A 69,810-nucleotide genomic window follows, 5' to 3' on the forward strand; every position below is an offset into this window, starting at 1 on the left:
CATCATCGTCATCATCATCATCGTCTTTAATCATCATCTTTGTTGTCGTCGTTGCCATCATCATCGTCGTCGTCATCATCGTTGTCATCATCATCGTTGTCATCATCATCGTTGTCGTCGTCTTCATGATCATCATCATCGTCGTCGTCGTCGCCACCGTTGCCGTTGGCCACGTGCCGCGCGCAGAGATCATCCTCAAGGTGAAGCGGCCGCCCCCGCTGTGCCGCCCGAACGTGTCGGCCGACCACGCCCCGCTCGAGTGCATCCAGATTATGAAGGCCTGCTGGCAGGAGATGCCCGAGCGCAGGCCGACCTTCGACGAGGTCTTCGACCAGGTGGGGCCGGGGCGACGCCCGCGACGTCCCCACGCTCCCCACCCTCACGACGTCCCCACGCTCGCGACGTCCCCACGCTCCCCACTCTCCCCACGCTCCCCACGCTCACGACGCTCGCGACGACGTTCACTCCCCGGCCGGCGACTTTGCTCATTTTCAGAAGCGACCTGGCCGCGAGTGATGGCTCAACGAAGTGGCTCATCACGTGGTGGCATTTGTCAAAGTGACGACGCATCTGCGAAACGACGTAAAATGGGGAGGGGGAGACGTTAATGTGGGTAAGAGTCTACTAAGAACTCATTTCCCCCCCACCGCTCTCTCTGACCTATACAAACCCCCTTAACTCCGGCATCTCTCACACTTCAGTAAAACATTTTCTTTCTGTGGTTGTCACACCTGATGTTGCAATCGAAACGTCGTGATTTATTTCTAGTTTTTTTCACCTTCGTGACTTTACCGAAAGAACCAAAGAGTATGGATCCTTGCAGTCACGAAAGCTTCAAATCTAGATTGTACTAATAGCCCCACGTGACCGCCGCCGTTACGTGACAAGTGGTACGTACTCCCCCCGCCACCCCCAGAGATGTTCCCTTGAGACGGGAGTGGGGTGGTTGGGGAGCGCCCTGGTAGGGGCTGGGACGTCGCGTGCCGCCGCACTTCCAATAGGCGCGCTTGGCTAGGTACGGTGCAAAAGAAGTTCGACACGCGTGCGCGCGTGCACATGCCCGCGCGTTGCCCTCCGCAGTTCAAGAACATCAACAAGGGCCGCAAGACGAACATCATCGACTCGATGCTGCGGATGCTGGAGCAGTACTCGAGCAACCTGGAGGACCTGATCCGCGAGCGCACCGAGGAGCTCGAGGTGGAGAAGCAGAAGACGGACAAGCTGCTCACGCAGATGCTGCCCCCGTGAGCGGCACATACACACACAGTGACACACACAGAGACACACACAGAGACACACACACACACAGTGACACACAAAGAGACACACACACACACACACAGTGACACATACAGAGACACACACACACACACAGTGACACACACACACAGTGACACACACACACACAGTGACACACACACACTGATACACACACACAGTGACACACACAGTGACACACACAGAGACACACACACACGGAGACAAAGATACAGATCCCCCGTATAGCCTTAACAGACTGTAGGGTAAGTGCTGTTAGCGAGCACCACACGGAGACACACACAGTGACACACACACAGTGTGGTGTGGTGGTGAGGTGTGGTAGGGTGGTGAGGTGAGGCGGGGTGGTGAGGTGAGGCAGGGTGGTGAGGCAGGGTGGTGAGGTGAGGCAGGGTGGTGAGGCAGGGTGGTGAGGTGAGGCAGGGTGGTGAGGCAGGGTGGTGAGGCAGGGTGGTGAGGTGAGGCGGGGTGGTGAGGTGTGGCAGGGTGGTGAGGTGAGGCAGGGTGGTGAGGCGTTTGCAGCCCGGATTGGACCCCAGGACCTCAGTGGTGCCGGCTCACACGATCCCTGACCCGGCACCATGCGGCCTCCTCCATTCAAGCTCGTCTCCCTCTCCCTTCCCCTGTCTCTCCATCCTGTCTCCCTCCCCCTCTCTCCCTCTCTCTCCCCCCTCCTCTCTCCCCTCCCCTCTCCCTCCCCAGCTCCGTGGCGGAGTCCCTGAAGAAGGGCACGCCCGTGGAACCGGAGCACTTCGACGAGGTGACCATCTACTTCAGCGACATCGTCGGCTTCACCACCATCTCGGCGATGAGCGACCCCATCGAGGTGGTCGACCTGCTCAACGACCTCTACACACTCTTCGACGCCATCATCGGCTCCCACGACGTCTACAAGGTCTGCGCCCGTGTGCCTCTGTGTGTGTGTCTGTGTGTGTGTGTCTCTGTGTGTCTCTGTGTGTGTCTGTGTGTGTGTCTCTGTGTGTCTGTGTGTCTCTGTGTGTGTCTCTGTGTGTCTGTGTGTCTCTGTATGTCTCTGTGTGTCTCGGGCTGCATTGCGTAGTTATGATATCCATCGGGGTCTGGGCCTGACTCAGTGAAGACCTATGTATGTATTTTGAACTTCTTTCGCACCGTACGTAGCCAACCCCCAGCACCATCACAACCCTAACCCCCGCCACTACCAGCAGCACCCCCACTGTCACAACCACCTTAACTACGTCTACCACAACAATGCCTCCACTACCACCAATGCCACCACCACTACCGTCGTCACCATCATCATCGCTACCGATTCCACCTTTACCACAATCACCACCTCCAGCCACTGGCGGAGACAGTGGGGGGGGGGGGGTGGCACGTGGCCCCCCAATTATTCGATCGAAATTAGGGATTTCGATTGGATCATTTATTAGTAATACATCGGCATTTTGCGACCCCCACTGCCACTGTGTAGCATATCATTACGTGTGAGATGATAGAACAATAGTCTGTATCCATAATTGGCGATAAGTAACGGCAAAGCAGTTATAAGTGACTCACAGAATTGTGCGCAGTTGCGTATACAGTCCACGACTTCCCTGAAGACATTCACCTTCAGCGAGCGCGATGCCGATCACACGCGGCTCGAATTCGACCCTCGATCGTTGGCTGCGCCATCGCCGCACACGCGTCGAATAAAAAGCAAGGGACAAGTCCTTACTTACTAACAACTCCTCTATCATTTCTCATTGCTGGAGGGGTTGCCCCCCTACCTGAAAATCCTGGCTCCGCCATTGCCTCCAGCGCTCTCTCGTGACCTTGACCCCCACACCAACCCCACCCCCACCCCACCCCAACCCCACCCCCACCCCCACCCCACCCCCACCCCAACCCCACCCCCACCCCACCCCCACCCCCACCCCACCCCCACCCCACCCCCACCCCCACCCCACCCCAACCCCACCCCACCCCAACCCCACCCCCACCCCAACCCCACCCCAACCCCACCCCAACCCCACCCCACCCCCACCCCACCCCACCCCCACCCCACCCCCACCCCACCCCAACCCCAACCCCACCCCAACCCCACCCCACCCCACCCCAACCCCACCCCCACCCCAACCCCAACCCCACCCCAACCCCACCCCACCCCAACCCCACCCCCACCCCAACCCCAACCCCAACCCCACCCCAACCCCAACCCCACCCCACCCCCACCCCCACCCCACCCCAACCCCACCCCACCCCAACCCCACCCCCACCCCAACCCCACCCCAACCCCACCCCAACCCCAACCCCACCCCACCCCCACCCCACCCCCACCCCACCCCAACCCCAACCCCACCCCAACCCCACCCCACCCCACCCCAACCCCACCCCCACCCCAACCCCAACCCCAACCCCACCCCAACCCCAACCCCCCCCCCCCGCCCCCCCCAGGTGGAGACGATTGGCGATGCCTACATGGTGGCGTCTGGGCTGCCCGCGCGCAACGGCAACCGGCACGCGGCCGAGATCTCCAACATGTCGCTCGACATCCTCAGCGCCGTCGGCTCCTTCAAGATGCGGCACATGCCGGACGTGCCGGTGCGCATCCGCATCGGCCTGCACTCCGGTGAGTCCGGCCACCACCACCACCCACTACCGCTATCGCTATCACCCAGCACCACCACCGCCACCACCACCACCACCACTATCACCACCACCACTATCACCACCACCACTATCACCACCACTATCACCACCACCACTATCACCACCACTATCACCACCACTATCACCACCACCACCACTATCACCACCACTATCACCACCACCACCACTATCACCACCACTATCACCACCACCACTATCACCACCACTATCACCACCACTATCACCACCACCACCACTATCACCACCACTATCACCACCACCACTATCACCACCACTATCACCACCACTATCACCACCACCACCACCACCAACTACCGCTATCACCACCACCCGGCACCACCGCCACCGCCACCACTATCACCGCCACCACCACCACTATCACCTCCACCACCACCACTATCACCACCACCACCCACTACCGCTATCGTCACCGTGCAGCACCACCCGGCTTCCACTGCTACCTCCACCGTCACTGCCCGGCACCGCAACCGTCATGAATGAGAGAGGAATCAAAATTCTGACTTGCTCCAAAAGTCTGAGTTAGCTACACGGGGGACCTTCATCTTTCGTGTGTGTGTTGTGTGTGTGATGTGTGTGTGTGTGTATGTGTGTGTTGTGTGTGTGTGTTGTATGTGTGTGTGTTGTGTGTGTGTGTTGTGTGTGTGGGGGGTGTGTGTGTGTGTTGTGTGTGTGTTGTGTGTGTTGTGTGTGTTGTATGTGTGTGTGATGTGTGTGTGTGTTGTGTGTGTGTGTTGTATGTGTGTGTGTTGTATGTGTGTGTTGTATGTGTGTGTGTTGTATGTGTGTGTGTTGTATGTGTGTGTGTGTGTTGTGTGTGTGTGTGCAGGCTCGTGTGTGGCCGGGGTGGTGGGACTGACCATGCCACGCTACTGCCTGTTCGGCGACACGGTCAACACCGCGTCGCGCATGGAGTCAACCGGACTGCGTGCGTACACACATACGCACTCGCTGGCACGTGCATACACGCACACACTCGTACACGATTATTTTAACCGGTTCTGGGCATCCCCTAGGTCGACTCGGCCTCAATTGAGTACCTGGTTCGGCGTGTAAACATCGCCACTCGGGAGACAAAGGCGCCCGGGCGTGGTGATGGCCACCCACCCCCTCGTGTGCCGTGCCGGCCTTCATGGGGATCGTTGTCTTTGTGTGCATCGCAGCCTACAGAATACACATCAACATCTCAGTCAAGAACATCCTGGACTCTCTGGGCGAGGGCTACCTCTTTGAGAGCAGAGGCAAGACCGAGCTGAAGGTACGCAAGGGCTAGACTCGCCCGAAATCATCACCAGGGCGAATTCGCAATACAGGCCACCGACAGCTCTTCTTTTCCACCGGTACATCCGAGCCGTGCCAGGGACTGTTGCCGAGCCGACCCCGAGTGCGGGTCAAGTGGCACGGAATCCGTGCTGGGCCGTGCCGTTATACAGCAAGGAACGAGCCGGGGACGCGCGTAGACCACGCGGTGACGAGCGACGCGCACAAACTCGCCGATCTCGTCAAGGAGTATAAAACCATCGTCACGCGAGCTCCGGCTCATCCTCGCAGCAGCAGCAGCGGCGGCGGCGGCGGCGGTGGCCGCTGTTGGCTTTTGGCTGCCCGTCAAACAAGGACGGTCGCCGCATTGCGTGGCGCTTTCGTACGCGCTGCTTCCGCGGCCGTCTTGAACGCTCTTCCTTCCGATATTGGGAAGCCGCTGGGAGCTATGATGCACTTTCACATCGTCTACATTGAAATCCAATCTAGAGTTTGGGGGGGGGGGGGACACAGGGGGGAAATTTCCCCACAACTGGACACCTTTATTAATTTATTCTCAGTAGTTTAGAATTGAGATTTAAAAAAATATTAATAAATTTTATGCACCTGCGATTCCTGATGTGTGCGACAGAGCGAATCCCTGCCCCCCCACCCCACCCCCTAATGTAGAAGTCAAACTCTGCCTGTGTGGAAAACGCATTTCTTTAGAACGGCTTTTTCTGTTTAGTTCGTTGTCCCACCGCGCACCTGCGATTAAGCACGGTCGTCTGCGTGCGGTGCGAGAGAAGTTCCACGTAGCGCACGTGCACGGTCGTGTCGTGTTGTCGCCACCTCGCAGGGCAAGGGCGTAGAGGAGACGTTCTGGCTCGTGGGCAAGCAAGGCTTCATGAAGCCACTTCCCCGCCCGCCGGAGGTGCAGGCCGGGTGAGTGTGCGCCCACTCGCTCACCCACACGCCTGCACATTTGCCTACCCTGTTCTCTGTTTATATTTAGTTTGTTGCGGTTGCACCCGACTCAAGAGCCGCATGGCTCACAGGGCTATGCCTAGTAAATGAAACTTGAAAACTTGAAACCCGCGCACCACAACAAACGGCAGCCATTTGGTGACATCACCACGGCGCTTGCGCCAGGCTAGGTGCACTCTCTAAGGCCACCACGTGAAGTGTCGCAGGCTCACTGCTGGAAGGGGGTCACGCGACAGACCCAGGTGGGTTTGTTTTAATGGGTGGGCTGACCGAGATGACCGGCAGATGCACCGGCTGGACTGGCCACTTCTCACCTCGCTGCGTATTAGACACCCGGCACTCGCACACAAAGACAACGATCCCCCGTATAGCCTCAACAAACTGTTGGGGCAAGTGCTGTTCAGCGGGCATCTACGTGAACGGGTACGGCGCATGAGGAGGTGACGTGGCCAGCCACCTCTGGCCGCCCGAGTGGAGATATTTTGCACGCCAATTCAGGCTGAGTTGACCTAGGGGGAGTCCCGTGTGCCGACTGATGGCTGCGCATGCGTGAGTGTGCAGGCAGGAGCACGGGCTGCAGCTCAGCGAGATCGACCAGTCCCGCCGGGCGAAGGCAGAGAAACTCCTGCAGAAGAAGAAGTGAAACCCACTCAGCGCTTTGTGTCAACGCGCACACGTCGTGCACACACACAGCTCGGCACACACTGGACCTATGCGCACATGCATACCTACGTGTACATGTGTGCCTACATGTATGTGTACATGCATACCGACATGTACACATACAGTATACATACATGTAGACATACATACATGCACCCAAACATGGAGAGAAAATCCTCCCGTATAGCCTTTACAGACTGTAGGGGCAAGTGCTGTTAGCGAGCACCTATGAAGGCCGGAACGGTACACGAGGGGGTGGGTGGCCAGCACCACGCCCGGCCGCCTTTGTCCTCCTAGTGGCGATGTTTGTACACCGTACCAGGTACTCATTTGAGGCTGAGTCGACCTAGAGGAGGCCCAGGACTGGTTCGGATAAACGTCACCGGCGTTGGCCGTAAACGGAAATCAAACGCGGGTGGGCAGGTTTGTAGCGCATTGCGCTACCCGCTACACTACCGCTCACCACATACCCATACACACTTAGTCACGCACACGCATACCCATACACACTTACCCATCTACACTTATACACACATACTCATTCATACTTACTCATACACACATACCCATACACACATACCCATACACACTCATACACACGTACCCATACACACGTACCCATTCACACTTTATCATAGGGCAGACACCGCAGCTCTAGGCGACGGGACTATTTAACCTCAAAGGTTCAATGTAATATTACGATCGTTATTTTTCAATTGTAAAACATTCTATGGTTTTTAACTCGAGGCTCGTGTTTCTCTCGTAGTGTCTGCGATGTTGTGAGTCGGGTCGTGGCGTTTTAGCGCAGTTCACCGCGCTGCACCGCGCTAGGCATTGTGGGCCCGCACTTCGTTGCTCGCTCAATATTTTCCAGGGCCGCCGGCGGGAGGCGAGTTAGCGGTAGAGTAGCAGCCACAGCCATCGCCAGAGGCCTCGCTCGATGTGGTGTGCCGGGTGCGGAAATATTGTACGGGCGCGGACAGAGCCAGATTTAGATCCCTGACCGTGGGTCAGTCGCCCCCCCTCCCCCGGCCGCCCGTTCCATGGAACCCCCCCGCCACTCCGAGGGCCGCGTTCCCATTGGTGTGCGACACGTGACCGGCGCCCCGGGGCGACCGGCGATGGTGACTGTGATGACGTTGAAGGGAAACTTTGGGCGAAGCCGTTGTCAAGTTTTAAGAAGAAGAGGTTTCATCGACAACAGCAAATCGCTGTCGTGGCTACTGGGGGAGAGGAGGAGGAGGAACGGGCGCGGGGGGGGGGCAATATCGACGTATCGATCCGTCACAGATTAATATTCTTACGATCACGATCATGGATTATGTTTTTGTATCGTGTGCGTGTCACTCAAGTCACATTGGGGGCTACGCGACCGACCAGTGCAGCCACTAGAGGCGCTGTAATTCATTCATTCCAAAAAAATGTTTTTAAGCACAATTCGGTAATAATCGATCTTTGAGTCAAATCGCGATCGTCGATCGAAATTCGCTTGCAGTTACTTAGCCAAGTGAGGATAACCTCGCAAAAAATTGGTTAAAAAAATATCGACGTTCATTATTCGTGCGTTTATTTCTCAAAGCCATGTTGGGCGAGGCAAGGGGTGAGGGGGGGGTACACTCCTCGGTTGAAACAACCTTCAACAAGGGGGGAGGGGGGCGGTGCAGTCGTAGCCAACAGAAGATTGAGAACCACTGGGTCTGTGCAATGCGGCGGTCACGTGGCAAGGCGAATGGACGCGAGTCGTGGCTGGTTGTGAGCACCAATCAACAGCGGAATTCCAAGTCGCGTCCGCCCTGATGCACGAATTCTTCCCTTGTCGTATGGGGTGGTGGGGTGTGGGGTGGTGGGGGGTGTGGGTTTCTCATAATCTCTCTCTCTCTCGAGAGAGAGAGGGTGTCGGATTTGAATGACCAAATGTATATCTAAATCAGCTCAAGCCCTCCCGCAAATCACGTGACTCACATGTGCCCCCCCCCCCACCCCGAATCTGAATCTCTCCCCTCTTCCCCACCGCCTCCTGTGAAAAGAGACTTGCTAGCTCACGTCTTACCCCACCCCACCCTCGTTCCTCCCCTCTCATCATTACCACAATCTCATCCCCGACATCTTCGTCATTCATTCTCCCCCTCCTCCCCTTCCTGCCCCGCCGCTCATTTCATTCATTAGATCATTCATTCATCAAGCGAAGCCAGTGAAGTTACCGTTGCGATAGCTTCACACAAACTGCTCTTGCTGCAATCCCAGTCGCTCCTTCTCTGGTACCATGTATCTGTCCCCTTCCCACATGTTCCTCTTATTTCCCATTCTTTCCCGTGCTCTATGCACGAATCCCATTCCTCTTTCATCCCCATGCATTTATATCATTGACTCCACTCCCCGCCCTGTGGTGTGCCATGGGTGCAACGTTTTATACGCGTCGAGAACACTTAACGCCACGTGAAAAACTAAAATGAATGTCTCGTCTGAGGAATTCGCTGTATTGAAGCTATGAGTATAGGCGTAGGCCGTGTGGACCTCTCACTTCGCTTCATATGCTGGGTTGAACTTTCGTTTGCCGTTGTATCCTTTATTTAACCAGGAGATGAAATAAACCCGTTGAGACCCGTGACACAGCATTGCCTCTTATTTCAAACTATTACAATTGTTTATTTTACCAGGTAAGTCCCAACTGAGCTAAAATACAGCTCTTTCTTTAGAAGCCACCTGGCCACAAATGATTGGCTCAACGAAGTGGCTTATCGCGTGGAAATGTATAGCAGCCAAAGACTTTAAACGCGTGATGTTGATTCCAAATGCGGAGGGAAAAAACCGGAGGATCCGGAGAAAAATCCGCGCGACCAAGGGGAGAGAGAGACACACACAAACTACAAACATACAGCAGCAGGCGTCAGCGTCGAGATCGAAACCACGACCTCCTGTATACCAGGCGAGGTAGTTAACATCTCCTAGCCATCGTGGCAGCCTAAAAACGCGTAATAATGATAAAACATGCAATTTAAAGGCCGAGTGATTCCAGATACGATGCTTTTTCCAAGAGGGCAGCGTGCATCTGAGTTTTCGAGGATCAGATCTCGACATAAGCCTCATAGTTGTGGCAACTCACGGAAAATGTCAGCAGGTTTTACGTTTTTTGGGGGGGCAGTGGGGCGGGGGGGGCAGTGGGACGGGGGGGGGGCAGTGGGACGGGGGGGGCAGTGGGACGGGGGGGCAGTGGGGTGGGGGGGCAGTGGGGTGGGGGGGGCAGTGGGACGGGGGGGCAGTGGGGTGGGGGGGGCAGTGGGACGGGGGGGGGCAGTGGGACGGGGGGGCAGTGGGGTGGGGGGGGGGCAGTGGGACGGGTGGGCAGTGGGACGGGGGGGCAGTGGGGCGGGGGGGCAGTGGGGGGGTCAGTGGGGCGGGGGGGGCAGTGGGGCGGGGGGGCAGTGGGGTGGGGGGGGGTCAGTGGGACGGGGGGTAAACCGCGCGCTCCGCCCTCACGCTCCGATTGGCCGCGCGCGACCTCTCGCCACGTGACGGAGCGCGGGCCAATCAGCGCGTCCGGCGAGCAGCGCGCGACCATGGCGGCGTCATCGTCTCCCGCCAGCGGCGACGCGGAGTCGCTGGGCGCCATGGTGGGCGACTTCTGCGCGATCACCGGTAACGGAATCACATCGCCCGCCGACACCCAACATCGCTTATCGTCTCTGGTCGTAGTCTTTTAAAAAATAATCAGCGTAGCGAGTGAAGTCGAACGGAAGCATCTTTGTTTATTTTCGAAATATTTAATTTTTTTTTTACCTCAAGGCCTCTGCTACTCCGACCGTGGTGGCGTAATCAACGTCTTTGGTGGTGGCGGTTGTTGTTGCTGCTGTTGTTGCTGTCGTTGTACACACAATGTAACAGTGATAGTCGTTTCGGGACTATCGTTCAAGGTGTTATTTATTCGCGGCACTGACGGTGATTAAGTTTTGAGAAGAGTTGATGCCAATGTTGTTGATGTGTCAGGCGGGGGTTGCGAATGTTGACTTGCTCAGTCAAAGTATTTAATAATAATTTTTACGATAGGCTTATAATGATCAGCTTGCTCGTTTCTGTCAGATATATATAGCATGTATGCAGGCATTATGTTTAGCATTGTAGCATACGATAGATATGTATGCGTGTGTATTTAGATTTGGTTGTGTGTGGAAAGTGCAGAATTTAGATATAAGTTTTCGTAACAATATTTTTTACGTGGATTTTATAAGCTCATTATTTTTTTGAATTACTTATGAATGATAACTTTAAAATACTGATAAAACCACCAGTCCAAACCATCCACAAATGTTTAAAGTTAACAATACGAGGCAGTAATCTCGATGGTGCAGATAAAACGAGCACCACTTCACAGGAAGTCGACAGTGGTCGTCTCTTGAATGTACGAGGCCCGGTCATGGAAATGTGGAATGGCGTTTCTGGCAAAATGCTGTTTGTTTACGCAGTAAAAGTTTGACCTAAATAATTAAGTATCAGAGCCTGGCATATTGTTAAGAATTCACACCGACTATCATCTTCATTCCTCTTGCTAGGTCAGTAAAATAAGTACTACTTTGTGGGTTTATACAAAACTGCAAGCACAGCAACTATCTGTGCAATTAAGCATTACTCTGCCGCAAGAATGTGTAATTTTCAACAACTGGTTCGAAGTCGGCAATGGTTAATCATATACGATGATGAGACCCTGTGTAGAATGTATACCCCCATCGTGCATAACAGGTGCTATAGGCTGGTGGGGGGACATGTGGTGGGCAGCAGAGTTCAGTGTGCCTCCCCGCTCTTACCACCCCACATTTGCCCAGCGTGGTGGAATATTGTGCTCATCCAGCAGTGGATTGATGGCTCATGGAAATCAAGTTTGGTTGAGATTCTGATTGATTATGAATGACTGACCTCTGGCACAGGAATGTGGAATTTGCACCACATGGTTGTAAAGCAGTCAATATTATTATCAATCCCCTGCTGGGTGACTGCCACACAGGTCAGTTTGGAAGAAATTAAGCACTCACCTCTGTTTAGTGAGAAACCATAAAACTTACTTAAATACAGTTGAACCTTGCATGTGAAACTTGCCGGGGACATGTATTGGCAGGTTATTGAAAAGGTTAGATGTGTGAACAATCTGATAATTATAGAATATTACAATTAAACACGAGGCAAATACTGCACTGGTGGATATTTAATTGATGAAGGCAGATATGTGATGGATTGGATATGCAACGGAATGTACAGTACAGAAATCTAAACTGTGTTCGCACTCTGAACGATTTTGTTCTTGCACGTTTACTTGGCACTTGAGTTGGATTTCCGGCCACAGCTAACATTAGTGGCGAGTGATGTCTGAAATAGTCTTGAGCACCCCTTCCACCAACTATAATAACCGACACGGTGAAGTATGGTCAAACAACGGCAATGATCGAAAAGGTGTGTGAGGAAGCCAGAATTTAGCCGCGCATTGATAATGGGCTGTACGTTTGTATGTATTTACTAGACATGTAATGACGCTTCAATCGATTAAATAAGATCGATTCTAGCAATTTTGCAGACTAATGAACAAACAAAAATTGAGACGGGTATTACAATCTGAACAAGCAGAATGGCAGAATTAATTAAAACGTATATGACTATAAAATTAAATCGCAATCATGAACGTGACAATTCATTGAATAACTAGGGGGAGGTGTCAGTGATTTGTATCATGCCTCTTGTTTGTTTACCCCACTTCTCCCTTGGTTAGACATGTTCTAAATGTATCCTAACCCGCTTTCAAATAAATAACCTACTGTCACTGGTGTGTGTGTGTACAACGCAATGGTGTGTGTTTTTGCCTCACTTTCCCTCTCTCTGTTCCTCATTGTTAGCATTGTATCTGTATTTGTCTGTGCTTGCATTTCTATTGATATGATTTACTCTGTGGGCGAGCGTAGCTGTTTGTGTAGCTGTTTGTGACAGTGTATGTGTGGAGGGGCCTGCACTCGGACGACTCCGCCTTCAATGAGTACCGACCGCTGTGCATTAATATCAGCACTGGAGAGACACACGGCTGCCAACATACTCCCCACCACACCACCCCCTTGTGTGTTGTACCGACCTTAATAGGTGCTTGCAAACAGCACTTGCCCCAACTGCCTGAATTGCTACGAAGGGAAATGTTGTTTTTTGTGTGTTTGGTGATGCAGAGTGTTGTACGTTGCAGTAATACCTGTTGAACTGGGCTTTATCCCTGGCCATGATATATACAACAGTACTTACGAGGCCTAGGGATACGTGAGGCATCTAGACTGGATGAGCCCAGGGCAGCCAGAGCCTAAAGCACCAAACAGATAAGGCCAGGCTGCCAGGAGGGTTCAGGGTATCCAGGACAGATGAGGGCGAGAGAAGCTGCATGACAGCAAACAGGACTGGGGCAAATGAGACCCAGGGGAAGATGTGGGAGGAGCTGAGGTCCAAATGAATCCCACTGATAATGCCAATTATATTAAGAGGAAACCCTTTTTTAAGGAGGGCCCTACTTCACTGGGATGTTTGGTCAATTCTATTAGTTAATGGCTTTGTGTTAGAGGAAACCAGAGCAGACTAAGAATACAGTACCTACTAGACTTACCAAGGGGTGAACATAGCACTGGCTTCTGTCCACACACTGTAGCCCCATGCCTGCAACACTCGATAAGTCCTGTCTTAACAAGCCTCAATTTTGCGTAGCATCTGGCTTCTCGTGATAGTGGACACATTCAAGGATGGATATGGCTGTAGACTAAATCAATAAGGAATAGAATCATGCAAATGCAGGTCTTTGCATTGCTTTCCACCGTGCTTTTATGCTCGGGAGTTTTTAAATAACGATATGTATTCAAACCGCATACAGAGATCATGTCACAAGCCACATGCCATTGTGAGATAATGACCCAAGGCGAATCCGTTTAGCGGAGGATTTTGTCTTCAAAGTTTTTGGGGAAGCCTCTAATCAATCCGGCCATTTTTTTGTAAGGCAGGTCAGTAATAGCAATGCAACTTTATCCTAATGTTTTCCGAATTTGATTGTCTTTACAATGGTTATCGTGCCTTAACATTTCAGACAGACAAAGCTGATACATTCAAGCTTTCATCAACGTGTTATTAATAATCAAAGGTCTGGTATCTGAACCTTGTTACAACTATATTTGATAGATCCTGCAGTTCGATGGTTGTGCTATCATTTACTTAATTGTTTATGCCAGTGGTTGCTCATTTATGTCATTAGTGTCTCAATAATAAAGAAATGTCTGGTGTCTGAAACTCATTCCATTCCTCCCTCACCCTCCCTGATGAACCATATCTGCTTGTCCCCTCCTTCATGGCCTGTTTTGCTGGTTCCCTACCCCTCCCTGGTGATCTGTTCTTACTTGTTCCCTCCCACCATCCTGATTATCTATTTCTGTGTGCTCTCTCCCCCCTCCCTGATGTTGAGTTGCAGGTGCATCTCAGGATGTGGCGCTACACATGCTGGAGGCGTGCGGCAATGAGTTGCACACGGCCGTCACCATGTTCCTCGACGGCGGCGCAGGCTCCGTGCCCACGGCCGCTGCCTCCCCGCTGGATGCCGCACATGGGCCCCCCGGCTCGTCGCGCTCGCATTCGCGGTCGCACACGCACGGAAGGGTGCACGCACCGCGCGCGCGACACGCCCTCAGCACCGCCACCGCGGCCACCATCGGCGCCGCGGCTGGCACGTCGCAACAGGCGGAAGACCTCGACGGGTGAGCGGGGCAACCGATTGGGCACGATTATCGGTTGATATCATGCGATGTTGGTTGCTCCATTGGTTGTGCTGTATATTGTTCAAATCTTCGGATGTTTTATTGTTTTGCACACTTGATTGAGTTCTGTAGGTAGCTCCAGCTTTCGGTTGCTCAGTTGATTGATTTCTTGATCGATTGTACTGTGTGTGTGTGTGCACTTGCATTTACAGTATATGCTTTTATTTACCCTGGTGACCTTCAATTCTGCTCACAGCCAACATCAGTGACAAATATGTGAACCGTTACTCAGCCTCTCCTAGGTGGCCTTGAATTATTACCTGGTGCTTTGTGTAAATATCTGCTTTGGGGACAGAATTTTCCCCAACAGCGTGTATGGATATACAGGTTGTGTGAGTGTTTATACGTGTCCCTGTGCATCCGTGTGCACCTGTGTATGTAGAGGGGAGGTGCGGGCACCCATCCCACAGAAACAGGAGGTGCTGGTGGATCCAGAACCCATCTTTGGGGGTGAGTCCAGGGCAGTCTCCACTCCTCAGCCAGTTAGGCCACAGGCTCACTGGAGAAATGCCACCATTGCATTAAGCGTTATGCCCAGCAAGCTGTCTCTGCTTTGGCGGGACAATTCTAATGAATAATCAGATACCTTTACAAATTCGTTGCTTTACTATTATGAGACTCATTTTGCCATCCTGCTTCTCTCTGACAAAAGTTTCATTGATACGTTATTCCCTCCTGACTAAGGAGTGTAATATTTCACACCTCAAGTAATTTGATGAAAGTGACAATTTTAGTCAAGAATAGATTATTTTAGCCAAATATTTGCTGTCTTTTTATTTATTTTGTCTTCCATAATATTTCGTCTTGTTTGTACAATTTTGTTCATTGCATTTACCTAAATGTAACACCATATGATTTGCATAATGCTGCATCGATTCATAATGTAATATTGTATCTAAAACATTAAATTGTGTGTATGAGAATGGATTATTGTCACTTTAAGATCAAATCACTTGGAAAGCAGGGTTAAACCTAAACCAGTTTTTATAGGCTTCTGTGGAGCTACGTTCTGGGCATCAGAGGGCAGTGCAAAAAAATACATAGTGTGCAGTACTCTACTTCTGTGCTGCCGCTTAAATGCTCCTCACCTTAAACCAGCATGGTGAAGTAAGGAAAATGTATCCTCTACGATCTGCACGGCATGGGGGAGGCCCTCATCCAGCAGTAGATTGACAAAAAGGGCTGTATATGTACACGTGTTACATTTAGACCAATGGAGTTAGCAACATTTTACAAACGAGACGTAAAAAAGTAAAAGTAGCGATTCAAGGGAGTCTATAAAATCACGGCAATCTAAACGGTTACATTTTGTAAAAGTCTATGGGTGGATGGGGGTCAATTGCCACATGCTTACTGTGCCCCTCCACTGGCTGAGAAACCCCCAGCGGAGAAAATGGTTGTAAAAGCGGCTTCCATCAATGCCAGGGCATGTGACGTTTGTGTCTCCCTCTTTGACGTTTCAGCCCCCAAGCGAAGCCGACTCTCGCAGTCGGTGTTCGACGGATTCCGAGACTTCCAGACCGAAGCGAGTAAGTTCAAAAACTCGCTCGCTATTTCACTCGCTCGCCGTGCTCCATTGCGTTTTCATCGCAGCGTCATAACTGTAACAGCCTCATTACTGTCATGAACAGTAACCGTGGGAGTGTCAGCATCATCATAAGCAACAGCAGTAGTATTGTTGGAATCAGCAGCAGAAGTAGCAAAAGTAGGAGTGTGATGCATCATCATCTGCAGCAGTAGCAATGGAATGGTAATTTCTCAGCACACAAGAATTGTTAAGTGCTGGGAGGCAGATGTCGGCATGGTGGCAGTTGGTTGTCAGGTGGCATTTGGAAGTTGTTGGGTGCCAGTTAGCAAGTCGAGGTTAGCTGTTGCTTCTTGGCAGTTTTCAGGCGGCTCAGTGGTAGAGGAAGCGGCCTGCAATCAGGAAAGTCAAGAGTGGCTGTCCTATGGATAGACTTGCATCTGGCATAGGAATGTGGAATTACACCACTTGCTCAGGGTTGTAAATGGGAGAGGAGCACTGCCTCTACTTATTTGAGCAAGCACATTGAGTTATGGGTTATTGTGTACCAGGTGGCGGATAGTGGTTGCTCAGTGGCGGATAGAGTGAAATTTGGCAATTGGAAGTTGCGCAGTGGTCATTGCTGTGTGACAGTTGTCAAGTTGCAGATCTTGGTTGCTTGGTGGCAGTTTCTAGGTTGCAGGTAGTGGTTACCAGGAAACGGTTGCAGTTGACGTGTTGCGGTGGGTAACTCACCGTTGCTCTTCACAGTCAGGCAGGAGCAGGAGCTTCTGAACGGTGGAGCAGTCGATAGGAGGTTGAAGACGCTCGCCGACCTCTTCAGACCACCCATCGACCTCATGCACAAGGGCACCTTCGAGACGGTGAGTTAGGGGCAAAGCGGGGAGTGGCATTGTGAGGAGCCACTTGACACACAAAAGTCACTGTGTAGTGATGCTGAAATGATTACTAATTTTATGGAAGTCTGTTCGTTAAAGTGATTTGGTTTGTATAGAGCTGTTCAGTTAAGTGGCTTCATCCGTTTTTTTAGATGTTCATCAACGAAGACTTGGTTTTTCCCTTGATTTGGCCAAATAAAATGTCTCGGTGTCAAAGATATCAGTGTTACTGTCATGCATTAAACATTACTCTCAGTGGAAGGGCGAGTGGGAAATTCCTGTCACCTAGTTTGTGAATCGGAAGCAATCTCAGTGGTAACTCTGTGGTGTCCGCTTGTGTGGGCCGACCATGGCTTGCCGTGTTGTAGCCATGGGCCTGCGAGGTGGCCAGGAGATGGCATTGCTGAGTGTTATCGCTCGGTGCGTGTGGTGGGTTTTCTCCAGGTTATCCATTTGCCTCACACGTGAAGCCAAACGCGAATAGAGTTGGCCAAACATCCCAACGTAGCAGGACCTTCCTGAACAGGAGTCTCCTGACAAGGGGCCAGTATCACAAGCAGGATAAAATTGGGGAAGAAGATAATATGTAAAGAGAATTGGGTGGCACTGCTTACATTCTTTCCTCCTTGCCCTTTTCCCACCATCAATGCGCACTGGGCTCGGCAGGCAAAGAAGACGGGGCAGTCGCAGCGCAAGTGGCTCATGGTGAATATCCAAAATGTGCAGGACTTCTCCTGCCAGTGTCTCAACCGCGACGTGTGGAGCCACGAGGCAGTCAAGGCTGTCATCCGTGAGCACTTCATCTTCTGGCAGGTGAGGCCACTGCACCCAATCACAGTTGCTCACATGCTGGAGCTCTCTCTCGATAAATGTACACCTCACTCATTCGCTTGCTTAGTCCATTGAACCCCCTTTCTAGATCTGTCACTTGCATGAATGCTCACCCATTCGTCTTATAGATAGCTCAGTGTCTACCCATTTGGTCACCCAATTTCTCACCCCTCGTTCAGTCACACGACCTGTAGCTTGATCACTTGCCTCATGATTTAATCATTCATCTTTGCCTGATCGCTCACGTCTTTGATTACTCACAGCTCTTTCACTTTACACTCATGGTCTCATCTGATTGCTCACTTGACCTCCCCCCCCACCGTTGCTCATTCATATCCTGATTTCTCTCATCTTTGTACACGTGCACTAACATGCCTTAATGCGTTTGTTTGCATCGCCGGTGTGTTTGCCCGTTCAGGTTTATCACGACAGTGAGGAGGGACAGAGGTACATGCAGTTCTACAAGCTGACGGAATTCCCATACGTGTCCGTGCTTGACCCTAGGACAGGCAAGCGTGCAATATGCCCACATGCGCAACTATTAACGCATGCACACATGCAAAGACACACCTACCGCTATTAACACATATGTGCACAAACAGCGTTAACATGTACACACGGCTCTTCGGATTGCAAGTGGTGGTGGCGGCATCTTAGAGGAGGCCTTCATCCAGCAGGCGGATTTGACCGTGCCTGCTGATGACGAATGGTTAGCGGTGTGAGCCTGGTGCCGACTGTTTCTGTTTTCCACGTGCGCACACGCAGGGGAGAAACTCCTCGAGTGCCATCGGCTCGACGCCAACTCGCTGCTTGAGCTCGTCACCGAGTTCCTATCCACGTACAACCTCAACGAGGCCTCACCGGGGAAACCAAAGAAACGCTCGCGCACGGTAACTTCGCCACTCTCTCGGCACTGTTCAACCAGGAGACACTCGCTGGGTCTCGAAAGACCCTTCAGCAGGAGGGGTCCCACTAAGTTTTCGCAGTGGGGGCGACGATTGTTATTCGTTTCCCACTAACTTTTCAAATGTGTCATATTTTGGACTGTGATACCAGCACACAATGGCCGACTGTTTTTAGAATAATGTTGCGGGATCTTTTAACGACTGCTGTGAGGCTGGTGGCACGTTTTACGGTTAATACACGCACAGTGGCGCAATTGGCGGACTGTACCTCAGTAAATCTGGCTCGAATGGTCAAATCCGTGATGGGACAACCTGCGATGGGCAAGTTTTTGGTGTATATTAAGTAACGATGGTGATGAGAACATGGCACGAATGTCTTCAATACGATGGTTGTTAAACAATTTTATTATTCTTTTTCATCGAATGTTGATTCCAGAAATCATGGAATCCACATTTGTTTAAGGGTCTTCCAAAAGCCCCTAATATTTGCAGGACACGTTATATGTCTGCCCACGGTACATCGAAGATGCTCTGGACACCACAAGGAGGAAATGTCATTGTTTGGAATGTTGCACTAAACTTGTTTATTGTTGCTTACGTAAATAGCACCATTGTTTTCCTGTGTCACCCAGTAAAATACTGCCAAGTCTAGACCAGGCATTATTAATTATGCTTCTCTCTGGGTTACGCGTGTCTGCTTCATTGTGATATCCCCACAACACGCACACACCACGTGACGCCCTCCCATCTGGGCCTGTTCTCCCAGGCGAGCCTGATAGATGCTAGCGAGGACAGTCAGCTGGAAGCCGCTATTCAGGCTTCACTTCAGGTGAGTGTGGGCCTCGCAGCGATGGCTGTCGCATGGTTTAATCGCGTATGCTTCTTTACATTGGGGGCTGAACAAGAATTGTTTGGGTTGTCAGCCAATTTGGCGGGTTTGCTTTCGCAACTCCCATTAGCACTGGATGGCTAAGTACGGTGCGAAAGAAGTTCAATGTACATGTATACCAAGTTATGTTGTGTCTTTAAGTAATGCCGTGCCATTTCAGAGTTTTGCCGAATTGCCTTGTGTGGTACGGAAAATTGTCATGTCACGCCGAATCACATCATGCCTCGTCAAGTCGCACTCGTGTGTAATGCCAAGTTACGTCTTGCTCTGCCTTGTCGAGTGATGCTCTGTTTTCCCGAGTTATTCCATATCTTACCGAGTTTTGCCTGGCATTTTTGGCGAGTCATGCTGTATCTTACTAATTCTTGCCGTGTCTTACGAAGTCATGTCTCACCAAGCCGAGTCATGCTTTGTGTTACCGAGTCATGCTCTATCTTACGAATTCATGCCTTGTCTTGCGGAGTCACGTCTCACCAAGCCGTGACGAGCGCTGCTGTGTTTTGCCGAGTTGCAACGATCTGTGCTGATTCGGCCGTGCCGGTCCCCCCAGGAGACGCACTACGGGCCGTCGGCCGCCCCCTCTCCTCCCCACTCATCAGGGGCCCCCTCTGACGATGACAACGACGACGATGACGACGAGATCGACAATGAGGTGCCGTGTGCGCGAGGTGGCGTGTGTGTGTGTACGTGTGTGTGTATACGTGTTGATACTTACACGTGTATGTGAGTGTGAGTGTGTTCATACCTACATGTGACTGAGCAATGTGTGCGTTTGTATTTGCACTTCAAAGGTACATGTTTATGTATGTGCTGTCTGTGTGTGCTTGTGTATTTGCTGCTTGTACGTACGTGTGTGTGTGCACTGTGTGTGCGTACATACCGCTTGTGCCTGCATGTGTGTGTGCGCGTGTCCTCCCTATGTCTGCGTGCGTGTGTGTTTATGTGCACTGTGTGCATTCTGTGCGCTGTGTGTGCATACGCGCGTGTGCTGCCTGTGTGCGTGTGCTGCCTGTGTGCATGCCTGCCTGCGTGCGTGCGCCTCCACACTGTGTGCGTGTGTATGCACCGTCTGCGCATAAGTGCAGGTGGCGGAGGGCAGTGCAGGCGGTGCAGCTCGGACTTGTGAAGACGACGACGACGACGACGATGAAGACGTCTGCGTCGACTCCACCGAGGGCTCCAACCCGGCGTGGGAGGACAGCGGTAGTGCTGGGGGAGAGGAGAAAGGTGATGGAGCGTGGGGGTGCTCTCTCTATTCGATCAAGAAGCCAGCGCCAGACAGCACACATGCTCGCACACAAATAAGTTATGGGATAACGAAATATATTTTTGAAAATCTCAACAAACTCGTAATTATTATGACTGGCATGTAGCGGCGTAAAAACGTACGTGTCCAGGTGCAGCCCTTTGTTAAACCACCACTCGATAAGGGCCTCCCCACGCCGTGCGAGTTGTGGGGGTTATTAGATCTCATTTCAACTCCACGGCTCAGTAGGTTGGTGCAAATCACCCCCGTGACCCACATGGCATGGGTAGGCTTTTATGCAGCAGTGGATTGACAGAAATTCTGTACATGGTCATGAAATTGTCTCAGGCTTCAGGTCTCCTGGGCTCATGGGTGTGTGTATGTGCGTGCCGTCCCTATCGGTGTGTGCGTGTTTTATATTTATAGAGCGCCTTCACTCAAGGTGCTTAACGCGGTTTAAAAAACGGGGTCGTGCAAGGTTTGAGGAATGAGTGAACACGATCGAGCATATTTAGGGGTCACAAAATGTAAGGGGAGGGACGGGAAGGAGTGGAGGTGCGAAGGGAGGAAAAAGAATGGGAAATAGAGAAGTGTTAAGTTTTAAGAGAGGAATGGAAGGAGGTCAAGGAAGGGGACTGCTTAATGTACGTGTGTACGTGTCTGTCTCTGTCCTCAGGCCCCCAGTCTCGGCTCATGGTTCGATTCCCAGATGGGAAACGCGAGCAGGTGGTGATGGCGGCAGAGGCAACGTTAACGGTGAGTGAACACAAAGCACGCACGCACCCTAGAGCACACGACAGGTACACAGAGTTCACGCGAATGGCGCACGCACACTCGAATACACAAGCACACCCTGCACATAGACACACTCGCAACATGCCCACACGCACATATACATTCATACGTATGTGCACCACAAAACACACAAACGAATATTGTACACACACACACACCACATCTCCACTCTTATCTTTAAAACGTGCACAGCATATGCATGCACCACATAGAACCATACTCGTACACCACAAAAACATAAATATACACACGCGTACCACCATCACATTTCGCACACACGAATACAAATGTGTACAAACATTAAAAGTATACTGACATCGCACACAAACGAAATACATGCATGTGATGAAGATTCAGCTGTTACTACTTTTGTAAGCCCCACACTCACATACTCACACATTTACACATGCATAACTCACATACACTAGCAACACGCGTGCACTTGCATGCAAATACATGTACACATCTACCTACATATGTGTACATATGCACTCTCTCTCTCACAAAGACAAAGATCCCCAGACAGTGTGTATGTAGCCTTATAGGCTGTTGGGGAAAGTGCTGTTAATGAGCACCAACTACACGTACACTCTTTGGTACGCACACAGATCTCGCGTAGATTCTAACGACAATCCAATCCTCTCCTGCACCGCCCCTCCTCCTGCACCACCAGGCCCTGCTGAGCCTAGTTGAGGCGCGCGGTTTCCCAGGCGACCGCTTTGAGCTCGTCACCAACTTTCCACGGCGGAAGCTGGCGGCACTGGGAGGAGACACGACGCTACGGCAGGCAGGCCTCTTCCCCCACGAGACCGTCTTCGTGCAGGAGAGGGTGTGATGGCCACCGTCACGCCTCATCCTCACCTCATTTCCCATCGTCCCGTCGTTTTTTTCGTTCTCCACAGCGTCCGCCTCGTGGGCTCGGCTCGGTTGTACGATGGAAAAGAAGTATGATGCGTATGCCACCCGTACCATGCCGCCCCTCCCCCGGCCCGTGCTGGCTCGGCTAGGTTGTACGATGGATAGAAATTCTCGGCGAGCCGAGGCAACGCAGGGCCCTCGTGGTACGGGTGATTTTTCACCGACTGTTTGCCATGCCGAGCCAGAACTGAATCATCGTACTACGCTAGCCTTGTGACATTGAATCTGGCTTGGGGCAAAACAGGGCCAGCGGTGGTGGGGCTAATGACGCGTTGATTGCGTGGGATGTCAGTCCTGGTCAACTGCGTGACAGCAACAGCACGGCTCACCGTCTACAGTGGAAAACAACCAGGGAACCTCCTGAGCCGAGCTGGCTTGGCAGGGTTGTATTGTCGAAAAGAGGTATGAGAGACAGGGTATGGCTGGCAACACCTCTTTTGCTTCGTTGAATTCCAAGGCAGAGCTGGGGTCGATTGTAATCGGGGCTTCATATTAGCTGGGTCTGTTTGGTTACCAGCCATGTGCCACCTACTCCACAGTCTACCAGCAACCCTGAAAATATCGACATTTTAAGTCCTGATCATAATTATGATTACAGCTCTATTGTTTGGCAAATTTCCAATTACAATCGACCCTCTCCGATTAGCTCGGTTGGCTACGTACGGTGTGAAAGAAGTTCTGCATACATACTTCCAAGGTAATCGGGGTGAGGGAAGACCCAGATAACACAGGTAATGCTAAACATGTAAATGCAGCTTCAGAAACGTTTTGAGTGTTTTTTCTGCCTCGCAAAGTAATCGGTTTACTTGTTTGTGATGTATTTTGGTCACGAGGCCACTCGGCTCATCCTTAGTGAGGAGCAGATAATTCAACCAGCAAGCATAAACATTATTTATTTTTCCACAAGCACGTTAAATCGACAGTTCGCCCACTTATGATAGACAGTAGTGAATGCAATTCGTTACCAATTGCCACAATTGCAATTGTTATCGACCCTAGTTGTGATCCAGTGTCAATGTCATCGCATATATCTACCCAAACGAGCGTGAGACACACTCATCTCTTTAGGCTGTTCTTAGACATGGGTGGAAATTACACATTCTCATGGTGGGGCCAAGTTCATCCACGGGATAATCACTCGCGGTGTAACAATGTTGCTTAAAAGTGATTGTGATGCTCACGATATTCGTGCCGCATGATGTTATAAGAAGCACAATGACCGTACGTTGGGTTCATTGGCGGGACAGCTGCAGCCATCCAGAAGTACTGAGCATCACGATATGTATTAAAAAAAAGATGATCAAATCATGACCCCTGGCATCATACCAAATCATTGAACCGCGAGACGGGGACAATTCATTACCGAGCTAATAATGTTTTCGCTTCCACCGAGTTGCCCTTATTCCAGGGTAAGAAGTTTCAAAGTCGGAACGTGTTCCTGCTCTGGCCAACTCTCATGGGGTGGCTTGCAGGGGCTCATAATGGCTGTGTCGGAGACACTGAGCTGACACCATTGAGATCCCGGCTTTTATTATGGATTTTAGCTGCCCAGCCATGATTAATCCACATTCTGAAGTGTATTGAGTTGATGACCTTAGTTCGATCAGCGATGACCCGCACGCAAAACACGTCACGGAAAATGTATTCCAGTGCTTGACAATTGAATAAAATCTTAGTTTGGCTGCCAAGCAACCAACCACCATCTCTACAGCAGTGCCCGTACGCTCGTGCGGTGCCCCGAGTGTGCTTTGCAATGCGACGAGCCCTCGATGGGGGGCACGGGAAGGTGCACCATCATGCTGTGTGCGGCTGTAGAGGCATTTGAAGGGATCTCGGTGGTAGTGAGATGATGTCCTTTTCCACACGCCATTCTTTGCACAGGTGATGTTACAATGCTCCCCGAAGGAATATTTCTTTGCCTAATAATAGCACGACTATTGGAATATATATTTTGATTGCCATTATTGCGTATACAATGGCGATAAAAAGAATACATCGGAAATGTGATTTTCTCAGTAACAAGGCATCGCACCCAATGTTGGTGGACACCCCATGATATCTCGGCTTGGCTGAGCCTCCGTAAATGGAGTGAATGCAGGCGCGTGTGTGTTTCGGGTTGTGCTTGTCTTCAGAACGACTGTAATTGATGCCTTTCCGTGACCAATCTATCTGCTCGGCGTTCTTGAATTTTGAACGCTGCATGCACAAAGATTCTGCCGTTTTATATTTGAGGCGTTTTCTTTTTCATCTTGGAAGTTTTTGTTTTCTGACCAGAACGATCGATGTTTTTTTTTTCCGCACGTGGTTGCGTCGTACGGGACCAGACGTCCGGGTTTCGTTTTCCCGTCTGACCGCGTGTTTCCCCGTCTGACCGCGTGTTTCCGTTCCCACCTGAGGGGTTGGTGTTACAACTGCGTGGGACCATCCTCTTTTCACCCACTCCCCTCTTTGCCCCCCCCTCCCTTCCTAATCCACCTCTCATTTATTATCCCCCCACTTTTGCTTGGGGTTTCAAGAGAGGCTATTTTTCAAGTAGAATATATGATGTAAACCTAGTTTAGTCCCACCAGTTTGACCTAAACAGGTTTTGACAAACCAGGTAAAAAAAAAATTCTCAATGATAATTACAGTAGATTCTCGATTATCTGCGTGCAGATTATCCGATTTGCGGATTAACCACGCGCCTGAGATTTTGACAAAAATTAATAACCGAACGAATATGTGCTCCGGTTCATCCGAAATCCACGTCATTGCCTCTACAGTACAGTAGTTGCGTATCTTTACAACCGTGAATGGAGTTTGATTGATTTTGATTGGCGTGGCTCTGCTATCCACTTAGTGGGTGGAGTCTTCTGCGCAGGAACAATAAACTATCACTCAACACGCGCGTCGATCGGTCGATCGTTAGTTGTTGCCATAGAGATCCGCGGGCATTGGATAATTTTTGATTATCCGCAATTTTGAATTAACCGCGGCCATCATCCCCATCATTTGCGCAGATAATCGAGAGGCTACTGTATATCCCTCCCCAAAGAGGCAGTGGTGTTTTAAATGTTTTGAGTAAAGTGGTAGTGTTAACCCATTGATCGCATGAACCCACGTGAAAAAGAGCTGGTGTGTAGGCCTGTGGACGATTCACTGTCAACTTTCACAATTTGATTCAGCAATTTGTTGTCCAGTTCTGCCTCTATACTGTGTCTCTTCTGTCTCCTCTATACTGTCTTCTGTATTGTCCGTCTCATCTGTATGTAGGTCCCTCGTTTTTAGCTTTCATCTGCCTCATGCCATTATCCTGAAAGTATCATTTGCATACAACTTGCGTATACGTTGCATACATCATCAGTAATTGATTCGAATACATGGTTCAGTGTATGTATTGTGTCTCGTGAGAGTCGATGTTGATTGATGAATTATGCATCTGATAACGTGAGGCCACGCGTCCGTGACAAAATGGAGATCTGGTGGGTAAGAGGCCGCATTTGCACCTAACTCTGTGGAGTCAGACATTCGATGTTTTGATGACGGGGGTCACCAGGCGTTCATATTTCACTTCTTTATTGCCATCCATCCACCACGCTGCGCGATTTTGCGTTTACATGCGAATTGTTACATGCATTGTATTTTTTAGGCTGTTCCAGTTTTTAATATCCAAGGGGACCCACTGACTGCCACCACAGTTGGCGATGCGGGCCATGGAAGCATTAACCCCTGCGTATCGTGTGTTGAGACACGCCGCTGTCCTGCAATGTACTGTTTCCATCGATCACAATCGGGTTTGGGATCCAAGATGACGTTTGGTAATAGGGATGGAGTGGGGGGTGCAGAATTATTAAATGGCAGCATCAGTGTTTCGTACTGCGTTGCCAAACGGACACGGGACTGAGGGAAAGCCCCCTCCTCACGCAGGTGTGAGATCGGGATATTCACTTGGACTCGCTTTGCCCCAACCATCTCCCAAACTATATAACCTTAGCCCTAAAATTGGAGCTAATGTTAGCCCTTACGCGAATACTTCCAAATTTCATTGCTCGAGCTATAACCCTAAGCGTAGCCCTTTTGCTAATAGTAGTCCCAAACTAGAGGTCGGCAATCTGTGGGTCTAAGCACTGCTTCGTGACGTTATTCATTAAGAACCGTTTCGGATTCACATGCATTGGCAGCTCTTAAAATATTCAGGTTTTTTTACTGAAATCGAATCAAATGGCTCGTTATTTTGGTTGCCGACCCCTGCCCTTAACCATAACCCTAACATGCCAAACCATATCCCGAACCTTATTCAAAACCTTAACCCTCGCACCAACTCTTACGATCGGTGTGGTTGTGCACGCCTGTGATACAGGGCTTTGGAGGCAAGGGTTGATGGATCACAGAGTTATGAAACTCCCAAACCCGCTGGGCTGCGAGGTGGCCAGGAGATGACAGCACAGCAAGTGGGTTCATGAACCAATGTATGGGACCATTGAGTGTTATGTCCCCTCGTATGTTTTGTGGGTTTTCTCTGGGCACTCAATTTCTTCCACATCAAGCAAACCACTCCATAAAAAAATAATTGACCAAACAATGTAAAAACATAAATGCGATGATTACAACTCTAACCCTACCCTTAATATGAACTCTAACTATCCCCTAACCGCCCTATCAGTAATAATTTCCATTACCCAACACTAACATTATAACCAGGGGTGTAATGATGCATTGTATCTGTCGTGAAAAGGAATCGACGTCTATTCGTATACGTCGTATGTAATGTGTTCAGCTTATCCATGCAGCCGCTACTTTCATCCTGCCCTTGATAAGTATGTTGAACTTCTTTCGCGCCGTACGTAGCCAACAGTGCTATTCGGAGGTGCCCCCATCATCACGTTGCGCCAACTCGAACTCGGGGGTGAGGATCTCGGCAGGCCATTTCACACGGCCCTCGCGCTCATCATGAGCCATTGCAAGCATCTTAGCTGTGCTAATCGGGTACTAGAGGCGAACATCTTTGACCTGCCGACTCTTTTGTTTTTAACTATATCACGCTCAGTCACTTATGTGACTGCAAGCGCCTCTTGCAGTCACGGAAGTGTCCGAGGTGTGTGTGTGTGTGCGTGCGCGTGCGTGTTAATGTGTGGTTGCCCACCAGAGGCGTTGAAGGTCCTATTCGGACCTCGCAAAGGAAAGGATTGCTCAACCCTGCTCTAAACCTGATGCGCCTACTCCCAATCTCGAGCCCCATCTCTAAACCTGGCCCTAAGCCCATCTGTAGCCCCCCCGTGTTCTCTTGTGACTGCGTTCTGGGCACGTGTAAATGCACGCGCGTTCCACATGTACATACACACACGCGCGGCCCCGTGTCACCTTGAATGTGGCGTGTAGTTTAAACTGTACATATGGTTAAGTGACATTTGATGAGATATGATAATAAAATGCTTTGTTTTCAGATGACATGTCCTTGGATATTATTTGTTTAATCGTCGGTCGTTAATCTTGAGCCTCTTAATCATATCTCGACCGGAATGCGCCCTCTCTCGACAGATCTCAGAACCTGCGTAGTGCTTGGATGGGCGACTACCATGCGGAATAGGTTGTTGCAGGCTGTCGTGGGGCGACCGTGATGGGCAACAGCGGGCGGTGCAATAAGATGTACTGTACTGACGTGCTCTCAACACCTATGCTACCCGCATGGGAAAAGCTAAAGGCAGATAGTGATGGCGATAAGACTGGCAAGCAGTCCATGCTAAATGAGACCCCATTCACCGCAACATGCAACGCTTAATGTTTTTTGTAAAATATATATAGCATCGTGATAATTGTTTTTTTTACCCGTTTATCTGGCAACAAAACTGACACCTTTTTTTACAAGGAGTCATGTTTGCATAGACCACAATACCTGCAGTCGTAATGCAAGCAAAAAACACAACTCTGATAATGTATGCACTGTCCTTGAAGTTGATTGGTCCACACCCGAGACAGCTTTCCTTAGAGCCTAGTCTCACATGGTGTTGGACCAGATGACGCTAAAAGGTATTGTGGTCTATGCAAACATGACTTCTTGTAAAAAAAGGTGTCAGTTTTGTTGCCAGATAAAAGGGTAAAAAAGCAATTATATTTTTCTACTGGCAAATGAGGTTCCAATGGTATATATAGCATCGTTCATGCTAATATCTTGCAATCACTGAAGAACCACCACACACAAGCGGAGAGGCAGTCGTCAGGCGGTGAGTCGGTGCCAATAATTGCCCGAGCTTTGCAATCCTCTTAAGATTTTATTATTTTCAGCCAATAATGAGTGTTTATGCAAATTATGCATGTCCGATGAATCGGGAGCCACCGGATAAAAAGCCCAAGCCTGCCATGGGACAACACTCCATTCCCATACCAAAAGGACAGATGGAGACCAGTCCTCACTGCTGTAGTGGCTTCTGGCGAAGCCAGGGTATGGCTTCTCGACTTCGACTGCAAGGGAGTTTCACGACATCTGTGTGTGATCCACCAACCCTTGCTGCCTCGACAGCACTGGGCAGAGGTGTGGACTCGAGTCATGTGACTTGGACTCGAGTCAGACTCGAGTCATGAATTTGATGACTTGCGACTCGACTTGGACTTGCATAACAATGACTTTGTCCCACCTATGAGATGTGGACTCGAGTCATGTGACTTGGACTCGAGTCAGACTCGAGTCATGAATTTGATGACTTGCGACTCGACTTGGACTTGCATAACAATGACTTTGTCCCACCTCTGGTACTGGGTCACAGGCGCGAGATGCGTTACCGTGGATGATCAAGGCACCCCCTTCGTGGAGGCAGGAGGTGCCTTGCCCCCCCCTGGTGGCCAAAGCTACGAGTTGGGGCCCCACTTGGCAGGCAGCATGATGTTTAAAACGGAGCGCCGCTATAGCGCTAAATGTTCAAGACCGTGGGCGTAATGCTGTGAGTAGGTAAGAGGAGCCGAAAAAGATCGACTGGGTGCGGCCGTGCGAGACAAATCACAATCTTGGGGCCACAAGATTGTGATACAAACAACTATTTTTTATTTTATTTTATTATGTAAAATTTTATTATTTTATTATTTCCCTTCTACGTGACTTTACCGAAAGAACCAAGAAGAGGAACTCTACCCATGGCAGTGACGCCACTGTCATGGTTTTAGTAAAACAAATGCACAATTCCGTTTGTCTCCATATACAGACAACACGTGACATAACTCATATCCGTTAGTCCATCAGCCTCAGGTGTGTCGACCGTGAAAAAGGACCAGTACCAGACACGTCGGATATCATATTTAGGGGCCGTCCATAAATGACGTCACGCACCTAGGGGGGGGTGGTCAGATATTTGTGACGATGTGTGACGAGGGGGGGGGGGGGGTTTGAGAAATGTGACGTCACGTAAATATAGACAACACGTTCTACTTAATTAAATATGTTTTAATAAATGTTTTCTCCGACAACATCAGAGTGCAGCGCCACATTAAACACGCACTACAATGACAATAGTTTAAAGCGATTTGAAGCATGTTTTATTTTTGGGGGGGAGGGGCAGAGCTTTGTGACGTCATATTTGAGGGGGGGGGTCTGACTTTGTGACGTCGTGTGACGAAGGGGTGGGGGGGGGTCAAAATCGTCCAAAATCGCGTGACGTCATTTATGGACGGTTCCTTAACATTTTAAGGCCACTCAGTGCAATTGAAGAATGTGTTGAGCAATTGTTTTAGAAACGTGCTTTTAGAGTACAGTAAGTACAGCGTTTGGCCGCTTTACATGTCCACATGCTGAGCCACTTCGTTGAGTTGTATCATTTGTGATTGCCAGGTCGCTTCTGAAAAAGTAATATTAAAAAAGAAACTGCTTTAAAAACACGCTTTTATGAAATGTACCGTACTAGTAATGACAGAACTCCACGACTCCAGGAAGTGGCCCCGAAGCTTGCCATAACGTAAGGGGCCGTGGCCAATTACAGCCAACGTCAGTTGAACGTGGACAATTAGACCCAAGCCGAAACATCACATACACAAAATAATGTTTTGAAATGTTTATTTTTATTTTGTTATGATAGAATATAGTATTGTCATCAGTATGACGTAAGTTAACCAAGTTTGCAGTCGATACCACATTGGGAAGTGGGTTAAAATTGAGCTCCAAGATTTGAGGATACGACAACAACAACAGACAAAGTGAGTTAAATAAAAGCGTGTAAATAGGTGCATTTCAAAATGTCACTGTTCTGATCACAAAAGCAAAGTTTGTGGGGGCAATAACAGCCAATTTATATACTTTGTAAGCATAAGCAATGAGAAAAAAACACTTACTACCCTAGGAACAAAAATACATTTTGTTACACAGTGTTATTATTGGAGTGGATTATGAACATGCATTGCCTTTGTGTGCTGGTCACAAAAGCAAAGTGTATGTGGGGGGAGTATATTTTGCTGTCTTTTCTTGGATTTTCTGTTTGCATATCGTCACACAGTCACTTTAAGATGTTTTCTTGTTCATGATTTTTGTTTGTTGCGGTCGCACCCGATTCAACAGCCGAATGGCTCACAGGGCTATACCAAACATATGAAAACTAAAACCGAAATGAAAAACAATATTTCAGTTGTCGAGATTGGGCGCCCTGTTAAGTGGCTGCGTGGCGGTGCGTTGGTATGAGCGGCTCGTTGGTCTAGGGGTATGATTCTCGCTTAGGGTGCGAGAGGTCCCGGGTTCAAATCCCGGACGAGCCCAGATTTTTTATTTTATCTTAGCGAACAACTTCAACCGTGTTCCACCTGCAGTGTTCTCTCCACACGTTGCTGTGGTTATTTTTGTATTATTGTGTGTGTAACCTAAACGACATTTACAACATTGAGCACTGCATTCAAATGGTTAGATTTGTGTGTTGCTGCTTGGAGACGTGCAGTCGTAGTTGATGGTGGCAGGGGGCGCGGTGGGGGTGGTGGGGGGGGCTCTCGCGTGCCGCCACGTGGTCACTGCGCGCCAGTGACTCGCAAAGCGAAGTGACAAAGCAAATCATTTAAATTTCGATGTAAAGCTTTCGTGACTGCAGGGATTCATCTTCTTGGTTCTTTCGGTAAAGTCACGTAGAATGGAAATAATAAAATAATAAAAATAAAACATAATAAAATAATTCTCACGACGTTTCGACAGACTTGTTCTTCACCTGAGGACGGCTGCTTGCGTTGTGGCCGAAACGTCGTGAGAATTATTTTATTATGTTTTATTTTTATTATTTTATTATTTCTCTTCTACGTGACTTTACCGAAAGAACCAAGAAGATTTTAATGTTATTTTTCAAGGTAAGGCGCACGGAGCTGTTTTTCACAAAAGGCTCATCATCACGTGGAAATGTAGCGCAGATAAAATTATCTCAACGCGTGTTGTGTCTAAATGTGGAGGGAGAAACCGGAGGGAGAAAAATCCACGACATCACGGAGAGAGAGAGAACGTGCACATTCCAAATACACAGCAGCAGGCGTCAGGGTCGGGATCGAACCCCACGACGACCTCCTCCATACCAGGCGAGGTAGTTAATATTGCGCCTCGAGTCCCCACACTTTACCCCACCACACACGGACCTGCCAATGGGACGGACACATTGTGGCTTTACCCATCACTGAGTGGACTGAAGCGGGAGGTGACGGCAAAACAGCAAAAGCACGTGCTTGTTGTTTCAATAGCCACATCGGAAACGTCAATGCCAACCGGCGACTTTCGGCAGGTTGCCCGAACATGTTTTATTTACTTATCAATCGGTGATTAAAAAAAATAAAATAAAAATCTGGGCTCGTCCGGGATTTGAACCCGGGACCTCTCGCACCCAAAGCGAGAATCATACCCCTAGACCAACGAGCCGCTCATGCAGGAGCTCGGCATAATTCACCACTTAACCTCACCAAGCAGGGCACCGTGTTCAGATCGCGTTGGTTATAATCAATAAGTCGAGTCAAATGCGACGCGGTGATGTGACATCAACTTTAATTTATTGTTCTCTTTGCTTCGTCCGGTTTTCTCTTGAGCCCGACTCCTTTCTTCGTCATTGGCCTAGAGCGTGACGTCACGCAAGAAGGACGAGATGTCCGATGACGTCACAACACGCAAGATGACGTCATTTTCCACCGTCTAGTGCTGGGAACGTTTGCTGGACGACGTCATCCCGCGTGTCTGTGTTGTCTGTCCGCGTGCCTTGGTGCACCTGGCCTGGCACGTTGCGCCGTGGTGACGTCACCACCACTCTGTTGTTGTTGTTGGAGCAGTGGCGCAGTGAGTGGATGATGAGCGCCCTGTTCACGGCTCACGTGATGACGTCATGTCCTCCGCAGGTACATCGACATCATCTATGCGTTTGTAAAATCGATTCGGACAACTTGGGTATATATTATTAATCGAATCGTCTCTCGGTCTCATACAATACGAATGGATTGATCCCGAATCGGAGTCGCCTTTCTTCAGTGCGGTGCTAACCACTGCGCCACCGCTCCCCACAGCTCCCCACAGCTCCCCCTTATCGATTTAACCTTCTCCCCACGCCCAGCACACCGCGGGAATCGAACACAGCGTGAGGAATCGACGCGCATAGAGTCGAATCGCACAACGTAATCGATTCCATCGTCACCAACACGGTCCTCTCTCGCCAGGCCCCCGAGTGAGGATTGCAGCGATTAAACAACAACAACATCAACAACAACAACAACAAAAACAACAACATCAACAACATCATCGTTATCGTCGTGCTACTCACCATCGTTGTTGCCGTCGCTCGGCGCGTCCGCGATGAAGCCGTCCGTGGTGGTGGACGAGATGTTCCCGGAGGGCGCGGGGCCCTACGTGGACCTGGACGAGGTGACGAGGCCCCGCCGGAGCCGGGCTCTCTCCACTGCTCGATGGGGCTACGGCATCGCCGCCGCCGTCGTCGTTGTTGTTAATGTTGTTGTTGTTAATGTTGTTGTTGTTGAGCTTTGTGTGCGCGGCTCGCACGCAGTTCGCCATTCGCGCCCTGTGTGCGTGACGTCGGTGACAGACTCGGATAGTGCGGGGCCTGTAGCATTTGGTGTTATAAAGGGGCCCTGAATAAATAAAAAAACACGCAAATATTAAAACACAAATGTTTAACTTGCTTGGTAAAGTAATTGTATGTTTTCATTTGCGATACAGCCAGATAATACGGCAAATCGCTCACCTTCAACACCCGGTCGTTCGTTCAAGTTGAAGGCGGTATAGTACTAGAGTAATAGAACAAGTGCAGAATCACTGAACCGGAATTGATAGCTGGAAAGCGTTTAACGCGGGGCCCTTGAAAGTGCGGGGCCCGTAGCTACATGTGTTGTAGCTGCATGTGTAGTAGCTGCATGTGTTATAGCTGCATGTGTAGTAGCTGCATGTGTAGTAGCTGCATGTGTAGTAGCTGCATGTGTCAATATCTGTATATCTATATCCGAGCAACCGCAAGTTATTTTAATTATTTCATATTTGCGTTGGCTAGGTCATGTAGCCCATATCCACAGCCACCACATGTCCCGAGCACCTGTTTGACCGGATCGAGGGGGCTAAACGTGGCGTGGAACTTGCTAGAGAAGAGATGGAGTGATGCGGTACAAAAAAAGATCTGAGTGGACTTGTCGATGACCTGTACCAGCGGTGTCAAGATCGGCCTCTGTGGAAGAGGCTCGTGAAGGACGCTGCTGGGCAGTCGAAGGCAGTCGCCCTCAAACAACAACAGGCAGAGGAGCGACGCTCGCAATAACGAGCGGAGCGCCGTGCGGCTAAAACGCGGCAAGTTGGCACAGTAGGGGGCACAGGTGGTGCATATGCCAGCCATCTCAGTCGGTCAACCCATGGCACCTGGGTCTGTTCCGTAACCTACCAGGGGGTCTTCGACATTTCTTGTACCCTCAAAGTGCACCTAGCTTGGCAAACGTGCTGTCCTGACGTCGCCGCCACTTAGTGGCGATCGGCAGTTGTATCTGTATGAGTTTCTGTGTGTGTCTATGTGTCTATGTGTGTGTCTATGTGTGTGTCTATGTGTGTGTCTGTGTGTGTGTATCTGGGTGGGGAGCGGTAGTGTAGTGGTTAGCGTGCTGCTCCACAAACCCGACGCCCCGGGCTCGATTCCTGCTCAAGGTCAACACCAGTGACGATTGTCTGAACTGGTCCTGGGCCTCCCCTAGGTGGACTCAGCATCTGATGCTGTGTGTAAACATCGCCACTAGGAAGACAAAGGCGGCCAGGCGTGGTGCTGGCCACCCACCCCCTCGTGTGCCATGCCGGCCTTCATAGGTGCTCGCTAACAGCACTCGTCTCCACAGTCTGTTAAGGCTGTACGGGGGATCTTTGTCCGGTACAAATCTCCGTGTGTCTCTGTGTGTGAGAGAAGGCAGGAGGCAGCAGTGGGCTGCTCATGGACCTGGCAGCCAATGAGAAGGCGGTTCACAACGACTTCTACAATGGTCAGTGCCCTCTTCAACCGGGCGGTGGTGGATGTTGCTGCACGTGGCCTCTGATCCAGCACTGTGGAGGCAGCGAGAGTTGGTGGCGTGTTATAAGTTGAAATTAGGGGCAATTCATTTAGTACGTACGCAAAAATCTGTCGAAACTTGACCCCTCCCCTCCTCCCTGTACGCACATGGACTTTTTACCCCCCCCCCCCCTCCTGCCCAAATCCGATAGAACGGCCGATATTTAATCCACGCAGAAACGATCAAGGATTAATAATATTAACGTGTTTAAGCAAACAGATAGTCCACCGCCGGCTGCATTAAAGAATTAAGTTGTGTACCTTGGTCACTTATTTTGCTGAGCTGCGTGATAGCTGCAGTCAGGGGCACGGTGGCATACAAGTGACACCTCTCCCACAGTCCCACGTCTTCCGGCAGGACTTGTTGTCTGACAGCTGGAGACACTGAACTGTGGCTCATTTGAAGGCCAAAATAAATTATTATCAAGGCTTCACCCCCCCTCGTTTCCTATGCGTACATTTTCAGTAGACCCCCCATATGCAAGTGTACGCATTTGGGTTAACCCCCCCCTCCCCCCTCCATGCGTATGTACTAAATGGATGGCCCCTTACAGTCTTATTATTATCTGCACCCTCACCACTCGCCGCACCCGCCTACCACCACACACTCCCCACGCTCTTCACAACCCCACACACTCACAGCACACACTCCTCACAAACCACACACTCACCACACACTCAACACAAAACTCACCACACACTCAACACAAAACTCACCACACACTCAACACAAAACTCACCAAACACTTAACACAAAACTCACCACACACTCAACACAAAACTCACCAAACACGACACTCACACTGCACTCTTCTCATCCACACTTGCTGCTCACCACACACTTGCCACACACTCCCCGCATACCACACCACACACTTGCCACACACTCCCCGCATACCACTCCAAACACTTGCCACACACAACATTCACTGCGCACTCTTCTCACTCACCGCACGCACTGTGGCTCGTGTATATGCGACGCTAGAGCCTCGTATCTCTGAACATGTGCGGCCCACTTGTCAATCCACTGCTGAATGAGGTGCCTGTCTCCCACGCTGTGTCGGTCAGGGGAGCTATTTGACCGCACTTCAGACCAGTCGGTGCCAGGTGGTGAAATGGGGGGGGGGGAGCCCCGGACTGCTTCGGATATCGCTCACCACTGTCCATAGCTCCACTGTCGCCGAGTTGGTGAGCGCAGTGCGCCTCCCCGCACGCTCCACCCGCTCCGATTGTTTCTCTTTCTGTCGCCAGATTTCGATGATCTCTTTGACGATGACGACGTCCAGTGAGGAAGCTCCTACCACCCAGGAGCCGCCGGCCAATCGGAACGCGACTTGCACAGCCATGCCACGCCCACTCCCAGCTCGGCTCCACCCCCCAACCTCCCCTGCTGATGATGTCGTGACGCGTGATGTCGGCTTGGAACGTGGCGTTTCCGCTAATTAAAGATTTCCATAATAGAGGTTTTTTTTGGGTTAGAGCACGTAAATATATATGTGTCGTTAAACCCGCCACCACCCGACACAGCCAATTAGTAAGGGGTTGTCACGTAAACAGAACGTGCCAATTCAGGCGTCGCCTTATGAAGCTGGTTGTAATTACTGGTGAAACGTCGTACTCAGATTGTAAATGTTGTGGCTTGGCTCTCCAACACACCGGTTAGTGCTGTACTAATAACGAATTGGCCACGTTCTGTTTACGTGACAACCCCTTACTAGTTGGCTGTGTCGGGTGGTGGCGGGTTTTAACGACACATTTATACATTTACGCGATCTACCCCAAAAAAACCCACTTATGGATGATATTGGTCGCGAAAGCCGACGTGTTAAACTAAATATTTCCACGCGTTGCAAAGCGGTACAGAACCCATGCGTGCGCATGGTTTTTCTTGTATCCGTACCTTACCCGCTTTTCCTCCCCCCATGTCCCCTGGGTGATCGAGAGTGGACTGCAGATGCCACTTTTTTCCACACTCGGAACTTTGTTCTGTTCCTCTTTACGGGTGGGAGGGGGGGGGAGGTTCTGAACTCGAGGCCCAAGCAGTTCCTCTGTCAATATGAATGTGTTCCGCTCCCCTTGTTCCTGACTAGTGGCTTGTTTGTTCGGAACAGGCAACCCTGGTGTTAACACGCGTTTGTTCGTGATTTCATCACCGTTGTGGTTTTCGTTGTGATGATGCGGCAAGTTTCATTGATAACCGTGGCAAACTGTACAAATACAATTCGGATTTGTTGAGCGTGTTAAGTACAACTAATGTTGTGAGAAAGACGACCTTGCCTGTGTGCGCAAGCTGGCAGACGAATGGATTGCTGGATGGACAGACAGACGAAGAGTTGGATAAGGCTAATAGATGGACAGACGCACAAATAGGATGGGCAGATGTGGTGGGGGGTGACAATTGACGGATGAGAAAGACGCGCGAAGCGACGGGGGACGGCCGAGCACACCGACGAGAGGACAAGACGGCCAGAGGAACAGAGGGGAAGAGGCACGTGGATTGACAGGACGGACAAAGGGACACACACTCCCCTGGCTGGCGATTGGGGGGCTGCCCGCTCCTGCGCTGGAGGGGGGGGCAGCCCGCTTCTGCGCTGGGGGGGGGGTGGAGGACGCGCACCACTCGCCGAGACCCGATCCCCCGGACTCGAGGCACGGCCTGCTAAGTTTAGCTCCGCACCTGTGTTTGTGGCAACCGCTCCCACAGTTGCCATGCGTGCAGAGAGCACACGAGCGTGCGCACGGGCACACGCGCGGTCACCCGCACGGGCACACGCACGGGCACACGCACGGGCACACGAGCACTTACGGGCACACGCATGGGCACGCGCGCGGGCACACAAACGCGTGAATTCGCACAGACGCATGCGCACACGCGGCCACGCGCTTGCACACAGTCCTAAAGACAAAAGGCAGATCCCCCGAAAAGCCTTTAACGGGCTGTTGTGGCAAGTGCTGTTAGCGAGTAGCACCTACGAAGGCCGACATGGCACACAAGGTGGTGTGGTGACTGGCAAGTCGGCCGGCCGCCTTTGTCTCCCTACTGGCAAGGATTACACACTGCACCAGATACTGATTTGAGGCCGAGTCGACCTAGGGGAAGCCCAGGACCGTTTGAGATAATCGCCACTGGTGTCGGCCGTGAACGGGATTTGAACTCGCTCGCCCGGTTGGCATTGCAGTGTGCTAATCCCTGCACTAATCGCACAAACACAATCACACTGTCACGTGCAATTACATGTGCACACCACTCTTCCACATGCACTTCCACATGTTTGTTAACTTAAAAATTCAGAACGCGAACGACCCCATCATCATCATCATTGGGATGTTTGGCCAATACAGTACCATACTCTTTGGTTCTTTCGGTAAAGTCACGTCGGTATAAAATAAATCACGACGTTTCGGGCGCAACACAAGCGTACGTCATCAGGTGCTTGTGTTGCGCCCGAAACGTCGTGATTTATTTTCTACCTACGTGACTTTACCGAAAGAACCAGAATATGGATTCTGCAGTCACGAAAGCTTCAAATCAAGATTCAATACAGTACCGGTTACATTGCATTTTCATCAGATCTGAGAGAAAACTGTGGAACCCAGAGGAATCTCATGCAGAACAAGGGGGAGAACAAATATTTTTTTAATAAACGATGTATTCGCAGTCTTGTATGTTGAACTTCTTTCACACCGTACGTAGCCAACCGTGTTCATCGGAGTTTCGGGGGAAGGACAACAAACTAAACACAAAAGGCAGTTCTTAAAAAATAAAACAATTGTTTTCAATCTACATTTAAACGTGCAGAGCTCCAGTAGTTTACGAACTCCGCGTGCATCCATCGACCAAATCGTCTTCGAGTATGCTGGAGTGTTCGGCTCCAGTGCGTTATTGCCGCTCGCGAGTTTACTCCTCGCAGTAAGGGAATGGTTCATTCAGGTGGTCAGATGAATTTGGCGGAGTGCACGCGATTGGGTCCCATGGTGAGGGCATTGATATCGTCGGCACCTGTCTGGGTGGAGATGTTATTGAGTCGGCTGTGGCCTTCAGGGGAGAGGGGCGGGGGGGGGTAGAAGGGGGCGAGGGGTGGGGTTTCGTGGGTGGATCTGCGAGAAAAGTTTTTGCTGTCACAGTGCCGATGATGATGCTGCTGGCCATTGTGAACCACGGTTTTAAGTCAATATTTAGATGCATCAAGTGAGAGCGCAAGAGACTAGCATGATACTTTTTTTCGGTAAAGTCACGTCGGTGAAAAAATCAACGTAGCGTTGTCCCCACCTGAAGAAGGACGTTTGTGTTGCGCCCGAAACGTCGTGATTTAATTTAGTTTTCGTTTATTTTTTCACCTACGTGACTTTACCGAAAAAAATAACCAAAGAGTATGGATTCCTTGCAGTCACGAAAGCTTCAAATCTAGACTAGCATGAGTCATTCGCAAACGTGACCTCAGCATTAGTCTTGTCAGTAGGGGACGATGATTATGTACTGTGTTGTCATTTAATAATTTGCGGGTAATTTTCGAATTGGGCAAAGTTTGACCCTGACGCCGGCACACAAGGTCCTCTTCTTGCAAATGACGGCAGGGGATGTTTCACGTTGACTGTGAAGCAGACGGCGCGTAGTATCATTGCGGTGATGGCACACCGCAATGATAACCAGGGCAGCCGCTGGATGCGATCCGCGGACTTCTGGAACAAGCGGCGAACGCGCTCCTGTCAGCCAATGTCACGACCCTTGAAAAGTTAAAGAAATTATTTGGCGATGCTGCTGCTGTTGGCAGTGGTGCAGCTTTAAAATAAAAAAAAATACAATAGGCGACTTAGAGTAGTAGGTTTTTACCCTTTAAACTGGTACAAAAACTGATACCTTTATACAAGGCATCATGTTTGCAATAACCACAACATAAGCAGTCACAATGCAAACAAAAAGGAACAACTCTGATGATGATAATGATATGCACTGTCCTTGAAGTTGATTGGTCCACACCCGAGACAGCTTTTCTTAGTACCAGTTTAAAGGGTTAAAACCTACTACAATGTTTTGCCACTGGTAAAGGAGATGTATCATAGTACAATAGGCGACGTTTTGGGCAATGACCCTTCATAAAACATACAATTTATTTTTAGTATGTGCTAAGAGAACGTCACCTGCGGAGGCGGCACGATGCATTCATGTCGTGCGCATGTGCTCGGTGAATGTTGAATCGTAGGACCGTGAGAGATGGCCATGGCGTGGATAGCATCCATCCATCAGTGGCTAGATCGTGACTTTGGCCGATTCATCAGAGCGGCTCTCCGCCTCCATGGGAACTCCGGCTCGTGTCCCGACGCTGGAAATCAACTCGGAGCATCGCTAACAGGTGCAGCCACGGCGGTGATAAATGAGGAGGAGGAGGAGGGGCGCGGAGCTGGAGTGAAGGGAGGAGGGAAGGTCGAGGAGGATGGAAGAGGAGGCTTAGGAGGAGCAGGGATGAGGATGAGGAGGGGTGATGAGAGGGGTTCGAGAGGAGGTAGGGGAGGAGGTTGATGCTGGAGAAGATGGAGGAGGGTTAAAGGATGAGGCTGTAGAGGAGAGAATGAGGTAGAGGGTTGAGGCTGTGGGAGAGGATGGAGGAGGGTTGATGGGTGAGGAGGGAGGAGTCGGGTGGTGTTGAAGGATGAAGCGGGGGAGGAGGGATGGGGCTGCAGAGAGGTGGATGTCCCAGGAGCTGGGGGCTCTGTTCCCCGTCGCAGCTCGGGTTCTCGCGCTGTGGATGGCGACAGCTGCCGTCGTGAAGCTCTCGCGCGGGACACGCGGTGCGGCTCGCGCGGCCTCCCGGCACACTGCGGTTCCAGAAACACCGGACGCACGCGCACACACACACACACCTCCGTGTGTCGCCAGTGTGTTTCTCTTTTGTGTATGCGGAGAGTGGTGGCGCAGTGGTTAGCGCGCTGCACTACGAACCCGGCGACCCGAGCTCGATTCCCACTCACGGTTCAATATCGAAACGGTCCTGGACCTCCCCGAGGTCAACTCAGCCTCAAACTGAGTACGGTATTTGCCGTGGTGTGTAAACATCAGAACTGGGGAGACAAAGGCGGCCGGTCGTGGGGCTATTTTCACCACCATATTGTTAGTGTTGACTAACAGAACTTGTCCCAACAGTGTAGGCTACACGGATGATCTTTGTCTCAATATCGTATGCGTCTAAGTGGAATACACGGGGGTAACTCATCATTATCAACACGTCGCCATGATCATAATAAAGTACGCATCTTTATAATAATCAGCAACCAGTTATAATCACAATGAAGAATTGTCAATCATAATCCGTTATCGATGAATCAATAATTGTAATCTGCAATAAACCATCACCAATATATATTTGTATATCCGACCAGGATGGCTCAACCCATCATATTTCCGGGATCGATAAAACAAATACCACTTTATTGAAATTCAACAGCAGTTCTATGATAATACTTGCCCCCGCCATAGGAACGTGGAATCTACCACTGGCTCAGGGCTGTAAACAGGAGGTGAGAACCGCCTCACTTCTCATTTGAGCTCGAAATCACTGCGATTCTAATCTTGGTAACGGCGAAGATTATCAGTAAGTCACCAATCGTTATCTTAACATTTGCAATAATCAATGAACGATGCCCACAATCACGAGTGCAATATTACCGTAATCCTCCCAAAAACATCCAAAACATGTTTGTTGATTTCACACATAATAAAAAAGTCATATAAATAACCAATCATAATTATCATCAATAATTACGTGCATCATTCTATCTCTCTGGTCTCTCTTATCAATGTGCTACAAAGAAGGGCCATTGCCTGAAACGTCGCGAAATGTTAAGCCATTATTCGAATAACTGGTTGGGTTTTCCGTTATCGCCTGGGTGGGCGGGGGCACGCCAGGGGGCGTGGTCTAAGTATTAGGGGGCGGAGTCTAAGCATTAGGGGGCGGAGTCTAAGCCATAGGGGGCGGAGTCGAAGTCTTAGGGGGCGTAGCCTGTGCCTTAGCCCCGCCCCCTCGTACCAAGAGCGCGGAGAGCGGAGCCTGAAAGCGGCTCCCGGGGTGTTTCGCGAAAACTTTGGACAATAAACTTTCAACATTCGCCAGTCAAGCGCGGGCGAAGGCGAGAAAGCCCCAATCAAACCCGCCCTCCTCTGCGATGCATTAGCCCGTCCGCGCGTTCCCAATGGCTGTAGACCCCGCGGACCGCCTCGCCGTGGGTAGGCCCGAGTCGGGACCACGAAGCTCGCCTAGAATCCGCGGCGCGGAAGGTGCGCCGAGCCCCGGCGACGAGGGACGGAGGAGAGGGTTCGGCGCGGGACTCCCGGGGCTGCCGCTACTTCTGCTGCTGTTGCTGCTGCTGCTGCTCGTGGTCGCGTACGTGGACGTGAGGCTCCGCCTGGAGGCGCTGGAGAGGCGCTGCGTGGCTGTGGCGGAGCGAGGAGGAGGAGGCTGGGTGCAGGTGGGGTGTAGTGTGGTGTGTGTGTGGTTGGCACGTGTGTGCGTGTACGCGCGTTCGTGTGTGTGTGTGCGTTCATGAAAGTCTGTGAAGGCTATTCCGGGGATCTTTGCTGCTGCTGTTGTGTTTGTTGACCTTTGAGTCGACATGAGCAGAACGTGCACGTGCGTGTTTACGTTTGTGGGCACGTGTTTGGGAGCGGTGGCGCAGCGGTTAGCGCGCTACGCTGCAAACCCGGCAACCTAAGTTCTTCCCCCGCTCAACGGCCAACACCGGTGACGAATGATCAGAACCAGTCCTGGGCCTCGACTAGGTCGACTCGGTCTTAATTGAGTACCTGGTGCGATGTGTAAAACGTCGCAACTAGTAGGACAAAGGCGAACGGGGGTGGTGCTGGTCACCCACCCCCTCGCGTGCTGTGTCCAGCCTTCATATGTGCTCGATAACAACACTTTAAGCCAACAGTCTGCTAAGGCTATACGGGGGTGGGTGGGGGGGTCTTTGTCTCGTGTTCTATATGTGTGTGTGTGAACACGTGGGGAGTCGTGGCGCAGTTGTTAGCGCACTGCGCTGTAAACCCGGATGACCCGAATTCGATTCTCGCTCAGAGCCAGGATCGCTGACGAATATCTGCAATGCTTTGCTCGTGACTTTTCCAAATGTATTTCCCAATTGTGCAATCGGCGTCGGTCATTAGATTAAGAATCCATACGGAACCCTCGCAGAGAAGTGCATCACCCCAGAGCGGCCCACGGAAGAAGACATCACAGAACTACATCCGAGATTTTTTCAACCGACCTCTTATCCCCACTAGGGTGCAGCATGTTAATAGACGCTCTGCAATAGAGATGTTCGTTGCGCGACAGTCAAATCAGATTGATTTCAAACTGAAGAGCTGGAATATTAATCTTACGCTTGTATACCTCGGAAGGCGGTGTCTGGTGGCTGTTTTAGCGAAGTTTCATATCGAGATATTGTTGCTGTGTAATGCCATTTGAGTCATTTGCGGTTCGTGTTCAGCATCGGGATGTTTGGCGAATATCAGTCAGCTATGGGATAAAGCCGGAGAATCTGGAGAAAACCCATGCAGAACAGGGGGAGAGGGAACATGCGAACCCCACACAGAAAGGCAGCGCAGTCGGTAATCGAAGCCAGCGACTTTTTGATGTGAGACGTGAGTGCCACCACTTCACAATTGGGGGATCTCCTCAATAAACAACGTTGTCCAACGTTGACCTATCATTGGCCTATCAGTTCCAATGGAGTGCCAATGTTGGTTCAATGCTTTAATCGCCGCGGTCTGCCTCTGCAGTCCGCTCTGACAGTGGCGCATTGCTCTTCATTTTATGGCGCTGATAGAAGAACAATGGAGACGACATTTGAGAAACGGTTGAGAGTATATACACAGTGCAGTATTTCCTCGTTGTTCACGAACTTGCTATCTGCGATTTTGGCTATCGCGAATCACATCTGTGACTCTACACAACTGCATCGGGAGAGAGGAAAGAAAGTGACGAGAGAGCATGTGATGTGAGAAAGTGATGAGATAAACTGACGAGAAAGTAAGAGAGAACTTCTTGAACCTTTATAAGCATCTGCAGACATTGCGCATACAATATTCGTAGGCCAATATCATCCACGAAATTTACTTTTCATGAGCGTCTCCGGAACGTATCCCTCATGAATAACGAGGGAATTCTATACATAAATATACACACACACACATTGAGGAGTTGTCACCATAGCAGTTTAGTGTTAAAATGCAAAAGACTTGTCAATGGAATTGTACAAACACCCCAATGCAGCAGAAACCCTCCTGAAAAATCACCTTGAGACTGAGCGAGGGTCTTCCTGGGCAAGTATACACGAAAAAAGTCTGCTAGCTTTGGCATGGTGCTCATTATCATTGCTGACCTTGAGCCAATGGCGGGAATTCCACATTTCCCTGTTGGGCCAAGTCCATCACGGGAACACACCCAGGAGCACGACTTCCTGGGAGATGGAGTGATTAAATCAGTTCCTATTACAGATGCAGGGTGGATGATCACATTGCAAGAACGTGACATGTGGCGGTGGCTTTGAGGCCCTCATTCAGCAGTGGATTGATCATGACCAACGATATAAAGTCTTTGTGTCGGGCACATAACAATGCACGGATTAAGATCTGTTGCGCTCACGCCCGTGAGCGGGCCCTACATCTCGGCACGTCTGACCCGCAGCTATAAACGTGGCACCTCTGCCCTGTCATAAAGTTACACAACCCTTGCCCCGTGTGGAACTGGTCGGGCAGTTGTGCCTTCGTAGCAATGGCGCCCTTTTACGTCTGACCTTTGTGCATGCGACAGCAACCTCTGTGGGAGGAGGAGGCGGCGGCGGTGGGCATGCGGGAGAGGAGGGAGGCACCGGGCCGACGGAGGGAGAGGCCTCGCGATAGGAGAAAGAAAGGTGGGTGCGTGTGTGTGTGGGTGCGTGCGTGTGTGGGTGCGTGCGTGTGTGGGTGCGTGTGTGTGTGTGTGGGTGCGTGTGTGTGTGGGTGCGTGTGCGTGTGGGTGCGTGTGTGTGTGGGTGCGTGTGTGTGCATGTGTGCGTGTGCGTGCAGCGCGCTAACCGCTGTAGTGTAGCGGTTTGCGCGCTGCGCTACGAACCCAGCGACCCGAGTTCCATACCCGCTCATGGCCAACAACTGTGACGATTGTCTGAACTGGTCCTGGGCCTCCCCTAGGTCGACTCAGCCTCAAATGAGTACCTGGTGGGATGTGTAAACATGGCCACTGGGGAGACAAAGGCGGTCTGGCCACCCATCCTCTTGTGTAACCGTGATCACCTTCGCAGGTGTTATTCACTAACAGCACTTGCCCCTGCAGTCTGTTAAGGCTATATGGGGGATATTTATATTCGTGTTTGTTTGTGGTATGTGTCAATTTGTCTTTGTGTATGCCTCTGGCCAGTTGCACCTATATACCACTCAACAGCCGAGCTAAGAAGGCACCAAGTTGTTTTTTTCCGCTTCAGATGCCGAGCCGTGCCACTGAAGTCGCACGCGACGTGTGACTGAGACGCATGTAGGTGACGACGAGGTGACGCCTCAGTCCTCGCGGTGTCACCGACTCGCGTCACGCACGCTGCACTCGCCCTGCTTGTCCCGGAGCCAGATTCGAATGTCTTGCGACGCCAGCGTATCGCGGTTTCGGTTTCCGGCTCAGCACGGCAAATAGCCAGTGGGTGAAACGACCCGCACCACGAGGACCCCGTGCCGGCTCGGCTCGGATGGAGCCAGTGGAAGAAGGAATATGGGAGACCGTCGCCCTCCCGTGGCAATGGAGGGCGGTGGTGCTACGCTCGCGACAAACGAGCGGAACGCCGGGCGGCCAAAACGCAGCCGCTTGGCACAGTGGGCAGCACAGGTGGTGCGTTCGGCAGACATCCAAGTCAAGCCGTAACACCTGGGTCTGTTCTGTGGCCTTTTATCAGAAGCGAGCCTTCAACGCTTCACGTAGTCTCAAGGGGATCGATCACCTGTGTCTTGGTTTACATGTTGTTTGTGTGTGTTTTCGTGCGTGATTTGTAATGTGTGTGTGTGTCCATCCCTATGTTGTGTGTTTGTATGGAGCAGTAGTAATAATACTCATTCCATCTATTTGCCTTGGAAAGCCTCCACTTAAGCCTTGAGATTCTTTTGGGATGTTTGACTGATTCCATGAATGGGAGTTTGGATCCACGTGGGAGGAAACCGGAGAACCCAGAGACGGCCCGCCAGGCATACGAGGGAGTCGCACGCTCAACGCGTCCGCACAGAAACCCATTGCTGCGCCGCCATCGTTTCCTGTTCGTCTCACACAGCCCAAGCGTACAACGCCTGGCATTGCCTGGCAGCCTCCCACCCGAGCACGAACCATGCTGCAGCCTGCTCGGCTTGTTAGAGATGTGATGAGGGCATTAGGGGTGAATTGGTCATGTACGTGCTCATGTGCGGCGTGTGTGAGTGAAATGTGTGTTTTGTGTGTCTTGTGTGCGAGTGGTGTGTGTGTGGTCTGTCTATGTGTGGTGTATCTTTGCATGTAGTGTAACTTTGTGTCTGTGTGTGTGAGTGGTCTTAGCGAGTGTGTGTGTGTGTGTGCATGGTGCATGTGTGTGCATGGTGCATGTGTGTGCATGGTGCATGTGTGCATGGTGTGTGTGTGAGTTTATGCTGCAAGTGTCGTGTGCGTCATGAGTGTCTACGTGTGTGCACACTGTGTGCAACGTGCACATTGTGCGCGTGTGAATGTGCATGGGAGTGTGTCGCGTGTGTACACTGTGCGTGCGTACACTGTGCGTGCGTACACTGCGCGTGCGAGTGTGAGCACACTCGCACGCGCGGGTAGGATTTCACACATTCCCCACTAAGTGTGCATTAGCGCCTGTTAATTTAGTGAGCTCCTCTCTTTGCATAACGGCTAAAATTAACCCTCGACTCTTGACGAGACGCCAAGTTTCGCGTCGGGCTTTGCACACGCTCGCCAGTTCAATTACAAACACAACGGCTTCTCAATTACTCCCACAATTCTGCATTTTCAGGGCCCATGGATTTTCTCTCCTGCTCTCTCTTTCTGTCTGTCTACGCATTGCTTGCATTTCTTCCAGTTTCTTACCAGTTGTGCTGTCGGCATCGCCCAGAGCTGACGGTTGTCGCACTGCGGCCAAACCGGTGACTTTTGCGATGGTTGTCACGTCGCCATGAAGAATACATTTGGAAACCCTTCGCAGAGCAAATGGCGACCCCCCCCCCCCCCCCCCGCAGAAGCGGTCACTGCAGAGCTACCGCTGAGGTCCCTTCTTCAAGTGACCTCTCCAGTTGACCACACCTCCGATTAGCACGGTTGGCTACGTACGGTGCGAAAGAAGTTCAACATACATACGACTACTATGCTTATTTTACCTGGTAAGACCCACTGAGCCATATAGCTGTTTTTTCAGAAGCCACCTGGCTATATCACAAATGATAGCTCAACGAGAAGTGGCTTATCACGTGGAAATGTACAGCAGCCAAAGACTCTAAATGTGGAGGGAAAATCCGGAGGACTCGGAGATAAATCCGCGCGACCACGGGGAGAACTTGACAACTCCAACTATACACAGCAGGTGTCGGGGTCGTGGTCGAACTCGCATCGTCCTGTGTACCAGGTGCGGTAGTTAACGTCTTGCCACCATGGTACCCACACACAGTCGAGGGAAGCACCTCCCCACCTGCGCTGAATATGACTGTAAATGTCCTCCCATGACGGTCACGTCGATATTTGTGATTTCCAGAGCGATACTTTTGCCAAATTCAGTGGTCACGCTCGTGCCTCACAGTAAAAAGTGCCTTGATTCGATTCCCGACTCGGATGCCAATTCTCCCCCTGGTCCGTGAGGAGTTTGTATCCCTGCAGGCACGAAAACTTTAATTCGAAATTGTGTGGTTGTGTTTTACACGACTTTCTTTTAGTTTCACGTGTTTTCGCGTGTTCTACATTTTTTTTTTCCCTAAAGAATGCTGATTCAGTGGATGTTGGCGACTGTGTGGAGAGTGTGCGTCTGTGGTGCATATATCTTTGTAATGTGAGTGTGTGTTGATTTACGTGTGTGTGTCTGCGATCGTATGTGTGTCTGTGTGAAAGCGTGTGTGTGAGTGTGTGCACGCTAACAACACTTGCCCCAACAGTCGGTCAAGGCTATACGGGGGGGGGGGGGGGGTCTTTGTCTTTTTGCGTGTGTCTCTGGGGGTTTGTCTCTGGGGGTGCGTCTTCGAGAGAGTGACTGGGGGTGCGTCTCCTTTGTCTTCCCTTCCAGGGCCCCCCGGACCCCCGGGAAGGGACGGGAAAGACGGAATCCCAGGACCTCCCGGCCCAGCAGGTGAGGCAACCGCCGCTGCTGCTGCAGTTGCTGCTGCTGCAGTTGCTGCTGCTGCAGTTGCTGCTGCTGCAGTTGCTGCTGCTGCAGTTGCTGCTACTGCTGCAGTTGCTACTGCTGCAGTTGCTGCTGCTGCAGTTGCTTCTGCTGCTGCAGTTGCTGCTGCAGTTGCTTCTGCTGCTGCAGTTGCTGCTGCAGTTGCTGCTGCTGCAGTTGCTGCTGCTGCAGTTGCTGCTGCTGCAGTTGCTGCTACTGCTGCAGTTGCTACTGCTGCAGTTTCTGCTGCTGCAGTTGCTTCTGCTGCTGCAGTTGCTGCTGCAGTTGCTGCTGCAGTTGCTGCTGCTGCTGCAGTTGCTGCTGCTGCGTTTTTTGACCGCTTCCCTCTGGGCTGTGCCGGCCCAAGGGATGGACCGGTTCCATTCCAGGGCCCCAATCTGCGTCCCCTCGCCCCGCCCCACCACGTGCCGTGAGCCACGAGCAGCGATGGAGAAGCTGCAGTGTGCGGTTACGCGGCGTCTCAGAGTCTGAATCTTTTATTTCGTCTGGAGGAATCTGATGAGCTGTGAAGCTCTTTTTGTTTTGTACACAGACGCCCAGTCGGGGCAGGTCAGTGGCGAGTTAGCACTGTTGGCTGCGTACGGTGCAAAAGAAGTTCAGCATCGATGCGCTGCATGCACACCGCATCGTGTGTACAGCTGCATCGGAACCCGGCCACATCTCAACACGCCGCACAGAAACAGTGGGCGTGCTACATTTGTGGAGGCGGTCAACAGACATGTTAATATTATATGGGTCTCCCTGTGTGAGTCGATGGATCTCTGTACGAGTCTGTGGGTCTCGATCTTTCATTCTCCGTACGAGTCTATGGGTCTCTGCGTCGGTCTATTGATTACTCTAAGTCTGGTATTTGTGTGAGTCTGGGTTTCTGTGCAGGTTAGTACAATGGGGATTTACACAGTGGAGTCTCAAGACGTGCGGGTCATGCGGGTCGTGCCGGGGTGAATTTACCAAAACGTCACCACTTCTGGCCAGTCGAGTGTTGCCCACCGTGCATCCCCCGCGGCAAGCCCGGGACGAGCACCAAACCCCCAGCTCTCTGCGGGCTTGACCTCTGCTTGACCTCTGCTTGACCTCCCAAATCCGATGGGACCCCGGAGCGTCCGGGCGGCGCGTTATTCCGTGGAGGGATCTCGCGTTGCCCAGAGAAGGCCAACGAGAGCGCAGGGACTGGTGGTGACGGTCGCTGACCCAGTCGCTCCACTGCCTCGTATGCACTGTGTGCGTGTTTGTTGAACTTCTTTCGCACCGTACGTAGCCAACCGTGTTAATCGGAGGTGCGGGGGAAGGACAACAAACTAAACTACAATAGCAGTTCTAAAGAACTGGGTTTTTAATCTAGATTTAAGTGCTTGGCTCCAATGGCTTCCTAATATCGAAAGGAAGTGCATTCCAGACGGCCGCAGACGCGCATCTGACATCACGCGACGCAGTTGACCGTCTTTGTTCGATGGTTAGCCAGAAGCTGCGGCAGTGAGGATGATGTTTTATGCTCCTCGACGGGATCAGCTAGGTGTAGCGAGGTGTTGCGAGGTATTGCAACGTATTGCAACGTATTGCAAGGTGTTGCAACGTATTGCAACGTATTGCAACGTATTGCAAGGCGTTGCGAGGTGTTGCACCGCCTCGGCGCTGTGTCGTCGACCGTAGGCGGACGCCGCCGTCGCTCGGCGTGCCGCTGCTTCCCGCGTCGTGTCTCCTGACGCTCGTGTTGTCTTTGTGTGTCCGCAGGCTCGCCCGGATCGTGTGATGTGAGTACACGGCCGTGTTTTTTACACCCCCCCCCACCCCCCCCTTGTGTTGTTGGATCTTCCACCGCGATCAGGAATGGGAAACGTTTCCCCGTTATGGTTCTCTTGCCGCGAATTCCGTGTCCTGGTTTTCGGTTTTTTTTCCCAGAATGCCTTTTTTGTTATGGTGACTGAAGTCCCACAATGGCACGTTCTCGTTGCGGGTGTTCCACAATACGATTGTCGTGTTCCTAGTTTACAGTTCCGTCATCTCTGTGGGGGTGGTGGTTGTGATTGAGGAGGTGACGTGGTGGTGGTGGTTGAGGAGGTGACGTGGTGGTGGTGGCGGTGGTGGTTGAGGAGGTGAGAGTGACTGTGGCCCCCTCCCCCCTCTCTCTCAGGACATGGTCAAGGTGGCCCATGTGCCCGGCATTGATGCCATCGTCAGCGTGGAGAAGGGTAAGTAGCGGGTGGGGTGACCGCACGCGTGTACCTCGTCGCACGGTCAGCGAGGTGGGACCCGAACACAAGGGTGTGCGTGTGTCTGTGTGTGTGTACCGTGGTGCGTGTACCGTGGTGTGTGTACTGTGGTGTGTGTGTGTACCGTGGTGTGTGTGTGTACCGTGGTGTGTGTGTGTACCGTGGTGCGTGTACCGTGGTGGGTGCGTGTACCGTGGTGTGTGTGTGTACCGTGGTGCGTGTACCGTGGTGTGTGTGTGTACCGTGGTGTGTGTGTGTACCGTGGTGCGTGTACCGTGGTGTGTGTGTGTACCGTGGTGTGTGCGTGTACCGTGGTGTGTGCGTGTACCGTGGTGTGTGCGTGTACCGTGGTGTGTGCGTGTAGCGTGGTGTGTGCGTGTACCGTGGTGTGTGTGTGTACCGTGGTGTGTGTGTGTACCGTGGTGTGTGTGTGTACCGTGGTGTGTGCAGCGTGGTGTGTGTGTGTAGCGTGGTGTGTGTGTGTACCGTGGTGTGTGTACCGTGGTGTGTGTGTGTACCGTGGTGTGTGTGTGTACCGTGGTGTGTGTGTGTACCGTGGTGTGCGCGTGTACCGTGGTGTGCGCGTGTACCGTGGTGTGCGCGTGTACCGTGGTGTGCGCGTGTACCGTGGTGTGCGCGTGTACCGTGGTGTGCGCGTGTACCGTGGTGTGTGCGTGTACCGTGGTGTGTGCGTGTACCGTGGTGTGTGCGTGTACCGTGGTGTGTGCGTGTACCGTGGTGTGTGCGTGTACCGTGGTGTGTGCGTGTACCGTGGTGTGTGCGTGTACCGTGGTGAGTGTGTGTGCCACGCTGTGTGTATGGTGCTAACGTGAGTGTGTGTGCCGTGGTGTGCGTGAGATCTTAAAGGGGGTGTGCTCTCGGACTGGGACAGGGAGCGCCTCCTCCTCTCCCCCGGCGCGTTTCGCCTCCTGCGCTCTGGCGAGCTGGAGGTGCTCATGCCCGGCCTCTACTTTATCTACAGCCAGGTACTCGCATCTCCACATCAACTCGGGAAAACCCCGCAGGGCTAAAACTATGAACAAAAACTTTTTTTAATTTTACTAGGTAAGGGCCGCTGAGCTGTACAGCTCTTATTTCTGAAGCGAAGTGGCTTATTGTGTGGACATTTACAGCAACCAAATACTCTTAAACGCATGTTTGATTCGAAATGTGGGTGGAAAAACCAGAGCACCCGGATAAAAATCCATGCAACCACGGATGGAGAGACACGCAAACTCCTAAACAACAGCAGGCATTGTCAGGGTCGAGATCGAAACCACGACCTCCTGTATACCAGGCGAGGTAGTTAACATCTCTTAGCCACCGTGAGGATCTGTGTACACCTAGGCTGGACTACAGCATGGCATTGGCACGGTTGAAACTTGATGCTTCGTCTGGTTTTACAGGAGATCGTGGGTTCCATCCAGACCCTGACGCCTGTTGTATATTTGGTCACGTGGATTTTTCTCCAGGTCCCCCGGTTTTTCCCTCCACGTTTAGAATCAACGTGCGTTTAGAGTATTTGGCTGCTGTACATTTCCACGTGATAAGCCACTTCATTGAGTTATCATTTGTGGCCAAGTGATTTCTGAAAATTAGCTACATAGCTCAGTGGGCCTTACCTGCTAAAATAAAACTCGTTTATCTTCTTGGTTCTTTCGGTAAAGTCACGTAGAAGGGAAATAATAAAATAATAAAAATAAAACATAATAAAATAATTCTCACCACGTTTCGGGCACAACGCAAGCAGCCGTCCACAGGTGAAGAACAGGTCTGTCGGAAAGACAGCGTCTGGTTTCAGACGCTGTCTTTCCAACAGACCTGTGGCCGAAACGTCGTGAGAATTATGTTATCATGTTTTATTTTTATTATTTTATTATTTCCCTTCTACGTGACTTTACCAAAAGAACCAAGAAGATGAATCCCTGCAGTCACGAAAGCTTTAAATCGAAAAAAAACTAGTTTAGTTTTTTTGAGTTGCTAAAACATTAAAGCAAGCGGCAAAGCCTTGCCCCCCCCAACCTCCCCCCCCCTTGTCCCCCCTTTCCTCCCTCACCCTCTCACCCCCCCGCCCCCACCAGGTGTTCTACCGGAACTTCTCTGACGTAACGGGCCACGTGTTGGTGCTGAACGGTCGCGAGGAATTCCTGCAGTGTTCGCTCAGCGCCGGCGTCGGCCTGGGGGGCTCGGGGGGGGGCTCTGGGGGGGGCGGAGGGGGGTTCGGCACGTGCCACGCGGCGTGCGTGCGAGCCCTGCGCGCCGGCGACCGGCTGGCGCTGACGGCGCTCTACCCGCGCACGCACATCACCTCTCACCCGCGCGCCACCTTCATGGGCGCCGTGCGCCTCGGGGCCGGGTAGCGCCAGCGGTGGGTGGGGGGGGTGGGGGGGGAGGGGGGGGGGGTGGGGGGGGGGGCCGGTGATTCCGTGAAGGAGCGGTGGCGGAGCAGTTAGCGCGCCGCGCTGTGAAAGCGGTGAACCCGAGTTCGAATGTCGGTCGCGGCCGGCAACGGTGGCGAATGTTTGAGCCGGTCTTGGGCTGGCCTCCCCTAGGTCGACTCGGCCTTGAATGCCTGCCAGGTGCGGTGTGTGAACATCAACACTGGGGAGACAAAGGCGGCCGTGCATGGTGCTGGCCACTCACCCACTCGCATGCCATGCCGGCCTTGATAGGGTGCTGGCTAACGGCACTTGCCAACAGCCTGGTAAGGCTTTACGGGGGGGGGGGGGGTCTTTGTCATGTCTTTCTGAGATCTCAGTCCGTGTGTGTCTTTCGAGCCCTGTGTGTGACTGCACTACGATCCTGGACACCTTGGTTCGATTCCTGACCACGGCTGACACGAGTGGCAAAGTGGTATCGGAACCTTCTCCTGTGCCTCCTCGAGGTTGACTTTAGCTTTAAATGAGTACCTGGTGCGCTTTGCAAACATGTGCACTGGGCAGAAACTTTGGTGGCCGGCTGTGGGGCTTGCCCCGGGTCGTGTTGACAGGTGCTCGCTAACAGCACTCGCCCCGGCGCTCTGTGGAGGCTCCACGGGGAGACCTTTTGTCTCTCGCTGTGTTCCAGTGCGTTTTGTGAAAAGTGCCTTTGGCTGACCACCAAATGCCTTGTCTCCAAGATTCCTGCGAATCGCCACGGGTCGGCTTGAATCATGAAGTGTGGTGAAGGGGGTTTCGAGTGCTGCTTTGAGAGGGCTGAAGATAACCTCTTCCACCCTTGCGCTCACATGGAGGGGTGTGTTTGCGCTGTGTGTCGCTCTCCAATGAAAACAGTTACGCTTCCCCCTACTGGCCAAATGGGATGGCAGCCTCCAATCAGCTTTCAGGAGGAGGTCACATGACTACGAAAGGTTCCAGTCTGTTCTGTAACAACGTTGTAGTTGCATTCCTGAAGAACACCGCGTTATGGAAAAATCGCGTCCTCGTATATAATGTCGAGTAAAGCACAGTCCGCGATAAAACGTGAGGTGCGTCCGCAGGCTGAGCAAAGACTGGGGCACGTGGGTAGCATCGAGAAGCATCCAGCAGCATCCCAGAGCCTCGTGCGATGATGCTACGCCGAGGCAGACCGCACGTCCGCTTATCCCACTCGGTCGCGTTATATCCAAATCGCATCCGCACTATAAACAAAAACGTGTTCCCCAATGCATTTATCGCATTGTATCTAAATTCGCGTTTTGAAAAAACACGGAGCGTTAGAGGAGGACGGAGCGCAATCCCCGGACCGGTGGTGGGCAATCCGGACAAGTCGGTGGGGGGGGGGGGGTGGGCGGGGGGCCACGTGGGTACGACCCCTCCGTCAACTTCGGTAGGCCCCGGGCTTCACTCTGTGCTCGGTGCGCTCACCGTCACCCCACGCATCACCGTAGACACACCTAGACCAGGTCGTGTTTTTGGGGTTAGATCTCGTAAATATCAATGTGTCGTCTAACCTGCCACACCGCCCGACACCGCCAATGTGAGTGAGGTTTTGTTCACGCGAACAAAACATTGCAATGTGTTACGACTTGGCCACGCACCGCTGCGTGTGCGTTGGCAAGAGTAAGCCCACAGCATTTACAGTTCGAGTTCTGTGACGTGTCGCCGGAATTGTGAAGAAAGTCTAGCTGTTTCTGCTCTTGGTGATGTTAACATTGCCGTGGGAGCCTCTTCAGGTGCGAAGACCCAGCAACATCAACATGCTCCACGGGGTCGCATCGTTACCCAACCATTGCCCCAAGTCGACCCAACGGCAGTGTGTCGCACTCCCCAACGATCTCTCGTCTTCTTACCGCTGCGCCGCCGTCCGGCGCGTTCGCGGCTTGTTACCGCGCCGCTGCCGTCGTCGTCATCGTCTTCCGGGGAACGATGTCCGACGTTTCGCTCCGCGTGCTCGGAGCAGCGTGCGTAGCGAAACGCCAGCTGACTCGCAGAATTGTTGATCGGATGCGATTGGTTGCTCGACAAGTCCGGGGCAGTGGAATAGGGGGGAGGGGGGGTGCTTGTTGTGAAGTTTATGAACTTGATGCCAACTGATTTAGAAGCGAGTTGTGTTTTTTTTTTTTAAGTATTTTCATCACCGCCGCTATCATCATCACCACCACCACAGTCATCACCGCCGCTATCATCACCTCCGCTATTATCACCATCACAACCATCACCACCACAACCATCACCACCACAACCATCACCACTATCTCGACCATCACCACAATTATCGCCACCACAATCATCACCGCTAACATCACCACCATCATCACCATCTCGACCATCACCATTACCGTTAACCACACACTACTTGTAGCAAAATTCAGACTTGCTGCCTTGCAAAAGGTTTTTCTTTGGTGTTTGAACATTTTTTAACACCGGTTTTAATTCCAGAAAAGGATGGTGGCAAAAAGCTCCCAGTGTATTGCGTATTTCACAAGCATGCAGTTGTGTCAATGGCCGAGTCCTGTTTAGGCCCCAGATGCGGAATGAGAGAAGTGGTCTCTGGGCACTCCTGACATCGACCCCAAACTCGTAACCATGAGCTCAAACCTTGAGCCATAACCTCCAACCCTAACACTAACCAGTAAAAACCCCCTTCGCCCCAAACAGCTAAACCAAACGTATACATGATAACTACAAAACGTTGAACCTAAACCGTGATTCCAGACTCACCCTTAACCTCAAACATATAACCTGGAATCCTGACCCCTAACCATGACGACCAAATAACAAATTCATGAACTTCCATAGGTCAATCTTGACATTGTTCACCAACGGAAGCCCAAGAAAGCGCTGTCATTGGACGAAAACCTGGCCTGCGATTGTACAAATATGTGCAGGGCCAAGAGTAGGCCCATAGACCCCATTCCTTTACCCGCATCTGGAGGTGGCAGCGGCGGGAGGGAGGGGGGGGTCAGTGTTGTAAATACATTGGATGTGTGTGTGTGTGTGTGGCGTGCGTGCGTGTACATAAAGCGCGTCGGTGCGCATCGGTGTTGCCCATGCTCGTTGTTATTCTGCCAAAGGGACGTTGAATGTAACCGCTGCGTGTCGAGCACAGGGCCATGGGGGTCGCGCGACCTGCCAGCTCAATTGCCAGGGCAGCCGAATTGCCAGGGCAGCTGAGTTGCCAGGGCAGCTGAATTGCCAGGGCAGCTGAGTTGCCAGGGCAGCTGAATTGCCAGGGCAGCTGAATTGCCAGGGCAGCTGCATTGCCAGGGCAGCCGAGTTGCCAGGGCAGCTGAATTGCCAGGGCAGCTGAATTGCCAGGGCAGCTGAATTGCCAGGGCAGCTGAATTGCCAGGGCAGCCTAGTTGCCAGGGCGGCTGAATTGCCAGGGCAGCTGAGTTGCCAGGGCAGCTGAATTGCCAGGGCAGTTGAATTGCCAGGGCAGCTGAATTGCCAGGGCAGCTGAATTGCCAGGGCAGCTGAATTGCCAGGGCAGCTGCATTGCCAGGGCAGCCGAGTTGCCAGGGCAGCTGAATTGCCAGGGCAGCTGAGTTGCCAGGGCGGCTGAATTGCCAGGGCGGCTGAGTTTCCAGGGCAGCTGAATTGCCAGGGCAGCTCAATTGCCAGGGCAGCTGAATTGCCAGGGCAGCTGAATTGCCAGGGCAGCTGAATTGCCAGGGCAGCTGAATTGCCAGGGCAGCTGCATTGCCAGGGCAGCCGAGTTGCCAGGGCAGCCGAATTGCCAGGGCAGCTGAGTTGCCAGGGCAGCTGAATTGCCAGGGCAGCTGCATTGCCAGGGCAGCCGAGTTGCCAGGGCAGCCGAGTTGCCAGGGCAGCCGAATTGCCAGGGCAGCTGAATTGCCAGGGCAGCTGAATTGCCAGGGCAGCTGAATTTCCAGGGCAGCTGAGTTTCCAGGGCAGCTGAGTTGCCAGGGCGGCTGAATTGCCAGGGCGGCTGAATTGCCAGGGCGGCTGAATTGCCAGGGCGGCTGAATTGCCAGGGCGGCTGAGTTGCCAGGGCGGCTGAGTTGCCAGGGCGGCTGAGTTGCCAGGGCGGCTGAGTTGCCAGGGCGGCTGAGTTGCCAGGGCGGCTGAGTTGCCAGGGCAGCTGAGTTGCCAGGGCAGCTGAGTTGCCAGGGCAGCTGAATTGCCAGGGCAGCTGAATTGCCAGGGCAGCTGAATTGCCAGGGCAGCTGAATTGCCAGGGCAGCTGCATTGCCAGGGCAGCCGAGTTGCCAGGGCAGCTGAATTGCCAGGGCAGCTGAATTGCCAGGGCAGCTGAATTGCCAGGGCAGCTGAATTTCCAGGGCAGCTGAATTGCCAGGGCAGCTGAGTTGCCAGGGCGGCTGAGTTGCCAGGGCGGCTGAATTGCCAGGGCGGCTGAATTGCCAGGGCGGCTGAGTTGCCAGGGCGGCTGAGTTGCCAGGGCGGCTGAGTTGCCAGGGCGGCTGAGTTGCCAGGGCAGCTGAGTTGCCAGGGCAGCTGAGTTGCCAGGGCAGCTGAGTTGCCAGGGCAGCTGAATTGCCAGGGCAGCCGAGTTGCCAGGGCAGCCGAGTTGCCAGGGCAGCCGAGTTGCCAGGGCAGCCGAATTGCCAGGGCAGCCGAATTGCCAGGGCAGCCGAATTGCCAGGGCAGCCGAGTTGCCAGGGCAGCTGAGTGGCCAGGGCAAATCGCTTCAATGTGCCAACGGCTACCGGTCGGAGTCCGTGAGTCGCTGCTTCCCCACACCCAGTGCCTCGGCTTCTCTTCAATGATTGTCCGGCGTGCGCCGAGATCCTTTCCCTCGATGCAGCAGACTCCCTCCCGGGTGCAGCGACGTAGTTGTAGTTGGTGGTGTACCGGCTGTCACAGTGCACCCTGCGTTTAGCCACGTACAGTGCCGAAAAAAGTTTGTGAACCCCCCTCTTTAGGATTTTGACATAGTTTACTTTCAAAACTAAAATGTTATTACATCTGAATCTAAATCCTAACAAAAGATAAAGATGACATGTTTATAAACAAATGACGCAATAACACGATACTCTTTCAACATTTATTCATCTTCAAATGATTCTACATTCAATAACCAGGTGTGAAAAGGTAAGATTATATTTTATTAACCGGGGACATCCGCTTGAGCAGCAATGACTGCACCTCAGCATTTCCTGTAACCCGTTCGTCAGTGTATCTCACATCGGATTTGAGGGATTTTGGCCCATTCCTCCTCAGATCGCCTTCAAATTGGGGGCCTTTGAGGGTTGCCTTGCATGGTCAGCTCGCTTCAGTTCTGCCACAAGATTTCGATGGGGTTTAGGTCCGGACTTTGACTAGGCCATTGTGTAATGTAGAATTTCTTCTTTTGCAGCCATTCTTTTGTAGCTCTGCTTGTATGTTGAGGATCAGTGTCTGGCTGCAAGACCCACTTTCGGTTCAGCTCCAGCTCATGGACGTGTGGTCTGACATTCTCCTCTAGAATCTTCTAATACAATGCAGATTCACGATTGTGTCTGATGCCAAGCCGTCCAGGTCTTGAGCAAAGCAACCCCAAACCATCACATTCCCACCACCGTGCTTGACGGTTGGGATGAGGTTTTTCTGTTCGAAAGCAGTGTGTGGTTTTTGCCAAACAACGTTTCTCACTGAGGGCAAAAGTTCTACCTTTGACTCATCTGTCCAGAGATCATTGCTACAAAATTATTGTTCATCGTCTGTGCGCTCTTTGGCGAACTTCAGACGGGCCGCAATGTTCTTGTTGGAGAGCGGTGGTTTTCTCCTTGATATCCTTCCACGAGCACCATTCTTGTTAGTTTTTTTTCCCGATAGTTGAGTCATGAATACTCACATTAGCCAGGGCGAGAGTGGCCTGCAGATCCTTGGATGTTTCTCTGGGCTTCTTTGTGACTTTCTTGATAATTTTCCGGTCTTTAACTTTCTCCATTTGTAGACTCTCTGTGTCACAGTGGATTGGTGGAGCCCCAAATCCTTAGACATGGTTTTGTAACCCTTTCTGGACTGATGAGCATCAATAACTCTTCTTCTGAGGTCCTCCTTGATTTATTTTTGATCGTGGCATCACTTGTGTCCACACGCACCTGTATGGTGAGGCTCAAACTCGCAAAGATTCTGATCGTTTTATCGGGTGGGGGCCTTCCAAACTCACCCCTGAAGATCTTCCTAATTAGTTAAACTCCTGATTCTAATTATTCCCTTAATTGGGCAGATGAAACCAAGGGTTCACTTACTTTTTCACACACCCTGAACCTTCATTTCGCATTATTAATTTAATTCGTACATGATTTTGTTTCAAAAGACATGTAATTGCTTCATTTAAACCCGATTGGATATTTAAGAAAATACCAGTTTTGATTCAAGAAGACTGTCATGGTGAAACTATGGAATTCCATAATTATCATTGGGGTTCAAAAACAGTTTTCTCGGCACTGTTGTCGTGTGCCGGCGGTCACGCTGCGCCCTGCACGTAGCGACATCTGATGGCGAGATGGAGATGGAGGCCGCGGATTTGCCGCAAGTCGCCGGTGAAGTCGGGAAGGCCCTGGGAGGTGTCGCGTGAGTCTGTTTTTGTGTTGAAGGCCACGTGCAATCTGTGTCCGGCGTGCAGTTAATTTCCCACGAAAGCGAATTCGCTTACTTCGTGCGTACGTGTGTACGTTGAGCTTCTTTCGCACCATACCCCATTGCACAGCCAGCCTTGCTCATCGCAGGTGCGGTGGACGGGGGGTAGTGGGGGGGGGGGCAAGGGCGACAAACCAAACACAAATATTCACTTTAGTTCGAAGTCGCAATGTTGGTCACTTTAAAAGCTTCGACTGTTTATTTCGAATTTTTTTTTTTAACAAACCAAACACAAGAGAGACGCTCGCCTGTTGCCCGTCTCGACAACGCCGAATAGTCGCGAGGCTTGCGCCTTGCATCGACGAAATCACATCTGGTGACCCCCCCTCCCCTGGCAGCATTATATTTCACCAGCCTTTGCGTGACAGGTGCGGTGATTAACACCATTGGTACCTCATTTGCCAGCAAAAAATATGATAATTGGTTGTTTTACCCTTTTATCTGGCAACAAAACCGACACCTTTTTTGCAGGTATTGTGGTCTATGCAAACATGACTCCTCGTAAAAAAATGTGTCAGTTTTGTTTGCAGATAAAAGGGTAAAAAAATAATTATCAGGTGCGGTGATGTTCCTGATAACGTTGCTGGACACATGCAGTTGGATGGAGAACAACAGGAACATTGAAAACGTCGTCGTCGTTGTTGTTGTTGTTGCTGCTCGGGGGAAATATGTGAAGGAGCCGGACAGAGAGGAAGGCCTAATCACAGAATGGCTTGATGGCAGCCTGCGAGATTGATGCCAGGATGATGCGCGCATGCTTAAGCGTACTGGCACCAAGGCAGAGGAAAGTGGAAACAATTGATTAAATGTGCAGTGGACACCTTCGGGCGATCTGCCCATGCGTCGTGATGATGATGATGAATGCTGCTGGAACATATTATTGATCTGGAAAGCCACATCGGCCGATGGCGTATTATTATTATTCATACGTCGAGTCGTCGACCAGAGGGGGGGGGGGGCGCTTGGTGGGCGTGCAGGGACCGCGGCGAGCGAGCGAGATCAGCGCCACAGATTCGTCGTTCGTGAGATCGCTGGATACCAATGACCCCTTGTGTGTGTTCGGCGTGCGTCAAACTGTTCCGCTTTTTTTTATGTTGCCAGCTAAGGCCCACTGAGCTGTGTAGCTCATTTTCAGAAGCGACTTGGCCACACATAACGGCTCGACGAAGTGGCTTATGATGTGGATTCTTGTTTCTGTACAGCAGCCACATACTTTAACGCACGTTCACTCTCAGTGTGAAGGGGTAAAACCAGGCGGACCCGGAGACAAATCCACGCCACCACGGGGAGAGAGAGAGGCCGCAAACTCCAAATCTACAGCACGTGTCCGGGTCGGGATAGAACCCGCGACCTCCTGTAGACCAGGCGAGGTAGTCAACAACTCACCATCGTGGGGGGTGGGGGGTTAGCTACAAAGACTGTCCCATCATTCGCTCTTGACGATGTCCGTCGCTTTTACATTTCAGACCTCTATGAAAGTAACGAAACAAAAACCAAAATCGGAAGTCCCTTGCCGCTTCGTGGCAAGTGGCGGCGTCACCCTGCCGCTGCGAAGCCTCCTCCCGTAGTCGGTGCGTGCACGAGGGTGCAGTGACTCGGCGAGCCGGTTGGCGTCAGCAAGACACTGACCGGGCTGCAATCGGGGAGAGCCGGGAGCCGAGAGACCACGGCCACACGCGGCTTTGCCACAAATCGGCTGTGGACTGCTAAGTGGGGCGTGGGGGGGGGGCGATCGCAGTCCGTTAATCGGCGCGGCACCCACAGCCCCCTATCAGTCAGGATTGGGTCTTTCACGAGATGAGCTCCGTGCATCGTGAAACTCGCCGACTTAAGCTGCCCCCCCCCCCTCGAAGTGCGGCGGCGTTGTGTGTTTTGTGAATCGCGACTCGGGGAATGTCCCCCCCCCCCCCCCTGGTTCTCGATTCTCAGGCCGTCGTTTCGCGGCGGCAGCTTCTGCTGCTGCTGCTTCTTGCTGTGAGCGGCGCGTTCGCAACGACTTTTGGAAGTTCCGGCACCACGACTTTTTTTTTTTAAACTCCGCCGGGATTATTTTGTCGCGAGTTTTTCCCCCTTCCCACACCCTCACTCCCCTGTACAGTTTTACTGTTTAGTGCCGGTTGTTTTTTCTCTCTCGCTCTGGTTTGTCCGATCTCGTTTCTGGAATTTGAAGCGAGCTAAATAAAACAAAGTGAATACGCAACGCACGGAGTTGCTGCTTGCGACCGCTGCCGTGCTCTTCAATGGGTTGCGGTAACCAGTTGCCTTTCCAGGATCAGAATCTTCATTTTAAACTGCAGGAGGAATCCGACGAGCTAAAAAAAAATTCTTCACGGATGGTCCCGTATGGGACGGGGTCAGCAAGTTACAACAAACGATCGATACGAAAAAAACGATCGGAGTGCAAAAACAGGGTAAAGAAAGTCGCTAATCATCGATAAAAAACTAAATCCAATCCAGAGGTCACCGGTTCAGTTCAATTTTCCTCGCGCGGCGGTTGAACCCCCCCCCCCGCGTTGTGTCCACGCAGCGGCACGCATGGGTCCAGCAGAGGTCAAGAGTCCATCGGTAGGTGTGCCCGTGGTGGGGTCAAGTGTGGGTGCCCCCCCCCCCAGCTCTTCCTACAAGCCGGCCTAGCCAGCGTGGAGGGAGTGAGGGTGGGTCAGCGGCCACGGAACGCGCCCGAGAGAGGAGCGATGGATTGCGGAGATGGGACCGGTGACATCGGTTTGTGTCAGCAGGTTGATGATTAACGTCGCACTGATTGAGGAAGGTCACGGGTGGGGGGTCCTTCATCCAGCAGTGGATTGACCATGGCTGATGATAATGTTTACCTTTTACAAATGCATGCGCAACAATTGTGAATGTGTTACTGAATATCCACTCATGGCTAAATCTTCATATTCCAATGTTAAGACTCCACCTGTGAACACTGTTGAAACTCATGGTGCAGTAGGAGTATTCTTGTTACCGTGTGGTGGTGTTTCATGCATTCAGCCTCTGGTGCCTCTGCTGCGAAGAAGAACCATTGCACCAAACGTGGGCTATGGTGGAAGTGTTTCTGACATGAGTTGAACAGAATAATCCACGTGTGCTGATTGATGGAGATTTCGCGAATGGACGGGCGTGGAGGTGGGAAAGTTAAACTTTTGTTTTACTCGGCAGGACCCACTGAGCTATACAGCTCATTTTCATAAGCGACAGGCCACAAATACTCGCTCGCCGAAGTGGCTTATTACGTGGAAATGAATAGTCGCCAAGTACGCGTGGTGTTAATTCTAAATGTGGAGGAGGGCGGGGGGGAATCAGAGGACCCGGACAACAATCCACGCGACCACGGGGACGGTGAGAGAGACGTGCAAACTCCAAATACACAGCAGGCGTCTGGGTAGCGGGTCGAGCCCACGACGTCCTCTACACCAGGCGAGGGAGTTAACATCTCGGCACCGCGGCGGTTGGGTAGACGAGCAGACGGCCGGGCAGGTGGGTAGGTGAATAGGTGAATAGGTGGGCAGGTGGGTAGGTGGGTAGGTGAATAGGTGGGCAGGTGGGTAGGTGAATAGGTGGGCATGTGGGTAGGTGAATAGGTAGGCAGGTGGGTAGGTGAATAGGTGGGCAGATGAATCGGTGGGTAGGTGAATAGGTGGGCAGGTGGGTAAATGAATAGGTGGGCAGGTGAATAGGTGGGCAGGTGGGCAGATGAATATGCGAGCCAGGTGGGCATGCGGCCAGGCAGGTGCAGATATGAACATTCTGTCTCTGCTGGCTGTCGTGTTTCCCCACCGCTAATCTCGTCAGCAGGAGATTAGTTCCCTCCCTCTCTCCCCCGCGCCGCCCTCCCCGCCCGCCCGCCCGGGTTGAGCCGCAGTGGCGGCACTTGAGTTGATTGGAGCCTCTCAGGGGCTCTAATCTCGGGGCGCGGGGCGCAAGGACGCGAGGGTGGAAAGCCGGAATATAAATACCGCGGACGCGCCGTGAGCCGCCGGCCACGCCCGGCCGGGCGGTTTTACTCCGGCAAGGATTGACAGCCCCCCCCGTCTCTCTCTCTCTACCCCAGCCCAATGACGGTCACCCACGGACTGCAGTACCCCCCCCTCCCACCGCACCCCCTTGAGTGGAGGGATTGTGGACCCCCCCTCCTCCCCCTAGCCCCGCTAATGAAGGCTTCAGAGCCCCTCTTGTAAATACATGTTTGTCAAGCTCTGGCTGCTGCCGCTGCTGCGTTATTATATTTAGCCGAAGAATGTTGCTGCGGCAACGTGGCCTGCACTGCAGTGGCACGTCGTGCCGTGCGCACGTGTACTACACGTGGGACGTGTGCACGTGGTGTCGTGCGCACGGGGGCCATGCGTACGTGGTATGTGTCCACATGAGCCCTGTGCACGTGGTGCATGTACACTGGCGCATGCGTACGTGGTGCCGTGTGCACGTGGTGCCGTGTGCACGTGGTGCCGTGTGCACGTGGTGCCGCGCGCACGAGGGCCGTGTGCACGTGGTCCGTGTGCACGTGGTGTGTGTAAAAAGGGGACGCGAGAGCCAGAGCGGAATTCACGATGGGCAACAGCGGATTAGTCAGTAATGTTTCACGTTCGTCTAAAGTTTGTTTAGCATCGACTGCGTCGTGCCCCCCCCACCCCCCCTTTAAACAAGGTCACTTGGCAGAGTTGTTAATCTGGAGACGTGGCGGTGTGTGGACTCAATGGGGAGCGGTGGCGCAACGGTTGGCCCACTGGAAAGACAAAGGCGTCCGGGCGTAGCGTTGGCCACCCAACCCCTTCGTGTGCCGTGCCGGCCTTAATAGGTGCTCGCTAACAGCACTTGCCCCAACAGTCTGTTAAGGCTATACGGGGAGGTGGGGGTTGTTTGGTTTTTCAGAGATGTATGTTCCATGTGTTTGGCACGTGTCCCAGCCAGCCCGTGTCGGCCAGACGGGGGATGCACGTATCTTCGTTTAAAAGTCTGGACTCTTGCCACGGAAAGAGATTATATAACTTGCATTTTATTATCTTACCAGGTAAGGCCCACTGAGCTATGTAGCGATTTTTTAATCAGCGACCTGGCTATCGCAAATGGCAGCTCAACGAAGTGATTTATCTCGTGGAGATTTATCGCGGCCAAATTAACGTGAAGGGGGAAAACCGGAGGACCTGGAGAAAAATCCACGCGACCACAGAGAGAGAGAGAGAGACACTCCAAATATACAGCGGGCGTCAAGGTCGGGATCGAACCCACGACCTCCTGTATATCAGGCGAGGAAGTTAACATCCCATAGCCACCGTGGTGATGACGAGAGAGAGACACGCAAACTCCAAATCTACAGCGGGCGTCAAGGTCGGGATCGAACCCACGACCTCCTGTATATCAGGCGAGGTAGTTAACATATCCTAGCCACAGTGGCGCCCAATTCCTTATCTCGTGTAACATTGATCAGCCAGCGAGTGCTGCGCTCTTCCATACAACGCACGCGGAACTGGTGACCTGGGACATCCGTTGGCCAGTTGCGGGCGATTATTGCCGCTGCCGCTGCTGCTGCCGTGAACCCAAGCAGAGTGGCACGCTGTGTCGTTTATGGGACCCGTGAAAGACGTCACGGTGTCTTTAACGTCCACGATGAGTGAAGCGTTCGGTGCGTAAGCGACGTGTTGTCGTTATAATTCCACCCGCAGGATTAACCAGGGCTGCCGCTGTATATCGAACCCGCTGTAGGCCGCGTCACCGCCCTAACTTGGTCGGCGATGGTACAGGCGCAGCCGTGCAATTGCTCTCCCACGCCACTGCTGGCGAAGAAGCCGCCTCCACTAGAGGGAGCCCTGTAGCTACAGTGGTATTTGGCCTACTCTTCCAACCGCTGGCTAGATATCTCTGAAGATGCAGAAGTCCCCATCACTCACAGCGCTGCGTGGGCAGAGGCGATCGGGGGTTCCAGAAACTCGCACCACGGATGCCACGGTGGCTAGGAGATGTTAACTCCCTCGCCTGGTATGCAGGAGGTCGTGGGTTCGAACCCGACCCTGATGCCTGCTGCTGTAGATTTGGAGTTTGCGTGCCTCTCTCATCATCATCACGGTGGCTAGGAGATGTTAACTCCCTCGCCTGGTATGCAGGAGGTCGTGGGTTCGAACCCGACCCTGATGCCCGCTGCGTATTTGGAGTTTGCGGTGTTTCGTTCCCCGTGGTCGCGTGGATTTTTCTCCGGGTCCTTCGTTTTTTTCCCCTCCACATTTAGAATCAACGTCACGCGTTTTAGAGTATTTGGCTGCTGTGCATTTCCGCGCGATGAGCCACTTCGTTGAGCTATCGTTTGTGATGGCCAGGACGCTTCTGAAAAAAAGAACTTCGTAAAATAATAAAACCAAGTTTAATAGTAATCACCATGTCAGAAGATCAAACCGGCGACATTTTGATATTGCAAGTCCAGTTCGCGCGCCCCAATCATTCCATCACAGCGACAGCATCCACGCGACTCTCGGGTTACGGGCTACATTACTAACTTGCCCTCCCCCCCCCCCGGTTGGGTCTTCCATTTCGTGTTCCACCCGGCGGCGCGCGAAAGTCATCCAATTCTCGGAGTTCCACGCAGCTGTTTCGCCAGCTGCGGTCCGCACAAGATCGCGAACCATGCCTGCGATTTCTCTAGATTGTCTGCGTTGTTGTGATGAACGGCGCCTGCGAGAAAAATGAACGTTCACACGACAAAGTGGCTTGTGACGTGCAACATTTATAGCGGCGAAATCTGAATAATTGAAATGTACGTTTCTCAATGTGGAGGGTAACAAGTGAAGGACCCCACGGCGAGAGAGAAAGAGAGACAGCGCACACTCCACATGTACAGCAGGCGTCAGGGTGCGGATCGAACACCCCACCTCCTGGCATAACAGGCGATGTTGGAACGCGCCCGTAGGAGGCCGGCCCATGTGGAGACGGAGCGACGAAGCCAGGGAGCTATAGAAGGACGTACGTGGATCGGTGGCATCGCGAGGGATAGGAGGACCTTCCTTGATCCAACAGTGGATATATCGTGAGTGTGTCCAGAGATCGAGGTGTCCGAGGGCTCGTTTAGCAGAGTTGGCTTCGTAATCAAAAATATTGTCTGAAAATAAATATGCACAGGAAATCTATTTCAATCCAACATATGCTGTCTCCATAGCGATGAATGTGCGTGCAAAGTATACACTGATCAACATTGGAAATTTGACAGCGTGGGAAGTGGGGCTGAAAGCCCCCCCTCTCCCCCCGTAGATTCCAGCCGATGTTTTGTAGTGAGCATCGGGACGACGGCGAGAGAGAGAGAGAGCGTTGATGAGTTCCTGCGAGAGGCTGGCGAGGGGGGCCTTTGCGGGTCTCAAGCTCCCTGAGGTGAGGGTCCCATGGGGGGCAATGTCCAAGCCTGTCTGCTGCCTTGTGTGCAGGCTCCTTCCGTGGTGTGTGTCGGATGCTTCAGCCCTTGCCAGGTGAAGACCGTGACTACTCCACAGCAGTGGTTCGTAAATCTTCTTCTTGGTTCTTTCGGTAAAGTCACGTAGAATGGAAATAATAAAATAATAAAAATAAAACATGATTAAATCATTCTCACGACGTTTCGGACCTCTTCTCGACAGACCTGTTCTTCACCTGAGGACGGCTGCTTGCGTTGTGGCCGAAACGTCATGAGAATTATTTTATTATGTTTTATTTGTATTATTTTATTATTTCCATTCTACGTGACTTTACCGAAAGAACCAAGAAGGTTCGTAAATCTTTGCTGCAGTCTGCATCCCTTTGGTTCTGAATCGTTAAACAAATGTACAATGTCAATACATCGGGTTTTATGAAACAAAGTAGTTGTTTTCTTGGTTCTTTCGGTAAAGTCACGTAGAAGGGAGATAATAAAATAATATAAATATTAAACAATAAAAATTCTCACGACGTTTCGACTGCAACACAAGCAATCATCATCACACTGGTGAAGTAGGTAAACATTGCCACTAGGGAGAGCCAAAGGCGGCCGCGTGTGGTGCTGGCCACCCACCTCCTCGTGTGTCTAACAGCACTTGCCCCAACAGTCTGTCAAGGCTACACGGGGGATCTTTGTCTTGTCTGTGAAGGTGTGTGGAGTCCGTGAAAGTGACGACCGCGCGCGCGCGTGTCTCTGCATGTGCGGTGGCCGCTGGGTCAGTAGAGAGGTCACGACACGTGTGCAGATTGCCGAGGGGATGTTTGCGAGTGGGGGGCCGAGTTTTGGCAGGAGTCGCGGTGTCCCGGGGCTGACGCTGCCGCTGCTGCTTCTGGCGCTCATCACCCGCCCGGACGTGGTCGCCTCGGTGCGGACTTGCGCCGCCGCCGTCGACGGTAGGGGAGGACGCTCGCCCTCGTCTCTCTCGCCTCCCTCTCTCGCCTCCCTCGCTCGCTCTCTTGTTTTTTTACGATCAGTGGAAACAAGAAGATGCTCGGTGTATTCGGCACTTTGCTTCGTTCATCATTTCGTAATTTTTTTAAAATAATTTTTTTTAAAACTTGGCTTTATGTAAACCCCCCCCCGCCTCTAGCTCTCTCGCTCGCTCTCTCTCGTTCTGCACGCAGCCCCCCTCGCAGTCCGACGGCCTCCGACGGGTAGCATACTCGCTCGCTCTCACGACTAACCCTGCGAGCGACGTCGACGACTGTGATGGCGATGCTGCTGATTGCAGCAGCAGCAGCAGCAGCTTTGTTTCAGGAGCTAAAGGGGTCAATGCTCAATGTCTACCGCTGGTCACGGGGAAGAGGGCTTCGGGAGAGTATTCGTGGAGCGGGGCTTTTTTTGGGGCCGTTCCACCTCGTCCGTGAAAAGAGCGCAGGCCACGGCGGTGTTGCGTGTACGTAGGGTGTGTTATGTGGAACTTCTTTCTCACCGTACGTAGCCAACCGTGCTAATCGGAGGTGCGGGAGGGAAGGGCATCGTTTATAGGACCGTAAATCACCGGCACGGACGAAATGAGTTCCACGTTGCCCGCATGCCCAGCCACCGCGTGCCCAAGCAGCTTCTGTTTGGCCGCATATCGGGGACAAAAGGGACACGACACGGGCTGGAGAAGAGATGGAGCTGATGCGGTACGGGAGGATGTGGAGCTGAGTGGACTTACCTACGACTGGTACCAGCGGTGTCAAGATCGACCTCTGTGGAGGAGGCTCGTGAAGGACGCTGCTGGGCAGTTGGAGCCAGAGGAGCGATGCTCACAATGAGCGGAGTGCCGGGTGGATAAAATACAGCAAGTTGGCACAGTAGGGGGCACAGCTGATGCATCTACCAATTATCTCAGTCAGCCAACCCATGGCACCTGGGTCTGTCCCGTGACCTCCTGTAAGCGAACATTCGACACTTCACGTGGCCTGAAAGTGCACATAGCCTGGCACAGGCGTCGTGGTGACGTCACCGTCGCTCCGTGGCGAATGGCGGCTGTGTTGGTATTGGTGCGTGTGTAGGTCGCGGTGCGTTGTGGGTCAGCGTGAGCGGTGGTGCAGCGGTTAGCGCGATGCACTACGAACCTGGCGACCAGGGTTCGATTCCCGCTCACGGCCAACACCAGTGACGATAATCTGAACCGGTCCTGGGCCTCCTCCAGGTCGATTACATGGTGCGGTGTGTAAACATCGCCGCTGGGGAGACAAAGGCGGCCGGGCGTGGTGCTGGCCACCCACCCCCTCGTGTGCCGTGCCGGCCTTCATCGGTGCTCGCTGACAGCACTTGCCCCAGCAGTCTGATGAAGCCGATACCAAGGGGAGGGGGCGGGGGGCTCTTCTCTTCGATGCGTGTAGATGGGTGCGCTCGCAACGGCGTGGTGGCTGTGCACCTGGTGCCCCAGGACACGGACCCGGCAGTAAATCCAGGTGGGTGGAGTGAGCTCTTCAGCTCAGCGCGCGATGCTGCTGCTGAGAAGCATGTGCTTGGATGAAGAGGAAAGACCCCAGCTGGGCCCCAAAGTGAGAGGGCCAGGAGGTATGCAGTCAACAATGCTTGACTCAGGGAGGAGGACGCCCCTGCCATGCATAGTCCCATGGGATGTTGGCTATCAACAACAAGGCAACTCCTATGACTAATTGGGAATGGGACGCAAGCGT

The 69,810-nt window shown here is 52.0% G+C and overlaps 4 protein-coding genes, 1 long non-coding RNA gene and 2 other non-coding genes across 7 annotated transcripts in view; 5 read left to right on the plus strand and 2 right to left on the minus strand.

The window, feature by feature from the left end:
- Positions 1 to 7,001, plus strand: part of LOC144942439 (retinal guanylyl cyclase 1-like) — a 24,200-nt gene extending 17,199 nt beyond the window's left edge. The window contains exons 15-22 of the mRNA XM_078869312.1: positions 187 to 335; positions 1,081 to 1,244; positions 1,981 to 2,173; positions 3,697 to 3,871; positions 4,760 to 4,858; positions 5,094 to 5,188; positions 6,029 to 6,114; positions 6,718 to 7,001. Coding sequence (XP_078725438.1) covers positions 187 to 335; positions 1,081 to 1,244; positions 1,981 to 2,173; positions 3,697 to 3,871; positions 4,760 to 4,858; positions 5,094 to 5,188; positions 6,029 to 6,114; positions 6,718 to 6,799 — 1,043 coding nt within the window. The 3' untranslated portion in view covers positions 6,800 to 7,001. The remainder of the gene's footprint in view (positions 1 to 186; positions 336 to 1,080; positions 1,245 to 1,980; positions 2,174 to 3,696; positions 3,872 to 4,759; positions 4,859 to 5,093; positions 5,189 to 6,028; positions 6,115 to 6,717) is intronic.
- A 3,345-nt stretch (positions 7,002 to 10,346) lies between these two features.
- On the plus strand, positions 10,347 to 25,991 carry UBXN7 (UBX domain protein 7). The gene is made up of 13 exons (XM_078869001.1): positions 10,347 to 10,455; positions 14,288 to 14,570; positions 15,013 to 15,080; positions 16,094 to 16,159; positions 16,906 to 17,018; positions 17,700 to 17,846; positions 18,283 to 18,373; positions 18,630 to 18,754; positions 19,536 to 19,598; positions 20,209 to 20,310; positions 20,744 to 20,885; positions 21,581 to 21,660; positions 22,373 to 25,991. The coding sequence occupies exons 1-13, from the start codon at positions 10,377 to 10,379 to the stop codon at positions 22,532 to 22,534; spliced, it is 1,521 nt and encodes a 506-aa protein (XP_078725127.1). The 5' UTR covers positions 10,347 to 10,376; the 3' UTR covers positions 22,535 to 25,991.
- Positions 25,992 to 31,254: 5,263 nt separating this feature from the next.
- TRNAP-AGG (transfer RNA proline (anticodon AGG)) lies at positions 31,255 to 31,326 on the plus strand. Its single transcript has one exon. It is a non-coding gene; the product is annotated as a tRNA-Pro (tRNA).
- A 1,057-nt stretch (positions 31,327 to 32,383) lies between these two features.
- TRNAP-UGG (transfer RNA proline (anticodon UGG)) lies at positions 32,384 to 32,455 on the minus strand. The gene has a single exon. It is a non-coding gene; the product is annotated as a tRNA-Pro (tRNA).
- A 740-nt stretch (positions 32,456 to 33,195) lies between these two features.
- COPS9 (COP9 signalosome subunit 9) lies at positions 33,196 to 37,347 on the plus strand. The gene is made up of 3 exons (XM_078869003.1): positions 33,196 to 33,442; positions 34,974 to 35,046; positions 36,366 to 37,347. Exons 1-3 carry the CDS (start codon positions 33,374 to 33,376, stop codon positions 36,401 to 36,403), a joined length of 180 nt encoding a protein of 59 aa, XP_078725129.1. The 5' UTR covers positions 33,196 to 33,373; the 3' UTR covers positions 36,404 to 37,347.
- Positions 37,348 to 42,147: 4,800 nt separating this feature from the next.
- LOC144942441 (uncharacterized) lies at positions 42,148 to 53,070 on the plus strand. Its single transcript, XM_078869313.1, has 7 exons — positions 42,148 to 42,575; positions 44,918 to 45,017; positions 48,384 to 48,446; positions 50,232 to 50,251; positions 50,632 to 50,689; positions 51,569 to 51,696; positions 52,792 to 53,070. Exons 1-7 carry the CDS (start codon positions 42,300 to 42,302, stop codon positions 53,068 to 53,070), a joined length of 924 nt encoding a protein of 307 aa, XP_078725439.1. The 5' UTR covers positions 42,148 to 42,299.
- A 13,598-nt stretch (positions 53,071 to 66,668) lies between these two features.
- LOC144942503 (uncharacterized) overlaps positions 66,669 to 69,810 on the minus strand; it is a 10,587-nt gene continuing 7,445 nt past the window's right edge. Inside the window, exon 3 of the long non-coding RNA XR_013639384.1 lies at positions 66,669 to 66,826. This is a non-coding gene — a long non-coding RNA (uncharacterized LOC144942503). The remainder of the gene's footprint in view (positions 66,827 to 69,810) is intronic.

The sequence above is a fragment of the Lampetra fluviatilis genome, chromosome 27 (genome assembly GCF_964198595.1).
Source record: "Lampetra fluviatilis chromosome 27, kcLamFluv1.1, whole genome shotgun sequence".
Classification (NCBI taxonomy): Eukaryota; Metazoa; Chordata; class Hyperoartia; order Petromyzontiformes; family Petromyzontidae; genus Lampetra; species Lampetra fluviatilis.

Coding starts and splice junctions, on each gene's coding strand:
- LOC144942441 (XM_078869313.1), top strand. CDS start 42,300: ATGGCTGTAGACCCCGCGGACCGCCTCGCCGTGGGTAGGCCCGAGTCG. Junction 45,018..48,383: donor TCGCGATAGGAGAAAGAAAG/GTGGGTGCGTGT, acceptor CTTCCCTTCCAG/GGCCCCCCGGACCCCCGGGA. Junction 48,447..50,231: donor AGGACCTCCCGGCCCAGCAG/GTGAGGCAACCG, acceptor GTGTGTCCGCAG/GCTCGCCCGGATCGTGTGAT.
- UBXN7 (XM_078869001.1), top strand. CDS start 10,377: ATGGCGGCGTCATCGTCTCCCGCCAGCGGCGACGCGGAGTCGCTGGGC. Junction 18,374..18,629: donor CGTGCTTGACCCTAGGACAG/GCAAGCGTGCAA, acceptor GCGCACACGCAG/GGGAGAAACTCCTCGAGTGC. Junction 19,599..20,208: donor CTATTCAGGCTTCACTTCAG/GTGAGTGTGGGC, acceptor CGGTCCCCCCAG/GAGACGCACTACGGGCCGTC.
- COPS9 (XM_078869003.1), top strand. CDS start 33,374: ATGAAGCCGTCCGTGGTGGTGGACGAGATGTTCCCGGAGGGCGCGGGG. Junction 33,443..34,973: donor CCTACGTGGACCTGGACGAG/GTGACGAGGCCC, acceptor GTGTGAGAGAAG/GCAGGAGGCAGCAGTGGGCT. Junction 35,047..36,365: donor TCACAACGACTTCTACAATG/GTCAGTGCCCTC, acceptor TTCTGTCGCCAG/ATTTCGATGATCTCTTTGAC.